The sequence below is a fragment of the Carassius carassius genome, chromosome 6 (assembly GCF_963082965.1).
Source record: "Carassius carassius chromosome 6, fCarCar2.1, whole genome shotgun sequence".
Classification (NCBI taxonomy): domain Eukaryota; kingdom Metazoa; phylum Chordata; class Actinopteri; order Cypriniformes; family Cyprinidae; genus Carassius; species Carassius carassius.
In genome coordinates this window covers 31,221,299-31,282,246 of record NC_081760.1, presented here as the reverse complement: position 1 = coordinate 31,282,246, position 60,948 = coordinate 31,221,299, and the positions used below count along the sequence as shown (strand labels likewise).

Genomic DNA, 60,948 nt, shown 5'->3' with positions numbered 1-60,948 from the left:
ACTTCCACAACCACCCCTTCAGCATCTACGACTGTAGCAACAACATCAACAAAAATAGACGAATCAACCACAACTTTGTCTGAACCCACAACAACAAATGACGCAACCTCAGTTTTGGCTTTCACAACCACCTTTCCAACATCCTCAACAATTGAACCAACAACAACAACATCTGATCCAGCAACCACAACTCTGTCTGACACCACATCAACAACTGATGCAACCACAATCTTGGCTTCCACAACCACCCCTCTGTCATCGACAACTATAGCACCAGTATCAACAACTGATGCAGCAACCACAACTCTGGCTGACACCACATCAACAACTGATGCAACCACAATCTTGGCTTCCACAACCACACCTCAGACATTGACAACTGTAGCACCAGTATCAACAACTGATGCAGCAACTACAACTCTGTCTGACACAACTACAACTACTGATGCAACCACATCTTTTGATTCCACAAGCACCCCGCTAATGTCAACCACTGATGCTTTAACCACAACTCTGTCTGACACCACTACAAGCACAGATGCAACTACAATTTTGGCTTCCACAACCACACCTCTGACATCGATAACTATAGCACCAGTATCTACAACTGATGCAGCAACCACAACTCTGTCTGGCACCACTACAACTACTGATGGAACAACATCTTTTGATTCCACAATCACCACTCTAATATCAACCACTGACGCATCAACTACAACTCTGTCTGACACAACTACAACTACTGATGCAACAACATCTTTTGATTCCACAAGCACCCCGCTAATGTCAACCACTGATGCATCAACCACAAGTTTGTCTGACACCACAAAAACCACTGATGCAACTACAATTTTGGCTTCCACAACCACAGCTCTGAAACTGACAACTATAGCACCAGCATCAACATTTGATGCAGCAACAACAACTATGCCTGACACCAGAACAACTATTGATAGAACAACAATTTTGGCTTCCACATCCAGCAACCCAACATCCTCAACTACAGCAGCAGCGTCAACAACATCTGATGCAGCAACCACAACTCTGTCTGACACCACATCAACAACTGATGCAACCACAATCTTGGCTTTCACAACCACACCTCTGACATCGACAACTATAGCACCAGTATCAACAACTGATGCAGCAACCACAGCTCTGTCTGGCACCACTACAACTACTGATGGAACAATATATTTTGATTCCACAACCACCACTCTAATGTCAACCTCTGATGCATCAACTACAACTCTGTCTGACACAACTACAACTACTGATGCAACAACATCTTTTGATTCCACAAGCACCCCGCTAATGTCAACCACTGATGCATCAACCACAAGTTTGTCTGACACCACAAAAACCACTGATGCAACTACAATTTTGGCTTCCACAACCACAGCTCTGAAACTGGCAACTATAGCACCAGCATCAACATCTGATGCAGCAACAACAACTATGCCTGACACCACAACAACTATTGATACAACAACAATTTTGGCTTCCACATCCAGCAACCCAACATCCTCAACTACAGCAGCAGCGTCAACAACATCTGATGCAGCAACCACAACTCTGTCTGACACCACATCAACAACTGATGCAACCACAATCTTGGCTTCCACAATCACACCTCTAACATCGACAACTATAGCACCAGTATCAACAACTGATGCAGCAACCACAGCTCTGTCTGACACAACAACAACTACTGATGCTACAACAACTTTTGATTCCACAACCACCACTCTAATGTCAACCACTGATGCATCAACTACATCTTCTTCTGACACCACTACAACTACTGATGTTACAACAACTTTGGATTCCACAAACACCCCGCTAATGTCAACCACTGATGCTTTGACCACAACTCTGTCTGACACCACTACAAGCACAGATGCAACTACAATTTTGGCTTTCACAACCACACCTCTGACATCGATAACTATAGCACCAGTATCTACAACTGATGCAGCAACCACAACTCTGTCTGGCACCACTACAACTACTGATGGAACAACATCTTTTGATTCCACAATCACCACTCTAATATCAACCACTGACGCATCAACTACAACTCTGTCTGACACAACTACAACTACTGATGCAACAACATCTTTTGATTCCACAAGCACCCTGCTAATGTCAACCACTGATGCATCAACCACAAGTTTGTCTGACACCACAAAAACCACTGATGCAACTACAATTTTGGCTTCCACAACCACCACTCTAATGTCAACCACTGATGCATCAACTACAACTCTGTCTGACACAACTACAACTACTGATGCAACAACATCTTTTGATTCCACAAGCACCCCGCTAATGTCAACCACTGATGCATCAACCACAACTCTGTCTGACACTACTACAGCTACTGATGCTACAACATCTTTTGATTCCACAACCACCCCTCTAATGTCAACCAATGATGTAGCAACAACAACTCTGTCTGACACCACATCAACAAATGATGCATCCACAATCTTGGCTTCCACAATCACACCTCTGACATCGACAACTCTAGCACCAGCATCAACAACTGCTGCAGCAACAACAACTATGCCTGACACCACAACAACTATTGATACAACAACAATTTTGGCTTCCACCTCCAGCAACCCAACATTCTCAACTACAGCAGCAGCGTCAACAAAAACTGATGCAGAAACAAAAACTCTGTCTGACACCACTACAACTACTGATGCTACAAGTTTGACTTCCACAACCACCCCTTCAGCATCTACGACTGTAGCAACGACATTAACAATAATAGACGAATCAACCACAACTTTGTCTGAACCCACAACAGCAACTGATGCAACCACAATCTTGGCTTCCACAACCACACCTCTGACATCGACAACTATAGCACCAGTATCAACAACTGATGCAGCAACCACAACTCTGTCTGGCACCACTACAACTACTGATGCAACAACATCTTTTGATTCCACAACCACCACTGTAATGTCAACCAGTGACGCATCAACTACAATTCTGTCTGACACAACTACAACTACAGATGAAACAACATCTTTTGATTCCACAACCACCACTCTAATGTCAACCACTGATGCATCAACTACAACTCTGTCTGACACAACTACAACTACTGATGCAACAACATCTTTTGATTCCACAAACACCCTGCTAATGTCAACAACTGATGCATCAACCACAACTCTGTCTGACACAACAACAACTACTGATGCTACAACAACTTTTGATTCCACAACCACCCATCTATTGTCAACAACTGATGCGTCAACTACATCTTCTTCTGACACCACTACAACTACTGATGTTACAACAACTTTGGATTCCACAAACACCCATTTAATGTCAACCACTGATGCGTCCACCACATCTCTGTCTGACACCACAACAACTACTGATGCAACAAATTTGACTTCCACAACCACCCCTTCAGCATCTACGACTGTAGCAACAACATCAACAAAAATAGACGAATCAACCACAACTTTGTCTGAACCCACAACAACAAATGACGCAACCTCAGTTTTGGCTTTCACAACCACCTTTCCAACATCCTCAACAATTGAACCAACAACAACAACATCTGATCCAGCAACCACAACTCTGTCTGACACCACATCAACAACTGATGCAACCACAATCTTGGCTTCCACAACCACCCCTCTGTCATCGACAACTATAGCACCAGTATCAACAACTGATGCAGCAACCACAACTCTGGCTGACACCACATCAACAACTGATGCAACCACAATCTTGGCTTCCACAACCACACCTCAGACATTGACAACTGTAGCACCAGTATCAACAACTGATGCAGCAACTACAACTCTGTCTGACACAACTACAACTACTGATGCAACCACATCTTTTGATTCCACAAGCACCCCGCTAATGTCAACCACTGATGCTTTAACCACAACTCTGTCTGACACCACTACAAGCACAGATGCAACTACAATTTTGGCTTCCACAACCACACCTCTGACATCGATAACTATAGCACCAGTATCTACAACTGATGCAGCAACCACAACTCTGTCTGGCACCACTACAACTACTGATGGAACAACATCTTTTGATTCCACAATCACCACTCTAATATCAACCACTGACGCATCAACTACAACTCTGTCTGACACAACTACAACTACTGATGCAACAACATCTTTTGATTCCACAAGCACCCCGCTAATGTCAACCACTGATGCATCAACCACAAGTTTGTCTGACACCACAAAAACCACTGATGCAACTACAATTTTGGCTTCCACAACCACAGCTCTGAAACTGACAACTATAGCACCAGCATCAACATTTGATGCAGCAACAACAACTATGCCTGACACCAGAACAACTATTGATAGAACAACAATTTTGGCTTCCACATCCAGCAACCCAACATCCTCAACTACAGCAGCAGCGTCAACAACATCTGATGCAGCAACCACAACTCTGTCTGACACCACATCAACAACTGATGCAACCACAATCTTGGCTTTCACAACCACACCTCTGACATCGACAACTATAGCACCAGTATCAACAACTGATGCAGCAACCACAGCTCTGTCTGGCACCACTACAACTACTGATGGAACAATATATTTTGATTCCACAACCACCACTCTAATGTCAACCTCTGATGCATCAACTACAACTCTGTCTGACACAACTACAACTACTGATGCAACAACATCTTTTGATTCCACAAGCACCCCGCTAATGTCAACCACTGATGCATCAACCACAAGTTTGTCTGACACCACAAAAACCACTGATGCAACTACAATTTTGGCTTCCACAACCACAGCTCTGAAACTGGCAACTATAGCACCAGCATCAACATCTGATGCAGCAACAACAACTATGCCTGACACCACAACAACTATTGATACAACAACAATTTTGGCTTCCACATCCAGCAACCCAACATCCTCAACTACAGCAGCAGCGTCAACAACATCTGATGCAGCAACCACAACTCTGTCTGACACCACATCAACAACTGATGCAACCACAATCTTGGCTTCCACAATCACACCTCTAACATCGACAACTATAGCACCAGTATCAACAACTGATGCAGCAACCACAGCTCTGTCTGACACAACAACAACTACTGATGCTACAACAACTTTTGATTCCACAACCACCACTCTAATGTCAACCACTGATGCATCAACTACATCTTCTTCTGACACCACTACAACTACTGATGTTACAACAACTTTGGATTCCACAAACACCCCGCTAATGTCAACCACTGATGCTTTGACCACAACTCTGTCTGACACCACTACAAGCACAGATGCAACTACAATTTTGGCTTTCACAACCACACCTCTGACATCGATAACTATAGCACCAGTATCTACAACTGATGCAGCAACCACAACTCTGTCTGGCACCACTACAACTACTGATGGAACAACATCTTTTGATTCCACAATCACCACTCTAATATCAACCACTGACGCATCAACTACAACTCTGTCTGACACAACTACAACTACTGATGCAACAACATCTTTTGATTCCACAAGCACCCTGCTAATGTCAACCACTGATGCATCAACCACAAGTTTGTCTGACACCACAAAAACCACTGATGCAACTACAATTTTGGCTTCCACAACCAGAGCTCTGAAACTGACAACTATAGCACCAGCATCAACATCTGATGCAGCAACAACAACTATGCCTGACACCACAACAACTATTGATAGAACAACAATTTTGGCTTCCACATCCAGCAACCCAACATCCTCAACTACAGCAGCAGCGTCAACAACATCTGATGCAGCAACCACAACTCTGTCTGACACCACATCAACAACTGATGCAACCACAATCTTGGCTTCCACAACCACACCTCTGACATCGACAACTATAGCACCAGTATCAACAACTGATGCAGCAACCACAGCTCTGTCTGGCACCACTACAACTACTGATGGAACAATATCTTTTGATTCCACAACCACCACTCTAATGTCAACCTCTGATGCATCAACTACAACTCTGTCTGACACAACTACAACTACTGATGCAACAACATCTTTTGATTCCACAAGCACCCCGCTAATGTCAACCACTGATGCATCAACCACAAGTTTGTCTGACACCACAAAAACCACTGATGCAACTACAATTTTGGCTTCCACAACCACAGCTCTGAAACTGGCAACTATAGCACCAGCATCAACATCTGATGCAGCAACAACAACTATGCCTGACACCACAACAACTATTAATACAACAACAATTTTGGCTTCCACATCCAGCAACCCAACATCCTCAACTACAGCAGCAGCGTCAACAACATCTGATTCAGCAACCACAACTCTGTCTGACAACACATCAACAACTGATGCAACCACAATCTTGGCTTCCACAATCACACCTCTAACATCGACAACTATAGCACCAGTATCAACAACTGATGCAGCAACCACAGCTCTGTCTGACACAACAACAACTACTGATGCTACAACAACTTTTGATTCCACAACCACCACTCTAATGTCAACCACTGATGCATCAACTACATCTTCTTCTGACACCACTACAACTACTGATGTTACAACAACTTTGGATTCCACAAACACCCCGCTAATGTCAACCACTGATGCTTTGACCACAACTCTGTCTGACACCACTACAAGCACAGATGCAACTACAATTTTGGCTTTCACAACCACACCTCTGACATCGATAACTATAGCACCAGTATCTACAACTGATGCAGCAACCACAGCTCTGTCTGGCACCACTACAACTACTGATGGAACAATATCTTTTGATTCCACAACCACCACTCTAATGTCAACCTCTGATGCATCAACCACAATCTTGGCTTCCACAATCACACCTCTAACATCGACAACTATAGCACCAGTATCAACAACTGATGCAGCAACCGCAGCTCTGTCTGACACAACAACAACTACTGATGCTACAACAACTTTTGATTCCACAAACACCACTCTAATGTCAACCACTGATGCATCAACTACAACTCTGTCTGACACAACTACAACTACTGATGCAACAACATCTTTTGATTCCACAAACACCCTGCTAATGTCAACAACTGATGCATCAACCACAACTCTGTCTGACACAACAACAACTACTGATGCTACAACAACTTTTGATTCCACAACCACCCATCTATTGTCAACAACTGATGCGTCAACTACATCTTCTTCTGACACCACTACAACTACTGATGTTACAACAACTTTGGATTCCACAAACACCCATTTAATGTCAACCACTGATGCGTCCACCACATCTCTGTCTGACACCACAACAACTACTGATGCAACAAATTTGACTTCCACAACCACCCCTTCAGCATCTACGACTGTAGCAACAACATCAACAAAAATAGACGAATCAACCACAACTTTGTCTGAACCCACAACAACAAATGACGCAACCTCAGTTTTGGCTTTCACAACCACCTTTCCAACATCCTCAACAATTGAACCAACAACAACAACATCTGATCCAGCAACCACAACTCTGTCTGACACCACATCAACAACTGATGCAACCACAATCTTGGCTTCCACAACCACCCCTCTGTCATCGACAACTATAGCACCAGTATCAACAACTGATGCAGCAACCACAACTCTGGCTGACACCACATCAACTACTGATGCAACCACAAGCTTGGCTTCCACAACCACACCTCTGACATCGACAACTATAGCACCAGTATCAACAACTGATGCAGCAACCACAACTCTGTCTGGCACAACTACAACTACTGATGGATCAACATCTTTTGATTCCACAACCACCCCTCTAATGTCAACCACTGATGCATCAATTACAACTCTGTCTGACACAACTACAACTACTGATGCAACAACATCTTTTGATACCACAAGCACCCCACTAATGTCAACCACTGATGCATCAACCACAACTCTGTCTGACACTACTACAACTACTGATGCTACAACATCTTTTGATTCCACAACCACCCCTCTAATGTCAACCAATGATGTAGCAACAACAACTCTGTCTGACACCACATCAACAACTGATGCAACCACAATCTTGGCTTCCACAACCACACCTTTGATTTTGACATCTATAGCACCTTTGTCAACAACTGATGCAGCAACCACAACTCTGTCTGGCACCACTACAACTACTGATGGAACAACATCTTTTGATTCCACAACCACCACTCTAATGTCAACCACTGATGCATCAACTACAACTCTGTCTGACACAACTACAACTACTGATGCAACAACATCTTTTGATTCCACAAGCACCCCGCTAATGTCAACCACTGATGCATCAACCACAACTCTGTCTGACACTACTACAACTACTGATGCTACAACATCTTTTGATTCCACAACCACCCCTCTAATGTCAACCAATGATGTAACAACAACAACTCTGTCTTACACCACATCAACAACTGATGCATCCACAATCTTGGCTTCCACAACCACACCTCTGACATCGACAACTCTAGCACCAGCATCAACACTTGCTGCAGCAACAACAATTACGCCTGACACCACAACAACTATTGATACAACAACAATAATGGCTTCCACATCCAGCAACCCAACATCCTCAACTACAGCAGCAGCGTCAACAACAACTGATGCAGAAACAAAATCTCTCTCTGACACCACTACAACTACCGATGCTACAAGTTTGACTTCCACAACCACCTCTTCAGCATCTACGACTGTAGCAACAACATTAACAATAATAGACGAATCAACCACAACTTTGTCTGAACCCACAACAGCAACTGATGCAACCACAATCTTGGCTTCCACAACCACACCTCTGACATCGACAACTATAGCACCAGTATCAACAACTGATGCAGCAACCACAACTCTGTCTGGCACCATTACAACTACTGATGCAACAACATCTTTTGATTCCACAACCTCCACTGTAATGTCAACCAGTGACGCATCAACTACAATTCTGTCTGACACAACTACAACTACTGATGAAACAACATCTTTTGATTCCACAAGCACCCTGCTAATGTCAACAACTGATGCATCAACCACAACTCTGTCTGACACAACAACAACTACTGATGCTACAACAACTTTTGATTCCACAACCACCCATCTATTGTCAACAACTGATGCGTCAACTACATCTTCTTCTGACACCACTACAACTACTGATGTTACAACAAATTTGGATTCCACAACCACCCATCTAATTTCAACCACTGATGCGTCAACCACATCTCTGTCTGACACCACAACCACTACTGATCCAACAGGTTTGACTTCCACAACCACCCCTTCAGCATCTACGACTGTATTAACAACATCAACAAAAATAGACGAATCAACCACAACTTTGTCTGAACCCACAACAACAAATGATGCGACCTCAGTTTTGGCTTTCACAACCACCTTTCCAACATCCTCAACTGTTGAACGAACAACAACAACATCGAATGCAGCAACCACAACTCTGTCTGACACCACATTAACAACTGATGCAACCACAATCTTGGCTTCCACAACCACACCACTGACATCGACTACTATAGCACCAGCATCAACAACTGATGCAGCAACCACAACTCTGGCTGACACCACATCAACCACTGATGCAACCACAATCTTGGCTTCCACAACCACACCTCTGACATCAACAACTCTAGCACCAGCATCAACAACTGCTGCAGCAACAACAACTATGCCTGACACCACAACAACTATTGATACAACAAAAATTTTGGCTTCCACATCCAGCAACCCAACATCCTCAACTACAGCAGCAGCAGCGTCAACAACAATTGATGCAGAAACAACAACTCTGTCTGACACCACTACAACTACTGATGCTACAAATTTGACTTCCACAACCACCCCTTCAGCATCTACAACTGTAGCAACAACATCAACAAAAATAGACGAATCAACCACAGCTTTGTCTGAACCCACAACAACAAATGATGCAACCACAATCTTGGCTTTCACAACCACACCTCTGACATCGACAACTATAGCACCAGTATCAACAACTGATGCAGCAACCACAACTCTGTCTGGCACCACTACAACTACTGATGCAACAACATCTTTTGATTCCACAACCACCACTCTAATGTCAACCACTGACGCATCAACTACAACTCTGTCTGACACAACTACAAGTACTGATGCAACAACATCTTTTGATTCCACAAGCACCCCGCTAAAGTCAACCACTGATGCATCAACCACAACTCTGTCTGACACCACTACAAGCACCCATGCAACTACAATTTTGGCTTCCACAACCACACCTCTGACATCGACAACTATAGCACCAGTATCTACAACTGATGCAGCAACCACAACTCTGTCTGGCACCACTACAACTACTGATGGAACAACATCTTTTGATTCCACAATCACCACTCTAATGTCAACCACTGACGCATCAACTACAACTCTGTCTGACACAACTACAACTACTGATGCAACAACATCTTTTGATTCCACAAGCACCCCGCCAATGTCAAACACTGATGCATCAACCACAAGTTTGTCTGACACCACAAAAACCACTGATGCAACTACAATTTTGGCTTCCACAACCACAGCTCTGAAACTGACAACTATAGCACCAGCATCAACATCTGATGCAGCAACAACAACTATGCCTGACACCACAACAACTATTGATACAACAACAATTTTGGCTTCCACATCCAGCAACCCAACATCCTCAACTACAGCAGCAGCGTCAACAACATCTGATGCAGCAACCACAACTCTGTCTGACACCACATCAACAACAGATGCAACCACAATCTTGGCTTCCACAACCACACCTCTGACATCGACAACTATAGCACCAGTATCAACAACTGATGCAGCAACCACAGCTCTGTCTGGCACCACTACAACTACTGATGGAACAACATCTTTTGATTCCATAACCACCACTCTAATGTCAACCACTGATGCATCAACTACAACTCTGTCTGACACAACTACAACTACTGATGCAACAACATCTTTTGATTCCACAAGCACCCCGCTAATGTCAACCACTGATGCATCAACTACAACTCTGTCTGACACAACTACAACTACTGATGCAACAACATCTTTTGATTCCACAAGCACCCCGCTAAGGTCAACCACTGATGCATCAACCACAAGTTCTTCTGACACCACAAAAACCACTGATGCAACTACAATTTTGGCTTCCACAACCACAGCTCTGAAACTGACAACTATAGCACCAGCATCAACATCTGATGCAGCAACAACAACTATGCCTGACACCACAACAACTATTGATACAACAACAATTTTGGCTTCCTCATCCAGCAACCCAACATCCTCAACTACAGCAGCAGTGTCAACAACATCTGATGCAGCAACCACAACTCTGTCTGACACCACATCAACAACTGATGCAACCACAATCTTGGCTTCCACAACCACACCTCTGACATCGACAACTATAGCACCAGTATCAACAACTGAAGAAGCAACCACAACTCTGGCTGGCAACACTACAACTACTGATGCAACAACATCTTTTGATTCCACAACCACCACTCTAATGTCAATCACTGATGCATCAACTACAACTCTGTCTGACACAACTACAACTACTGATGCAACAACATCTTTTGATTCCACAAGCACCCCTCTAATGTCAACCAATGATATAGCAACAACAACTCTGTCTGACACCACATCTACAACTGATGCAACCACAATCTTGGCTTCCACAACCACACATCTCACATCGACAACTATAGCACCAGTATCAACAACTGATGCAGCAACCACAACTCTGTCTGGCACCACTACAACTACTGATGGAACAACATCTTTTGATTCCACAACCACCACTCTAATGTCAACCACTGATGCATCAACTACAACTCTGTCTGACACAACTACAACTACTGATGCAACAACATCTTTTGATTCCACAAGCACCCCGCTAATGTCAACCACTGATGCATCAACCACAACTCTGTCTGACACTACTACAACTACTGATGCTACAACATCTTTTGATTCCACAACCACCCCTCTAATGTCAACCAATGATGTAGCAACAACAACTCTGTCTGACACCACATCAACAAATGATGCATCCACAATCTTGGCTTCCACAATCACACCTCTGACATCGACAACTCTAGCACCAGCATCAACAACTGCTGCAGCAACAACAACTATGCCTGACACCACAACAACTATTGATACAACAACAATATTGGCTTCCACATCCAGCAACCCAACATTATCAACTACAGCAGCAGCGTCAACAACAACTGATGCAGAAACAAAAACTCTGTCTGACACCACTACAACTACTGATGCTACAAGTTTGACTTCCACAACCACCCCTTCAGCATCTACGACTGTAGCAACGACATTAACAATAATAGACGAATCAACCACAACTTTGTCTGAACCCACAACAGCAACTGATGCAACCACAATCTTGGCTTCCACAACCACACCTCTGACATCGACAACTATAGCACCAGTATCAACAACTGATGCAGCAACCACAACTCTGTCTGGTACCACTACAACTACTGATGCAACAACATCTTTTGATTCCACAACCACCACTGTAATGTCAACCAGTGACGCATCAACTACAATTCTGTCTGACACAACTACAACTACTGATGAAACAACATCTTTTGATTCCACAAGCACCCTGCTAATGTCAACAACTGATGCATCAACCACAACTCTGTCTGACACAACAACAACTACTGATGCTACAACAACTTTTGATTCCACAACCACCACTCTAATGTCAACCACTGATGCATCAACTACAACTCTGTCTGACACAACTACAACTACTGATGCAACAACATCTTTTGATTCCACAAACACCCTGCCAATGTCAACAACTGATGCATCAACCACAACTCTGTCTGACACAACAACAACTACTGATGCTACAACAACTTTTGATTCCACAACCACCCATCTATTGTCAACAACTGATGCGTCAACTACATTTTCTTCTGACACCACTACAACTACTGAAGTTACAACAACTTTGGATTCCACAAACACCCATTTAATGTCAACCACTGATGCGTCCACCACATCTCTGTCTGACACCACAACAACTACTGATGCAACAAATTTGACTTCCACAACCACCCCTTCAGCATCTACGACTGTAGCAACAACATCAACAAAAATAGACGAATCAACCACAACTTTGTCTGAACCCACAACAACAAATGACGCAACCTCAGTTTTGGCTTTCACAACCACCTTTCCAACATCCTCAACAATTGAACCAACAACAACAACATCTGATCCAGCAACCACAACTCTGTCTGACACCACATCAACAACTGATGCAACCACAATCTTGGCTTCCACAACCACCCCTCTGTCATCGACAACTATAGCACCAGTATCAACAACTGATGCAGCAACCACAACTCTGGCTGACACCACATCAACAACTGATGCAACCACAATCTTGGCTTCCACAACCACACCTCAGACATTGACAACTATAGCACCAGTATCAACAACTGATGCAGCAACCACAACTCTGTTTAGCACAACTACAACTACTGATGCAGCAACATCTTTTGATTCCACAACCACCACTCTAATGTCAACCACTGACGCATCAACTACAACTCTGTCTGACACAACTACAACTACTGATGCAACCACATCTTTTGATTCCACAAGCACCCCGCTAATGTCAACCACTGATGCTTTAACCACAACTCTGTCTGACACCACTACAAGCACAGATGCAACTACAATTTTGGCTTCCACAACCACACCTCTGACATCGATAACTATAGCACCAGTATCTACAACTGATGCAGCAACCACAACTCTGTCTGGCACCACTACAACTACTGATGGAAATACATCTTTTGATTCCACAATCACCACTCTAATATCAACCACTGACGCATCAACTACAACTCTGTCTGACACAACTACAACTACTGATGCAACAACATCTTTTGATTCCACAAGCACCCCGCTAATGTCAACCACTGATGCATCAACCACAAGTTTGTCTGACACCACAAAAACCACTGATGCAACTACAATTTTGGCTTCCACAACCACAGCTCTGAAACTGACAACTATAGCACCAGCATCAACATCTGATGCAGCAACAACAACTATGCCTGACACCACAACAACTATTGATAGAACAAAAATTTTGGCTTCCACATCCAGCAACCCAACATCCTCAACTACAGCAGCAGCGTCAACAACATCTGATGCAGCAACCACAACTCTGTCTGACACCACATCAACAACTGATGCAACCACAATCTTGGCTTCCACAACCACACCTCTGACATCGACAACTATAGCACCAGTATCAACAACTGATGCAGCAACCACAGCTCTGTCTGGCACCACTACAACTACTGATGGAACAATATCTTTTGATTCCACAACCACCACTCTAATGTCAACCTCTGATGCATCAACTACAACTCTGTCTGACACAACTACAACTACTGATGCAACAACATCTTTTGATTCCACAAGCACCCCGCTAATGTCAACCACTGATGCATCAACCACAAGTTTGTCTGACACCACAAAAACCACTGATGCAACTACAATTTTGGCTTCCACAACCACAGCTCTGAAACTGGCAACTATAGGACCAGCATCAACATCTGATGCAGCAACAACAACTATGCCTGACACCACAACAACTATTGATACAACAACAATTTTGGCTTCCACATCCAGCAACCCAACATCCTCAACTACAGCAGCAGCGTCAACAACATCTGATGCAGCAACCACAACTTTGTCTGACACCACATCAACAACTGATGCAACCACAATCTTGGCTTCCACAATCACACCTCTAACATCGACAACTATAGCACCAGTATCAACAACTGATGCAGCAACCACAGCTCTGTCTGATACAACAACAACTACTGATGCTACAACAACTTTTGATTCCACAACCACCACTCTAATGTCAACCACTGATGCATCAACTACAACTCTGTCTGACACAACTACAACTACTGATGCAACAACATCTTTTGATTCCACAAACACCCTGCTAATGTCAACAACTGATGCATCAACCACAACTCTGTCTGACACAACAACAACTACTGATGCTACAACAACTTTTGATTCCACAACCACCCATCTATTGTCAACAACTGATGCGTCAACTACATCTTCTTCTGACACCACTACAACTACTGATGTTACAACAACTTTGGATTCCACAAACACCCATTTAATGTCAACCACTGATGCGTCCACCACATCTCTGTCTGACACCACAACAACTACTGATGCAACAAATTTGACTTCCACAACCACCCCTTCAGCATCTACGACTGTAGCAACAACATCAACAAAAATAGACGAATCAACCACAACTTTGTCTGAACCCACAACAACAAATGACGCAACCTCAGTTTTGGCTTTCACAACCACCTTTCCAACATCCTCAACAATTGAACCAACAACAACAACATCTGATCCAGCAACCACAACTCTGTCTGACACCACATCAACAACTGATGCAACCACAATCTTGGCTTCCACAATCACACCTCTAACATCGACAACTATAGCACCAGTATCAACAACTGATGCAGCAACCACAGCTCTGTCTGACACAACAACAACTACTGATGCTACAACAACTTTTGATTCCACAACCACCACTCTAATGTCAACCACTGATGCATCAACTACAACTCTGTCTGACACAACTACAACTACTGATGCAACAACATCTTTTGATTCCACAAACACCCTGCTAATGTCAACAACTGATGCATCAACCACAACTCTGTCTGACACAACAACAACTACTGATGCTACAACAACTTTTGATTCCACAACCACCCATCTATTGTCAACAACTGATGCGTCAACTACATCTTCTTCTGACACCACTACAACTACTGATGTTACAACAACTTTGGATTCCACAAACACCCATTTAATGTCAACCACTGATGCGTCCACCACATCTCTGTCTGACACCACAACAACTACTGATGCAACAAATTTGACTTCCACAACCACCCCTTCAGCATCTACGACTGTAGCAACAACATCAACAAAAATAGACGAATCAACCACAACTTTGTCTGAACCCACAACAACAAATGACGCAACCTCAGTTTTGGCTTTCACAACCACCTTTCCAACATCCTCAACAATTGAACCAACAACAACAACATCTGATCCAGCAACCACAACTCTGTCTGACACCACATCAACAACTGATGCAACCACAATCTTGGCTTCCACAACCACCCCTCTGTCATCGACAACTATAGCACCAGTATCAACAACTGATGCAGCAACCACAACTCTGGCTGACACCACATCAACAACTGATGCAACCACAATCTTGGCTTCCACAACCACACCTCAGACATTGACAACTATAGCACCAGTATCAACAACTGATGCAGCAACCACAACTCTGTTTAGCACAACTACAACTACTGATGCAGCAACATCTTTTGATTCCACAACCACCACTCTAATGTCAACCACTGACGCATCAACTACAACTCTGTCTGACACAACTACAACTACTGATGCAACCACATCTTTTGATTCCACAAGCACCCCGCTAATGTCAACCACTGATGCTTTAACCACAACTCTGTCTGACACCACTACAAGCACAGATGCAACTACAATTTTGGCTTCCACAACCACACCTCTGACATCGATAACTATAGCACCAGTATCTACAACTGATGCAGCAACCACAACTCTGTCTGGCACCACTACAACTACTGATGGAACAACATCTTTTGATTCCACAATCACCACTCTAATATCAACCACTGACGCATCAACTACAACTCTGTCTGACACAACTACAACTACTGATGCAACAACATCTTTTGATTCCACAAGCACCCCGCTAATGTCAACCACTGATGCATCAACCACAAGTTTGTCTGACACCACAAAAACCACTGATGCAACTACAATTTTGGCTTCCACAACCACAGCTCTGAAACTGACAACTATAGCACCAGCATCAACATCTGATGCAGCAACAACAACTATGCCTGACACCACAACAACTATTGATAGAACAACAATTTTGGCTTCCACATCCAGCAACCCAACATCCTCAACTACAGCAGCAGCGTCAACAACATCTGGTGCAGCAACCACAACTCTGTCTGACACAACATCAACAACTGATGCAACCACAATCTTGGCTTCCACAACCACACCTCTGACATCGACAACTATAGCACCAGTATCAACAACTGATGCAGCAACCACAGCTCTGTCTGGCACCACTACAACTACTGATGAAACAATATCTTTTGATTCCACAAGCACCCCGCTAATGTCAACCACTGATGCATCAACCACAAGTTTTTCTGACACCACAAAAACCACTGATGCAACTACAATTTTGGCTTCCACAACCACAGCTCTGAAACTGACAACTATAGCACCAGCATCAACATCTGATGCAGCAACAACAACTATGCCTGACACCACAACAACTATTGATACAACAACAATTTTGGCTTCCTCATCCAGCAACCCAACATCCTCAACTACAGCAGCAGTGTCAACAACATCTGATGCAGCAACCACAACTCTGTCTGACACCACATCAACAACTGATGCAACCACAATCTTGGCTTCCACAACCACACCTCTGACATCGACAACTATAGCACCAGTATCAACAACTGATGAAGCAACCACAACTCTGGCTGTCACCACTACAACTACTGATGCAACAACATCTTTTGATTCCACAACCACCACTCTAATGTCAATCACTGATGCATCAACTACAACTCTGTCTGACACAACTACAACTACTGATGCAACAACATCTTTTGATTCCACAAGCACCCCTCTAATGTCAACCAATGATATAGCAACAACAACTCTGTCTGACACCACATCAACAACTGATGCAACCACAATCTTGGCTTCCACAACCACACATCTCACATCGACAACTATAGCACCAGCATCAACAACTGATGCAGCAACCACAACTCTGTCTGGCACCACTACAACTACTGATGGAACAACATCTTTTGATTCCACAACCACCACTCTAATGTCAACCACTGATGCATCAACTACAACTCTGTCTGACACAACTACAACTACTGATGCAACAACATCTTTTGATTCCACAAGCACCCCGCTAATGTCAACCACTGATGCATCAACCACAACTCTGTCTGACACTACTACAACTACTGATGCTACAACATCTTTTGATTCCACAACCACCCCTCTAATGTCAACCAATGATGTAGCAACAACAACTCTGTCTGACACCACATCAACAAATGATGCATCCACAATCTTGGCTTCCACAATCACACCTCTGACATCGACAACTCTAGCACCAGCATCAACAACTGCTGCAGCAACAACAACTATGCCTGACACCACAACAACTATTGATACAACAACAATTTTGGCTTCCACATCCAGCAACCCAACATTCTCAACTACAGCAGCAGCGTCAACAACAACTGATGCAGAAACAAAAACTCTGTCTGACACCACTACAACTACTGATGCTACAAGTTTGACTTCCACAACCACCCCTTCAGCATCTACGACTGTAGCAACGACATTAACAATAATAGACGAATCAACCACAACTTTGTCTGAACCCACAACAGCAACTGATGCAACCACAATCTTGGCTTCCACAACCACACCTCTGACATCGACAACTATAGCACCAGTATCAACAACTGATGCAGCAACCACAACTCTGTCTGGCACCACTACAACTACTGATGCAACAACATCTTTTGATTCCACAACCACCACTGTAATGTCAACCAGTGACGCATCAACTACAATTCTGTCTGACACAACTACAACTACTGATGAAACAACATCTTTTGATTCCACAAGCACCCTGCTAATGTCAACAACTGATGCATCAACCACAACTCTGTCTGACACAACAACAACTACTGATGCTACAACAACTTTTGATTCCACAACCACCACTCTAATGTCAACCACTGATGCATCAACTACAACTCTGTCTGACACAACTACAACTACTGATGCAACAACATCTTTTGATTCCACAAACACCCTGCTAATGTCAACAACTGATGCATCAACCACAACTCTGTCTGACACAACAACAACTACTGATGCTACAACAACTTTTGATTCCACAACCACCCATCTATTGTCAACAACTGATGCGTCAACTACATCTTCTTCTGACACCACTACAACTACTGATGTTACAACAACTTTGGATTCCACAAACACCCATTTAATGTCAACCACTGATGCGTCCACCACATCTCTGTCTGACACCACAACAACTACTGATCCAACAGGTTTGACTTCCACAACCACCCCTTCAGCATCTACGACTGTAGCAACAACATCAACAAAAATAGACGAATCAACCACAACTTTGTCTGAACCCACAACAACAAATGACGCAACCTCAGTTTTGGCTTTCACAACCACCTTTCCAACATCCTCAACAATTGAACCAACAACAACAACATCTGATCCAGCAACCACAACTCTGTCTGACACCACATCAACAACTGATGCAACCACAATCTTGGCTTCCACAACCACCCCTCTGTCATCGACAACTATAGCACCAGTATCAACAACTGATGCAGCAACCACAACTCTGGCTGACACCACATCAACAACTGATGCAACCACAATTTTGGCTTCCACAACCACACCTCAGACATTGACAACTATAGCACCAGTATCAACAACTGATGCAGCAACCACAACTCTGTTTAGCACAACTACAACTACTGATGCAGCAACATCTTTTGATTCCACAACCACCACTCTAATGTCAACCACTGACGCATCAACTACAACTCTGTCTGACACAACTACAACTACTGATGCAACCACATCTTTTGATTCCACAAGCACCCCGCTAATGTCAACCACTGATGCTTTATCCACAACTCTGTCTGACACCACTACAAGCACAGATGCAACTACAATTTTGGCTTCCACAACCACACCTCTGACATCGATAACTATAGCACCAGTATCTACAACTGATGCAGCAACCACAACTCTGTCTGGCACCACTACAACTACTGATGGAACAACATCTTTTGATTCCACAATCACCACTCTAATATCAACCACTGACGCATCAACTACAACTCTGTCTGACACAACTACAACTACTGATGCAACAACATCTTTTGATTCCACAAGCACCCCGCTAATGTCAACCACTGATGCATCAACCACAAGTTTGTCTGACACCACAAAAACCACTGATGCAACTACAATTTTGGCTTCCACAACCACAGCTCTGAAACTGGCAACTATAGCACCAGCATCAACATCTGATGCAGCAACAACAACTATGCCTGACACCACAACAACTATTGATAGAACAACAATTTTGGCTTCCACATCCAGCAACCCAACATCCTCAACTACAGCAGCAGCGTCAACAACATCTGATGCAGCAACCACAACTCTGTCTGACACCACATCAACAACTGATGCAACCACAATCTTGGCTTCCACAACCACACCTCTGACATCGACAACTATAGCACCACTATCAAAAACTGATGCAGCAACCACAGCTCTGTCTGGCACCACTACAACTACTGATGGAACAATATCTTTTGATTCCACAACCACCACTCTAATGTCAACCTCTGATGCATCAACTACAACTCTGTCTGCCACAACTACAACTACTGATGCAACAACATCTTTTGATTCCACAAGCACCCCGCTAATGTCAACCACTGATGCATCAACCACAAGTTTGTCTGACACCACAAAAACCACTGATGCAACTACAATTTTGGCTTCCACAACCACAGCTCTGAAACTGGCAACTATAGCACCAGCATCAACATCTGATGCAGCAACAACAACTATGCCTGACACCACAACAACTATTGATACAACAACAATTTTGGCTTCCACATCCAGCAACCCAACATCCTCAACTACAGCAGCAGCGTCAACAACATCTGATGCAGCAACCACAACTCTGTCTGACACCACATCAACAACTGATGCAACCACAATCTTGGCTTCCACAACCACACCTCTGACATCGACAACTATAGCACCAGTATCAACAACTGATGCAGCAACCACAGCTCTGTCTGGCACCACTACAACTACTGATGGAACAATATCTTTTGATTCCACAACCACCACTCTAATGTCAACCTCTGATGCATCAACTACAACTCTGTCTGACACAACTACAACTACTGATGCAACAACATCTTTTGATTCCACAAGCACCCCGCTAATGTCAACCACTGATGCATCAACCACAACTCTGTCTGACACCACAAAAACCACTGATGCAACTACAATTTTGGCTTCCACAACCACAGCTCTGAAACTGGCAACTATAGCACCAGCATCAACATCTGATGCAGCAACAACAACTATGCCTGACACCACAACAACTATTGATACAACAACAATTTTGGCTTCCACATCCAGCAACCCAACATCCTCAACTACAGCAGCAGCGTCAACAACATCTGATGCAGCAACCACAACTCTGTCTGACACCACATCAACAACTGATGCAACCACAATCTTGGCTTCCACAATCACACCTCTAACATCGACAACTATAGCACCAGTATCAACAACTGATGCAGCAACCACAGCTCTGTCTGACACAACAACAACTACTGATGCTACAACAACTTTTGATTCCACAACCACCACTCTAATGTCAACCACTGATGCATCAACTACAACTCTGTCTGACACAACTACAACTACTGATGCAACAACATCTTTTGATTCCACAAACACCCTGCTAATGTCAACAACTGATGCATCAACCACAACTCTGTCTGACACAACAACAACTACTGATGCTACAACAACTTTTGATTCCACAACCACCCATCTATTGTCAACAACTGATGCGTCAACTACATCTTCTTCTGACACCACTACAACTACTGATGTTACAACAACTTTGGATTCCACAAACACCCATTTAATGTCAACCACTGATGCGTCCACCACATCTCTGTCTGACACCACAACAACTACTGATGCAACAAATTTGACTTCCACAACCACCCCTTCAGCATCTACGACTGTAGCAACAACATCAACAAAAATAGACGAATCAACCACAACTTTGTCTGAACCCACAACAACAAATGACGCAACCTCAGTTTTGGCTTTCACAACCACCTTTCCAACATCCTCAACAATTGAACCAACAACAACAACATCTGATCCAGCAACCACAACTCTGTCTGACACCACATCAACAACTGATGCAACCACAATCTTGGCTTCCACAACCACCCCTCTGTCATCGACAACTATAGCACCAGTATCAACAACTGATGCAGCAACCACAACTCTGGCTGACACCACATCAACAACTGATGCAACCACAATCTTGGCTTCCACAACCACACCTCAGACATTGACAACTATAGCACCAGTATCAACAACTGATGCAGCAACCACAACTCTGTTTAGCACAACTACAACTACTGATGCAGCAACATCTTTTGATTCCACAACCACCACTCTAATGTCAACCACTGACGCATCAACTACAACTATGTCTGACACAACTACAACTACTGATGCAACCACATCTTTTGATTCCACAAGCACCCCGCTAATGTCAACCACTGATGCTTTAACCACAACTCTGTCTGACACCACTACAAGCACAGATGCAACTACAATTTTGGCTTCCACAACCACACCTCTGACATCGATAACTATAGCACCAGTATCTACAACTGATGCAGCAACCACAACTCTGTCTGGCACCACTACAACTACTGATGGAACAACATCTTTTGATTCCACAATCACCACTCTAATATCAACCACTGACGCATCAACTACAACTCTGTCTGACACAACTACAACTACTGATGCAACAACATCTTTTGATTCCACAAGCACCCCGCTAATGTCAACCACTGATGCATCAACCACAAGTTTGTCTGACACCACAAAAACCACTGATGCAACTACAATTTTGGCTTCCACAACCACAGCTCTGAAACTGACAACTATAGCACCAGCATCAACATCTGATGCAGCAACAACAACTATGCCTGACACCACAACAACTATTGATAGAACAACAATTTTGGCTTCCACATCCAGCAACCCAACATCCTCAACTACAGCAGCAGCGTCAACAACATCTGATGCAGCAACCACAACTCTGTCTGACACCACATCAACAACTGATGCAACCACAATCTTGGCTTCCACAACCACACCTCTGACATCGACAACTATAGCACCAATATTAACAACTGATGCAGCAACCACAGCTCTGTCTGGCACCACTACAACTACTGATGGAACAATATCTTTTGATTCCACAAGCACCCCGCTAATGTCAACCACTGATGTATCAACCACAAGTTTTTCTGACACCACAAAAACCACTGATGCAACTACAATTTTGGCTTCCACAACCACAGCTCTGAAACTGACAACTATAGCACCAGCATCAACATCTGATGCAGCAACAACAACTATGCCTGACACCACAACAACTATTGATAGAACAACAATTTTGGCTTCCTCATCCAGCAACCCAACATCCTCAACTACAGCAGCAGTGTCAACAACATCTGATGCAGCAACCACAACTCTGTCTGACACCACATCAACAACTGATGCAACCACAATCTTGGCTTCCACAACCACACCTCTGACATCGACAACTATAGCACCAGTATCAACAACTGATGAAGCAACCACAACTCTGGCTGGCACCACTACAACTACTGATGCAACAACATCTTTTGATTCCACAACCACCACTCTAATGTCAATCACTGATGCATCAACTACAACTCTGTCTGACACAACTACAACTACTGATGCAACAACATCTTTTGATTCCACAAGCACCCCTCTGATGTCAACCAATGATATAGCAACAACAACTCTGTCTGACACCACATCAACAACTGATGCAACCACAATCTTGGCTTCCACAACCACACATCTCACATCGACAACTATTGCACCAGTATCAACAACTGATGCAGCAACCACAACTCTGTCTGGCTCCACTACTACTACTGATGGAACAACATCTTTTGATTCCACAACCACCACTCTAATGTCAACCACTGATGCATCAACTACAACTCTGTCTGACACAACTACAACTACTGATGCAACAACATCTTTTGATTCCACAAGCACCCCGCTAATGTCAACCACTGATGCATCAACCACAACTCTGTCTGACACTACTACAACTACTGATGCTACAACATCTTTTGATTCCACAACCACCCCTCTAATGTCAACCAATGATGTAGCAACAACAACTCTGTCTGACACCACATCAACAAATGATGCATCCACAATCTTGGCTTCCACAATCACACCTCTGACATCGACAACTCTAGCACCAGCATCAACAACTGCTGCAGCAACAACAACTATGCCTGACACCACAACAACTATTGATACAACAACAATTTTGGCTTCCACATCCAGCAACCCAACATTCTCAACTACAGCAGCAGCGTCAACAACAACTGATGCAGAAACAAAAACTCTGTCTGACACCACTACAACTACTGATGCTACAAGTTTGACTTCCACAACCACCCCTTCAGCATCTACGACTGTAGCAACGACATTAACAATAATAGACGAATCAACCACAACTTTGTCTGAACCCACAACAGCAACTGATGCAACCACAATCTTGGCTTCCACAACCACACCTCTGACATCGACAACTATAGCACCAGTATCAACAACTGATGCAGCAACCACAACTCTGTCTGGCACCACTACAACTACTGATGCAACAACATCTTTTGATTCCACAACCACCACTGTAATGTCAACCAGTGACGCATCAACTACAATTCTGTCTGACACAACTACAACTACTGATGAAACAACATCTTTTGATTCCACAAGCACCCTGCTAATGTCAACAACTGATGCATCAACCACAACTCTGTCTGACACAACAACAACTACTGATGCTACAACAACTTTTGATTCCACAACCACCACTCTAATGTCAACCACTGATGCATCATCTACAACTTTGTCTGACACAACTACAACTACTGATGCAACAACATCTTTTGATTCCACAAACACCCTGCTAATGTCAACAACTGATGCATCAACCACAACTCTGTCTGACACAACAACAACTTTTGATTCCACAACCACCCATCTATTGTCAACAACTGATGCGTCAACTACATCTTCTTCTGACACCACTACAACTACTGATGTTACAACAACTTTGGATTCCACAAACACCCATTTAATGTCAACCACTGATGCGTCCACCACATCTCTGTCTGACACCACAACAACTACTGATGCAACAAATTTGACTTCCACAACCACCCCTTCAGCATCTACGACTGTAGCAACAACATCAACAAAAATAGACGAATCAACCACAACTTTGTCTGAACCCACAACAACAAATGACGCAACCTCAGTTTTGGCTTTCACAACCACCTTTCCAACATCCTCAACAATTGAACCAACAACAACAACATCTGATCCAGCAACCACAACTCTGTCTGACACCACATCAACAACTGATGCAACCACAATCTTGGCTTCCACAACCACCCCTCTGTCATCGACAGCTATAGCACCAGTATCAACAACTGATGCAGCAACCACAACTCTGGCTGACACCACATCAACAACTGATGCAACCACAATTTTGGCTTCCACAACCACACCTCAGACATTGACAACTATAGCACCAGTATCAACAACTGATGCAGCAACCACAACTCTGTTTAGCACAACTACAACTACTGATGCAGCAACATCTTTTGATTCCACAACCACCACTCTAATGTCAACCACTGACGCATCAACTACAACTCTGTCTGACACAACTACAACTACTGATGCAACCACATCTTTTGATTCCACAAGCACCCCGCTAATGTCAACCACTGATGCTTTAACCACAACTCTGTCTGACACCACTACAAGCACAGATGCAACTACAATTTTGGCTTCCACAACCACACCTCTGACATCGATAACTATAGCACCAGTATCTACAACTGATGCAGCAACCACAACTCTGTCTGGCACCACTACAACTACTGATGGAACAACATCTTTTGATTCCACAATCACCACTCTAATATCAACCACTGACGCATCAACTACAACTCTGTCTGACACAACTACAACTACTGATGCAACAACATCTTTTGATTCCACAAGCACCCCGCTAATGTCAACCACTGATGCATCAACCACAAGTTTGTCTGACACCACAAAAACCACTGATGCAACTACAATTTTGGCTTCCACAACCACAGCTCTGAAACTGACAACTATAGCACCAGCATCAACATCTGATGCAGCAACAACAACTATGCCTGACACCACAACAACTATTGATAGAACAACAATTTTGGCTTCCACATCCAGCAACCCAACATCCTCAACTACAGCAGCAGCGTCAACAACATCTGATGCAGCAACCACAACTCTGTCTGACACCACATCAACAACTGATGCAACCACAATCTTGGCTTCCACAACCACACCTCTGACATCGACAACTATAGCACCAGTATCAACAACTGATGCAGCAACCACAGCTCTGTCTGGCACCACTACAACTACTGATGGAACAATATCTTTTGATTCCACAACCACCACTCTAATGTCAACCTCTGATGCATCAACTACAACTCTGTCTGACACAACTACAACTACTGATGCAACAACATCTTTTGATTCCACAAGCACCCCGCTAATGTCAACCACTGATGCATCAACCACAAGTTTGTCTGACACCACAAAAACCACTGATGCAACTACAATTTTGGCTTCCACAACCACAGCTCTGAAACTGGCAACTATAGCACCAGCATCAACATCTGATGCAGCAACAACAACTATGCCTGACACCACAACAACTATTGATACAACAACAATTTTGGCTTCCACATCCAGCAACCCAACATCCTCAACTACAGCAGCAGCGTCAACAACATCTGATGCAGCAACCACAACTCTGTCTGACACCACATCTACAACTGATGCAACCACAATCTTGGCTTCCACAATCACACCTCTAACATCGACAACTATAGCACCAGTATCAACAACTGATGCAGCAACCACAGCTCTGTCTGACACAACAACAACTACTGATGCTACAACAACTTTTGATTCCACAACCACCACTCTAATGTCAATCACTGATGCATCAACTACAACTCTGTCTGACACAACTACAACTACTGATGCAACAACATCTTTTGATTCCACAAACACCCTGCTAATGTCAACAACTGATGCATCAACCACAACTCTGTCTGACACAACAACAACTACTAATGCTACAACAACTTTTGATTCCACAACCACCCATCTATTGTCAACAACTGATGCGTCAACTACATCTTCTTCTGACACCACTACAACTACTGATGTTACAACAACTTTGGATTCCACAAACACCCATTTAATGTCAACCACTGATGCGTCCACCACATCTCTGTCTGACACCACAACAACTACTGATGCAACAAATTTGACTTCCACAACCACCCCTTCAGCATCTACGACTGTAGCAACAACATCAACAAAAATAGACGAATCAACCACAACTTTGTCTGAACCCACAACAACAAATGACGCAACCTCAGTTTTGGCTTTCACAACCACCTTTCCAACATCCTCAACAATTGAACCAACAACAACAACATCTGATCCAGCAACCACAACTCTGTCTGACACCACATCAACAACTGATGCAACCACAATCTTGGCTTCCACAACCACCCCTCTGTCATCGACAACTATAGCACCAGTATCAACAACTGATGCAGCAACCACAACTCTGGCTGACACCACATCAACAACTGATGCAACCACAATCTTGGCTTCCACAACCACACCTCAGACATTGACAACTATAGCACCAGTATCAACAACTGATGCAGCAACCACAACTCTGTTTAGCACAACTACAACTACTGAAGCAGCAACATCTTTTGATTCCACAACCACCACTCTAATGTCAACCACTGACGCATCAACTACAACTCTGTCTGACACAACTACAACTACTGATGCAACCACATCTTTTGATTCCACAAACACCCCGCTAATGTCAACCACTGATGCTTTAACCACAACTCTGTCTGACACCACTACAAGCACAGATGCAACTACAATTTTGGCTTCCACAACCACACCTCTGACATCAATAACTATAGCACCAGTATCTACAACTGATGCAGCAACCACAACTCTGTCTGGCACCACTACAACTACTGATGGAACAACATCTTTTGATACCACAATCACCACTCTAATATCAACCACTGACGCATCAACTACAACTCTGTCTGACACAACTACAACTACTGATGCAACAACATCTTTTGATTCCACAAGCACCCCGCTAATGTCAACCACTGATGCATCAACCACAAGTTTGTCTGACACCACAAAAACCACTGATGCAACTACAATTTTGGCTTCCACAACCACAGCTCTGAAACTGACAACTATAGCACCAGCATCAACATCTGATGCAGCAACAACAACTATGCCTGACACCACAACAACTATTGATAGAACAACAATTTTGGCTTCCACATCCAGCAACCCAACATCCTCAACTACAGCAGCAGCGTCAACAACATCTGATGCAGCAACCACAACTCTGTCTGACACCACATCAACAACTGATGCAACCACAATCTTGGCTTCCACAACCAAACATCTGACATCGACAACTATAGCACCAGTATCGACAACTGATGCAGCAACCACAGCTCTGTCTGGCACCACTACAACTACTGATGGAACAATATCTTTTGATTCCACAACCACCACTCTAATGTCAACCACTGATGCATCAACTACAACTCTGTCTGACACAACTACAACTACTGATGCAACAACATCTTTTGATTCCACAAGCACCCCGCTAATGTCAACCACTGATGCATCAACCACAAGTTTGTCTGACACCACAAAAACCACTGATGCAACTACAATTTTGGCTTCCACAACCACAGCTCTGAAACTGGCAACTATAGCACCAGCATCAACATCTGATGCAGCAACAACAACTATGCCTGACACCACAACAACTATTGATACAACAACAATTTTGGCTTCCACATCCAGCAACCCAACATCCTCAACTACAGCAGCAGCGTCAACAACATCTGATGCAGCAACCACAACTCTGTCTGACACCACATCAACAACTGATGCAACCACAATCTTGGCTTCCACAATCACACCTCTAACATCGACAACTATAGCACCAGTATCAACAACTGATGCAGCAACCACAGCTCTGTCTGGCACCACTACAACTACTGATGGAACAACATCTTTTGATTCCACAACCACCACTCTAATGTCAACAACTGATGCATCAACTACAACTCTGTCTGACACAACTACAACTACTGATGCAACAACATCTTTTGATTCCACAAGCACCCCGCTAATGTCAACCACTGATGCATCAACTACAACTCTGTCTGACACAACTACAACTACTGATGCAACAACATCTTTTGATTCCACAAGCACCCCGCTAATGTCAACCACTGATGCATCATCCACAAGTTTGTCTGACACCACAAAAACCACTGATGCAACTACAATTTTGGCTTCCACAACCACAGCTCTGAAACTGACAACTATAGCACCAGCATCAACATCTGATGCAGCAACAACAACTATGCCTGACACCACAACAACTATTAATACAACAACAATTTTGGCTTCCACATCCAGCAACCCAACATCCTCAACTACAGCAGCAGCGTCAACAACATCTGATGCAGCAACCACAACTCTGTCTGACACCACATCAACAACTGATGCAACCACAATCTTGGCTTCCACAACCACACCTCTGACATCGACAACTATAGCACCAGTATCAACAACTGATGCAGCAACCACAACTCTGTCTGGCACAACTACAACTACTGATGGAACAACATCTTTTGATTCCACAACCACCACTCTAATGTCAACCACTGATGCATCAATTACAACTCTGTCTGACACAACTACAACTACTGATGCAACAACATCTTTTGATACCACAAGCACCCCGCTAATGTCAACCACTGATGCATCAACCACAACTCTGTCTGACACTACTACAACTACTGATGCTACAACATCTTTTGATTCCACAACCACCCCTCTAATGTCAACCAATGATGTAGCAACAACAACTCTGTCTGACACCACATCAACAACTGATGCAACCACAATCTTGGCTTCCACAACCACACCTTTGATATCGACATCTATAGCACCTTTATCAACAACTGATGCAGCAACCACAACTCTGTCTGGCACCACTACAACTACTGATGGAACAACATCTTTTGATTCCACAACCACCACTCTAATGTCAACCACTGATGCATCAACTACAACTCTGTCTGACACAACTACAACTACTGATGCATCCACAATCTTGGCTTCCACAACCACACCTCTGACATCGACAACTCTAGCACCAGCATCAACACTTGCTGCATCAACAACAACTATGCCTGACACCACAAAAACTATTGATACAACAACAATAATGGCTTCCACATCCAGCAACCCAACATCCTCAACTACAGCAGCAGCGTCAACAACAACTGATGCAGAAACAATATCTCTGTCTGACACCACTACAACTACTGATGCTACAAGTTTGACTTCCACAACCACCTCTTCAGCATCTACGACTGTAGCAACAACATTAACAATAATAGACGAATCAACCACAACTTTGTCTGAACCCACAACAGCAACTGATGCAACCACAATCTTGGCTTCCACAACCACACCTCTGACATCGACAACTATAGCACCAGTATCAACAACTGATGCAGCAACCACAACTCTGTCTGGCACCATTACAACTACTGATGCAACAACATCTTTTGATTCCACAACCTCCACTGTAATGTCAACCAGTGACGCATCAACTACAATTCTGTCTGACACAACTACAACTACTGATGAAACAACATCTTTTGATTCCACAAGCACCCTGCTAATGTCAACAACTGATGCATCAACCACAACTCTGTCTGAAACAACAACAACTACTGATGCTACAACAACTTTTGATTCCACAACCACCCATCTATTGTCAACAACTGATGCGTCAACTACATCTTCTTCTGACACCACTACAACTACTGATGTTACAACAACTTTGGATTCCACAACCACCCATCTAATTTCAACCACTGATGCGTCAACCACATCTCTGTCTGACACCACAACCACTACTGATCCAACAGGTTTGACTTCCACAACCACCCCTTCAGCATCTACGACTGTATTAACAACATCAACAAAAATAGACGAATCAACCACAACTTTGTCTGAACCCACAACAACAAATGATGCGACCTCAGTTTTGGCTTTCACAACCACCTTTCCAACATCCTCAACTGTTGAACGAACAACAACAACATCGAATGCAGCAACCACAACTCTGTCTGACACCACATTAACAACTGATGCAACCACAATCATGGCTTCCACAACCACACCACTGACATCGACTACTATAGCACCAGCATCAACAACTGATGCAGCAACCACAACTCTGGCTGACACCACATCAACAACTGATGCAACCACAATCTTGGCTTCCACAACCACACCTCTGACATCAACAACTCTAGCACCAGCATCAACAACTGCTGCAGCAACAACAACTATGCCTGACACCACAACAACTATTGATACAACAAAAATTTTGGCTTCCACATTCAGCAACCCAACATCCTCAACTACAGCAGCAGCAGCGTCAACAACAATTGATGCAGAAACAACAACTCTGTCTGACACCACTACAACCACTGATGCTACAACAACTTTGGATTCCACAAACACCCATTTAATGTCAACCACTGATGCGTCCACCACATCTTTGTCTGACACCACAACAACTAGTGATGCAACAAATTTGACTTCCACAACCACCCCTTCAGCATCTACGACTGTAGCAACAACATCAACAAAAATAGACGAATCAACCACAGCTTTGTCTGAACCCACAACAACAAATGATGGAACCTCAGTTTTGGCTTTCACAACCACCTTTCCAACATCCTCAACAGTTGAACCAACAACAACAACATCTGATCCAGCAACCACAACTCTGTCTGACACCACATCAACAACTGATGCAACCACAATCTTGGCTTCCACAACCACACCTCTGACATCGACAACTATATCACCAGTATCAACCACTGATGCAGCAACATCAACTCTGTCTGGCACCACTACAACTACTGATGCTACAACAATTTTTGATTCCACAACCACCCATGTAATGTCAACCACTGATGCGTCAACAACATCTCTGTCTGACACCACAACAACTACTGATGCAACAAGTTTGACTTCCACAACCACCCCTTCAGCATCTACGATTGTAGCAACAACATCAACAAGAATAGACGAATCAACCATAACTTTTTCTGAACCCACAACAGCAAATGATACAACCTCAGTTTTGGCTTTCACAACCACCTTTCCAACATCCTCAGCTGTTGAACCAACATTAACAACATCTGATGCAGCAACCACAACGCTGTCTGACACCACATCAACAACTGATGCAACCACAATCTTGGCTTCCACAACCACACCTCTGACATCGACAACTATAGCACCAGCATCAACAACTACTGCAGCAACAACAACTCTGTCTGGCACCACTACAACTACTGATGGAACAACATCTTTTGATTCCACAACCACCACTCTAATGTCAACCACTGACGCATCAACTATAACTCTGTCTGACACAACTACAACTACTGATGCAACAACATCTTTTGATTCCACAAGCACCCCGCTAATGTCAACCACTGATGCATCAACCACAAGTTTGTCTGACACCACAAAAACCACTGATGCAACTACAATTTTGGCTTCCACAACCACAGCTCTGAAACTGACAACTATAGCACCAGCATCAACATCTGATGCAGCAACAACAACTATGCTTGACACCACAACAACTATTGATACAACAACAATTTTGGCTTCCTCATCCAGCAACCCAACATCCTCAACTACAGCAGCAGCGTCAACAACATCTGATGCTGCAACCACAACTCTGTCTGACACCACATCAACAACTGATGCAACCACAATCTTTGCTTCCACAACCACACCTCTGACATCGACAACTATAGCACCAGTATCAAAAACTGATGCAGCAACTACAACTCTGTCTGGCACCACTACAACTACTGATGGAACAACATCTTTTGATTCCACAACCACCAATGTAATGTCAACCACTGATGCATCAACTACAACTCTGTCTGACACAACTACAACTACTGATGCAACAACATCTTTTGATTCCACAAGTACCCCGCTAATGTCAACCACTGATGCATCAACCACAACTCTGTCTGACACTACTACAACTACTGATGCTACAACATCTTTTGATTCCATAACCACCCCTCTAATGTCAACCAATGATTTAGCAACAACAACTCTGTCTGACACCACATCAACAACTGATGCAACCACAATCTTGGCTTCCACAACCACACCTCTGACATCGACAACTATAGCACCAGTATCAACAACTGATGCAGCAACCACAACTCTGTCTGGCACCTCTAAAACTACTGATGGAACAACATCTTTTGATTCCACAACCACCACTCTAATGTCAACCACTGATGCATCAACTACAACTCTGTCTGACACAACTACAACTACTGATGCAACAACATCTTTTGATTCCACAAGCACCCCGCTAATGTCAACCACTGATGCATCAACCACAACTCTGTCTGACACTACTACAACTACTGATGCTACAACATCTTTTGATTCCACAACCACCCCTCTAATGTCATCCAATGATGTAGCAACAACAACTCTGTCTGACACCACATCAACAACTGATACATCCACAATCTTGGCTTCCACAACCACACCTCTGACATCGACAACTCTAGCACCAGCATCAACAACTGCTGCAGCAACAACAACTATGCCTGACACCACAACAACTATTGATACAACAACAATTTTGGCTTCCACATCCAGCAACCCAACATCCTCAACTACAGCAGCAGCGTCAACAACAACTGATGCAGCAACAAAAACTCTGTTGGACACCACTACAACTACTGATGGTACAAGTTTGACTTCCACAACCACCCCTTCAGCATCTACGACTGTAGCAACGACATTAACTTTAATAGACGAATCAACCACAACTTTGTCTGAACCCACAACAGCAACTGATTCAACCACAATCTTGGCTTCCACAGCCACTCCTCTGACATCGACAACTATAGCACCAGTATCAACAACTGATGCAGCAACCACAACTCTGTCTGGCACCACTACAACTACTGATGCAACAACATCTTTTGATTCTACAACCACCACTGTAATGTCAACCAGTGACGCATCAACTACAATTCTGTCTGACACTACAACTACTGATGAAACAACATCTTTTGATTCCACAACCACCCCTACAGCATCTACGACTGTATTAACAACATCAACAAAAATAGAAGAATCAACCACAACTTTGTCTGAACCCACAACAACAAATGATGCGACCTCAGTTTTGGCTTTCACAACCACCTTTCCAACATCCTCAACTGTTGAACGAACAACAACAACATCTGATGCAGCAACCACAACTCTGTCTGACACCACATTAACAACTGATGCAACCACAATCTTGGCTTCCACAACCACACCCCTGACATCGACTACTATAGCACCAGCATCAACAACTGATGCAGCAACCACAACTCTGGCTGACACCACATCAACAACTGATGCAACCACAATCTTGGCTTCCACAACCACACCTCTGACATCGACAACTCTAGCACCAGCATCAACAACTGCTGCAGCAACAACAACTATGCCTGACACCACAACAACTATTGATACAACACCAATTTTGGCTTCCACATCCATCAACCCAACATCCTCAACTACAGCAGCAGCGTCAACAACAACTGATGCAGAAACAACATCTCTGTCTGACACCACTACAACTACTGATGCTATAACAACTTTTGATTCCACAAAGACCACTCTAATGTCAACCACTGATGCGTCCACCACATCTCTGTCTGACACCACAACAACTAGTGATGCATCAAATTTGACTTCCACAACCACCCCTTCAGCATCTACGACTGTAGCAACAACATCAACAAAAATAGACGAATCAACCACAACTTTGTCTGAACCCACAACAACAAATGATGCAACCTCATTTTTGGCTTTCACAACCACCTTTCCAACATCCTCAACAGTTGAACCAACAACAACAACATCTGATCCAGCAACCACAACTCTGTCTGACACCACATCAACAACTGATGCAACCACAATCTTGGCTTCCACAACCACACCTCTGACATCGACAACTATAGCACCAGTATCAACAACTGATTCAGCAACCACAACTCTGGCTGGCACAACTACAACTACTGATGCAACAACATCTTTTGATTCCACAACCACCACTCTAATGTCAACCACTGACGCATCAACTACAACTCTGTCTGACACAACTACAACTACTGATGCAACAACATCTTTTGATTCCACAAGCACCCCGCTAATATCAACCACTGATTCATCAACCACAACTCTGTCTGACAACACTACAAGCACAGATGCAACTACAATTTTGGCTTCCACAACCACACCTCTGACATCGACAACTATAGCACCAGTATCTACAACTGATGCAGCCACCACAACTCTGTCTGGCACCACTACAACTACTGATGGAACAACATCTTTTGATTCCACAATCACCACTCTAATGTCAACCACTGACGCATCAACTACAACTCTGTCTGACACAACTACAACTACTGATGCAACAACATCTTTTGATTCCACAAGCACCCCGCTAATGTCAACCACTGATGCATCAACCACAAGTTTGTCTGACACCACAAAAACCACTGATGCAACTACAATTTTGGCTTCCACAACCACAGCTATGAAACTGACAACTATAGCACCACCATCAACATCTGATGCAGCAACAACAACTATGCCTGACACCACAACAACTATTGATACAACAACAATTTTGGCTTCCACATCCAGCAACCCAACATCCTCAACTACAGCAGCAGCGTCAACAACATCTGATGCAGCAACCACAACTCTGTCTGACACCACATCAACAACTGATGCAACCACAATCTTGGCTTCCACAACCACACCTCTGACATCGACAACTATAGCACCAGTATCAACAACTGATGCAGCAACAACAACTCTGTCTGGCACCACTACAACTACTGATGGAACAACATCTTTTGATTCCACAACCACCCCGCTAATGTCAACCACTGATGCATCAAGCACAACTCTGTCTGACACTACTACAACTACTGATGCTACAACATCTTTTGATTCCACAACCACCCCTCTAATGTCAACCAATGATGTAGAAACAACAACTCTGTCTGACACCACATCAACAACTGATGCATCCACAATCTTGGCTTCCACAACCACACCTCTGACATCGACAACTCTAGCACCAGCATCAACAACTGCTGCAGCAACAACAACTATGTCTGACACCACAACAACTACTGATACAACAACAATTTTGGCTTCCACATCCAGCAACCCAACATCCTCAACTACAGCAGCAGCGTCAACAACAACTGATGCAGAAACAAAAACTTTGTCTGACACCACTACAACTACTGATGCTACAAGTTTGACTTCCACAACCACCCCTTCAGCATTTACGACTGTAGCAATGACATTAACAATAATAGACGAATCAACCACAACTTTGTCTGAACCCACAACAGCAGCTGATACAACCACAATCTTGGCTTCCACAACCACACCTCTGACATCGACAACTATAGCACCAGTATCAACAACTGATGCAGCAACCACAACTCTGTCTGGCACCACTACAACTACTGATGCAACAACATCTTTTGATTCCACAACCACCACTGTAATGTCAACCAGTGACACATCAACTACAATTCTGTCTGACACAACTACAACTACTGATGAAACAACATCTTTTGATTCCACAAGCACCCTGCTAATGTCAACAACTGATGCATCAACCAGAACTCTGTCTGACACAACAACAACTACTGATGCTACAACATCTTTTGATTCCACAACCACCCATCTATTGTCAACAACTGATGCGTCAACTACATCTTCTTCTGACACCACTACAACTACTGATGTTGCAACATCTTTTGATTCCACAACCACCCCTCTAATGTCAACCAATGATGTAGCAACAACAACTCTGTCTGACACCACATCAACAACTGATGCAACCACAATCTTGGCTTCCACAACCAAACCTCTGACATCGACAACTACAGCACCAGTATCAACCACTGATGCAGCAACAACAACTCTGTCTGGCACCACTACAACTACTGATGCTACAACAATTTTTTATTCCACAACCACCCATGTAATGTCAACCACTGATGCGTCAACCACATCTCTGTCTGACACCACAACAACTACTGATGCAACAAGTTTGACTTCCACAACCACCCCTTCAGCATCTACGATTGTAGCAACAACATCAACAAAAATAGACGAATCAACCATAACTTTTTCTGAACCCACAACAGCAAATGATACAACCTCAGTTTTGGCTTTCACAACCACCTTTCCAACATCCTCAACTGTTGAACGAACAACAACAACAACTGATGCAGCAACCACAACTCTGGCTGACACCACATCAACAACTGATGCAACCACAATCTTGGCTTCCACAACCACACCTCTGACATCGACAACTATAGCACCAGTATCTACAACTGATGCAGCAACCACAACTCTGTCTGGCACCACTACAACTACTGATGGAACAACATCTTTTGATTCCACAATCACCACTCTAATGTCAACCACTGACGCATCAACTACAACTCTGTCTGACACAGCTACAACTACTGATGCAACAACATCTTTTGATTCCACAAGCACCCCGCTAATGTCAACCACTGATGCATCAACCACAAGTTTGTCTGACACCACTAAAACCACTGATGCAACTACAATTTTGGCTTCCACAACCACAGCTCTGAAACTGACAACTATAGCACAAGCATCAACATCTGATGCAGCAACAACAACTATGCCTGACACCACAACAACTATTGATACAACAACAATTTTGGCTTCCACATCCATCAACCCAACATCCTCAACTACAGCAGCAGCGTCAACAACAACTGATGCAGAAACAACATCTCTGTCTGACACCACTACAACTACTGATGCTATAACAACTTTTGATTCCACAAAGACCACTCTAATGTCAACCACTGACGCATCAACTACAACTCTGTCTGACACAACTACAACTATTAATGCAACAACATCTTTTGATTCCACAAGCACCCCGCTAATGTCAACCACTGATGCATCAACCACAACTCTGTCTGATACTACTACAACTACTGATGCTACAACATCTTTTGATTCCACAACCACCCCTCTAATGTCAACCAATGATGTAGCAACAACAACTCTGTCTGACACCACATCAACAACTGATACAACCACAATCTTGGCTTCCACAACCACACCTCTGACATCAACAACTATAGCACCAGTATCAACAACTGATGCAGCAACCACAACTTTGTCTGGCACCACTACAACTACTGATGCAACAACATCTTTTGATTTCACAACCACCACTGTAATGTCAACCAGTGACGCATCAACTACAATTCTGTCTGACTCAACTACAACTACTGATGAAACAACATCTTTTGATTCCACAAGCACCCTGCTAATGTCAACAACTGATGCATCAACCACAACTCTGTCTGACACAACAACAACTACTGATGCTACAACAACTTTTGATTCCACAACCACCCATCTATTGTCAACAACTGATGTGTCAACTACATCTTCTTCTGACACCACTAGAACTACTGATGCTACAACAACTTTGGATTCCACAACCACCCATCTAATTTCAACCACTGATACGTCAACCACATCTCTGTCTGACACCACAACAACTACTGATGCAACAGGTTTGACTTCCACAACCACCCCTTCAGCATCTACGACTGTATTAACAACATCAACAAAAATAGACAAATCAACCACAACTTTGTCTGAAACCACAACAACAAATGATGCGACCTCAGTTTTGGCTTTCACAACCACCTTTCCAACATCCTCAACTGTTGAACGAACAACAACATCTGATGAAGCAACCACAACTCTGTCTGACACCACATTAACAACTGATGCAACCACAATCTTGGCTTCCACAACCACACCACTGACATCGACTACTATTGCACCAGGATCAACAACTGATGCAGCAACCACAACTCTGGCTGACACCACATCAACAACTGATGCAACCACAATCTTGGCTTCCACAACCACACCTCTGACATCGACAACTATATCACCAGTATCAACCACTGATGCAGCAACAACAACTCTGTCTGGCACCACTACAACTACTGATGCTACAACAACTTTTGATTCCACAACCACCCATGTAATGTCAACCACTGATGCGTCAACCACATCTTTTTCTGACACCACAACAACTACTGATGCAACAAGTTTGACTTCCACAACCACCCCTTCACCATCTACGATTGTAGCAACAACATCAACAAAAATAGACGAATCAACCATAACTTTTTCTGAACCCACAACAGCAAATGATACAACCTCAGTTTTGGCTTTCACAACCACCTTTCCAACATCCTCAACTGTTGAACCAACATTAACAACATCTGATGCAGCAACCACAACTCTGTCTGACACCACATCAACAACTGATGCAACCACAATCTTGGCTTCCACAACCACACCTTTGACATCGACAAGTATAGCACCAGTATCAACAACTGATGCAGCAACCACAAGTCTGTTTAGCAAAACTACAACTACTGATGCAACAACATCTTTTGATTCCACAACCACCATTCTAATGTCAACCACTGACGCATCAACTACAACTCTGTCTGACACAACTATAACTACTGATGCAACAACATCTTTTGATTCCACAAACACCCTGCTAGTGTCAACCACTGATGCATCAACCACAACTCTGTCTGACACCACTACAACCACAGATGCAACTACAATTTTGGCTTCCACAACCACAGCTCTAAAACTGACAACTATAGCACCACCCTCAACATCTGATACAGCAACAACAACTATGCCTGACACCACAACAACTATTGATACAACAACAATTTTGGCTTCCACATCCAGCAACCCAAAATCCTCAACTACATCAGCAGCGTCAACAACAACTGATATAGAAACAAACCCTCTGTCTGACACCACTACAACTACTGATGCTACAAGTTTGACTTCCACAACCACCCCTTCAGCATCTAAGACTGTAGCAACGACATCAACAATAATAGACGAATCAACCACAACTTTGTCTGAACCCACAACAGCAACTGATGCAACCACAATCTTGGCTTCCGCAACCACACCTCTGACATCAACAACTATAGCACCACTATCAACAACTGATGAAGCAACCACAACGCTCTCTGTCACCACATCAACAACTGATGAAACCAAAATCTTGGCTTCCACAGCCACACCTCTTACATCGACAACTATAGCACCAGTATCAACAACTGATGCAGCAACCACAACTCTGTCTGGCACCACTACAACTACTGATTCAACAACATCATTTGATTCCACAACCACCACTCTAATGTCAACCACTTACACATCAACTACAGCTCTGTTTGACAAAACTACAACTACTGATGCAACAACATCTTTTGATTCCACAAGCACCCTGCTAATGTCAACCACTGATGCATCAATCACAAGTCTCTCTGACACCACAACAACCACTGATGCAACTACAATTTTGGCTTCCACAACCACACCTCTGAAACTGACAACTATAGCACCAGCATCAACATCTGATGCAACAACAACAACTATGCCTACCACCACAACAACTATTGATACAACAACAATTTTGGCTTCCACATCCAGCAACCCAACATTCTCAACAGCAGCAGCAGCATCAACAACAACTGATGCAGAAACAACAACTCTTTTTGACACCACTACAACTACTGATGCTACAACAACTTTTGATTCCACAACCACCCATCTAATGTCAACCACTGATGCGTCAACCACATCTCTGTCTGACACCACAACAACTACTTATGCAACAAGTTTGACTTCCACAACCACCCCTTCAGCATCTACAACTGTAGCAACAACATCAACAAAACTAGACAAATCAACCACAACTTTGTCTGGCACCACTACAACTACTGATGCAACAACATCTTTTGATTCCACAACCATCTTTCCAACATCCTCAACTGTTGAACCAACATCAACAACATCTGATGCAGCAAACACAACTCTGTCTGTCACAACATCAACAACTGATGCAACCACAATATTGGCTTCCACTACCACACCTCTGACATCAATAACTATAGCACCACTATCAACAACTGATGCAGCAACCACAACTCTCTCTGTCACCACATCAACAACTGATGAAACCAAAATCTTGGCTTCCACAACCACACCTCTTACATCGACAACTATAGCACCAGTATCAACAACTGATGCAGCAACCACAACTCTGTCTGGCACCACTACAACTACTGATTCAACAACATCATTTGATTCCACAACCACCACTCTAATGTCAACCACTGACACATCAACTACAGCTCTGTTTGACAAAACTACAACTACTGATACAACAACATCTTTTGATTCCACAACCATCTTTCCAACATCCTCAACTGTTGAACCAACATCAACAACATCTGATGCAGCAAACACAACTCTGTCTGTCACAACATCAACAACTGATGCAACCACAATATTGGCTTCCACTACCACACCTCTGACATCGACAACTATAGCACCACTATCCACAACTGATGCAGCAACAACAACTATGCCTGACACCACTACAACTATTGATACAACAGCAATTTTGGCTTCCACATCCAGCAACCCAACATCCTCAACTACAGCAGCAGCGTCAACAACAACTGATGCAGAAACAACAACTCTGTCTGACACAACTACAGCTACTGATGCTACAACAACTTTTGATTCCACAACCACCCATCTAATGTCAACCACTGATGCGTCAACCAGATATCTGTCTGACACCACAACTACTGATGCAACAATTTTGACTTCCACAATCGTTCCTTCAGCATCTACGACTGCATCTTCACCTCTTACATCGACAACTATAGCACCAATATCAACAACTGATGCAGCAATCACAACTCTGTCTGGCACCACTACAACTACTGATTCAACAACATCTTTTGATTCCACAAACACCCTGCTAATATCAACCACTGATGCGTCAACCATATCTCTGTCTGACATCACTACAACTACTGATGCTACAACAACTTTTGATTCCACAACCACCCATCTAATGTCAACCACTGACGCATCAACTACAACTCTGTCTGACAAAACTACAACTACTGATGCAACAACATCTTTTGATTCCACAAACACCCTGCTAATATCAACCACTGATGCGTCAACCATATCTCTGTCTGACATCACTACAACTACTGATGCTACAACAACTTTTGATTCCACAACCACCCATCTAATGTCAACCACTGATGCGTCAACCAGATATCTGTCTGACACCACAACAACTACTGATGCAACAAGTTTGACTTCCACAATCGTCCCTTCAGCATCTACGACTGTAGCAACAACATCCACAAAAATTGACGAATCAACCACAACTTTGTCTGGCACCACTACAACTACTGATGCAACAACATCTTTTGATTCCACAACCACCTTTCCAACATCCTCAACTGTTGAACCAACATCAACAACATCTGATGCAGCAAACACAACTCTGTCTGTCACCACATCAACAACTGATGCAACCACAATCTTGGCTTCCACAATCACACATCTGTCATCGACAAGTATAGCACCAGTATCAACAACTGATGCAGCAACCACAACTCTGTCTGGCACCACTACTACTACTGATGCTACAACATCTTTTGATTCCACAACCACCACTCTGATGTCAACCACTGACCTATCAACTACAACTCTGTCTGACACAACTTCAACTACTGATGCAACAACATCTTTTGATTCCACAACGACCCATCTAATGTCAACCACTGATGCGTCAACCACATCTCTGTCTGACATCACTACAACTACTGATGCTACAACAACTTTTGATTCCACAACCACCCATGTAATGTTAACCACTGATGCGTCAACCACATATCTGTCTGACACCACAACAACTACTGATGCAACAAGTTTGACTTCCACAATCATCCCTTCAGCATCTACGACTGTAGCAAAAACATCAACAATAATAGACGAATCAACCACAACTTTGTCTGAACCGACAACAGGAAATGATGAAACCACAATATTGGCTTCCACAACCACACCTCTGACATCGACAACTATAGCATCAGTATCAACAACTGATGCAGCAACAACAACTATGCCTGACACCACAACAACTATTGATACAACAACAATTTTGGCTTCCACATCCAGCAACCCAACATCCTCAACTATAGCAGCAGCATCAACAACAACTGATGTAGAAACAACAATTCTGTCTGACACCACTACAACTACTGATGCTACAACAACTGTTGATTCCACAACCACCCATCTAATGTCAACATCTGATGCGTCAACCACATCTCTGTCTGACACCATAACAACTACTGATGCAACAAGTTTGACTTCCCCAACCACACCTTCAGCATCTACGACTGTAGCAACAACATCAATAAAAATAGATGAATCAACCACAACTTTGTCTGAACCCACAACAGCAAATGATGCATCCTCAGTTTTGGCTTTCACAACCACCTTTCCAACATCCTCAACTGTTGAACCAACATCAACATCATCTGATACAGTAACCGCAACTCTGTCTGTCACAGCATCAACAACTGATGCAACCACAATCTTGGCTTCCACAATCACACCTCTGACATCGACAACTATAGCACCAGTATCAACAACTGATGCAGTAACCACAACTCTGTCTGGCACCACTACAACTACTGATGCAACAACATCTTTTGATTCCACAATGACCACTCTAATGTCAACCACTGACGCATCAACTAAAACTTTGTCTGAAACAACTACAACTACTGATGCAATAACATCTTTTGATTCCACAAGCACCCCGCTAATGTCAACCACTGATGCATCAACCACAACTCTGTCTGACACTACTACAACTACTGATGCTACAACATCTTTTGATTCCACAACCACCCCTCTAATGTCAACCAATGATGTATCAACAACAACTCTGTCTGACAGCACATCAACAACTGATGCAACCACAATATTGGCTTCCACAACCACACGTCTGACATCGACAACTATAGCACCAGTATCAATAACTGATGCAGCAACAACTATGCCTGAATCCACAACAGCTATTGATACAACAACAGTTTTGGCTTCCACATCCAGCAACCCAACATCCTCAACTACAGCAGCAGCGTCAACAACAACTGATGCAGAAACAACAACTCTGTCTAACACCACTACAACTACTGATGCTACAACAACTTTTGATTCCACAACCACCCATGTAATGTTAACCACTGATGCGTCAACCACATATCTGTCTGACACCACAGCAACTACTGATAATACAAGTTTGACTTCCACAATCATCCCTTCAGCATCTACGACTGTAGCAAAAACATCAACAATAATAGACGAATCAACCACAACTTTGTCTGAACCCACAACAGCAAATGATGCGACCTCAGTTTTGGCTTTCACAACCACCTTTCCAACATCCTCAACTGTTGAACCAACATCAACATCATCTGATACAGTAACCGCAACTCTGTCTGTCACAGCATCAACAACTGATGCAACCACAATCTTGGCTTCCACAATCACACCTCTGACATCGACAACTATAGCACCAGTATCAACAACTGATGCAGTAACCACAACTCTGTCTGGAACCACTACAACTACTGATGCAACAACATCTTTTGATTCCACAATGACCACTCTAAAGTCAACCACTGACGCATCAACTAAAACTTTGTCTGAAACAACTACAACTACTGATGCAATAACATCTTTTGATTCCACAAGCACCCCGCTAATGTCAACCACTGATGCATCAACCACAACTCTGTCTGACACTACTACAACTACTGATGCTACAACATCTTTTGATTCCACAACCACCCCTCTAATGTCAATCAATGATGCAGCAACCACAACTCTGTCTGTCACCACATCAACCACTGATGCAACTACAACTTTTGCTTCCACAACCACAGCTCTGAAACTGACAACTATAGCACCAGCTTCAACGTCCTCAACTACACTAGCAGCGTCAACAACAACTGATGCAGAAACAACAACTCTGTCTGACACTACTTCAACTACTGATGCTACAACAACTTTGGATTCCACAACAACCCATCTAATGTCAACCACTGATGCGTCCACCACATCTCTCTCTGACACCACAACGACTACTGATGCTACAAGTTTGACTTCCACAACCACCCCTTCAGCATCTAAGACTATAGCAACAACATCAACAAAAATAGACGAATCAACCACAACTTTGTCTGAACCCACAACAGCAAATAATGCGACCTCAGTTTTGGCTTTCACAACCACCTTTCCAACATCCTCAACTGATGAACCAACATCAACAACATCTGATGCAGCAACCACAACTCTGTATGTCACCACATCATCCACTGATGCAACCACAATCTTGGCTTCCACAACCACACCTCTGACATCGACAGCTATAGCACCAGTATCAACAACTATTGGAGCAACCACAACTCTGTCTTACAGCACTACAACTACTGATGCAACAACATCTTTTGATTCCACAACCACCACTCTAATGTCAACCACTGATGCATCAACTACAACTCTGTCTGACACAACTACAACTACTGATGCAACAACATATTTTGATTCCACAACGACCCATCTAATGTCAACCACTGATGCGTCAACCACATCTCTGTCTGACATCACTACAACTACTGATGCTACAACAACTTTTGATTCCACAACCACCCATGTAATGTCAACCACTGATGCGTCAACCACATATCTGTCTGACACCACAACAACTACTGATGCAACAAGTTTGACTTCGACAATCATCCCTTCAGCATCTACGACTGTAGCAAAAACATCAACAATAATAGACAAATCAACCACAACTTTGTCTGAACCGACAACAGGAAATGATGAAACCACAATATTGGCTTCCACAACCACACCTCTGACATCGACAACTATAGCACCAGTATCAACAACTGATGCAGCAACAACAACTATGCCTGACACCACAACAACTATTGATACAACAACAATTTTAGCTTCCACATCCATCACCCCAACATCCTCAACTACACTAGCAGCGTCAACAACAACTGATGCAGGAACAACAACTCTGTCTGACACCACTTCAACTACTGATGCTACAACAACTTTGGATTCCCCAACAACCCATCTAATGTCAACCACTGATGCGTCCACTACATCTCTCTCTGACACCACAACAACTACTGATACAACAAGTTTGACTTCCACAACCACCCCTTCAGCATCTACGACTGTAGCAACAACATCAACAAAAATAGACGAATCAACCACAACTTTGTCTGAACCCACAAAAGCAAATGATGCGACCTCAGTTTTGGATTTCACAACCACCTTTCCAACATCCTCAACTGATGAACCAATATCAACAACATCTGATGCAGCAACCACAACTCTGTATGTCACCACATCATCAACTGATGCAACCACAATCTTGGCTTCCACAACCACACCTCTAACATCGACAGCTATAGCACCAGTATCCACAACTGATGCAGCAACCGCAACTCTGTCTGGCAGCACTACAACTACTGATGCAACAACATCTTTTGATTCCACAACCACCCCTCTAATGTCTACCAATGATGTATCAACCACAACTGTCTCAGACACCACAACAACCACTGATGCAACTACAATTTTGGCTTCCACAACCACAGCTCTGAAACTGACAACTATAGCACCAGCATCAACATCTGATGCAGTAACAACAACTATGCCTGTCACCACAACAACTATTGATACAACAACAATTTTGGCTTCCACAACCACACTTCTGACATCAACAACTGTAGCACCAGTAACAACAATTGATGCAGAAACCACAGCTCTGTCTGACACCACTAAAACTAATGATGCAACAACATATTTTGATCCCACAACCACCCCTCTAATGTCAATCCCTGATGTATCAACCACAACTCTGTCTGACACCACTACAACTACTGATGCATCTACAATTTTGGCATCCACAACCACAGCTCTGAAACGGACAACTATACCACCAGTATCAACCACTGACGCATCAACCACAACTCTATCTGACACCGCAACAACCACTGATGCATCTAAAATTTTGGCTTCCACAACCACACCTGTGACATTGACAAATATAGCACCAGCATCAACATCTGATGCAGCAACCATAACTATACCTGACACCACAAGATCTATTGATACAACAACAATTTTGGCTTCCACAACCACCTTTCCAACATCCTCAACTTTTGAACCAACATCAACAACATCTGATGCAGCAACCACAACTCTGACTGACACCACATCAACAACTGATGCAACCACAGTCTTGGCTTCCACAACCGCACCTCTGACATTGACAACTATAGCACCAGCATCAACATCTGATGCAGCAACAACAGCTATGCCTGATATCAAAACAAGTATTGATACAACAACAATTTTGGCTTCCACAACCACCTTGCCAACATCCTCAACTGTTGAACCAATGTCAACAACATCTGATGCAGCAAGCACAACTCTATCTGACACCACAACAACAACTGATGCAACCACAATTTTGGCTTCCACAACCACCTTTCCAACATCCTTAACTGTTGAACCAATGTCAACAACAACTGATGCAGCAACGACAACTCTGCCAGACACCACTACCACTACTGATGCAACAACATCTTTTGATTCATCAACCACCCCTCTAATGTCAACCACTGATGCATCAACCAGATTTCTGTCTCACACCACAAAACCTACTGATGCAAATACAATTTTGACTTCCTCAACCATACCACTGACACTGACCACTATAGCACCAGCATCAACATCTGATGCAGCAACCACAATTATACACAACACCACAAAATCTATTTACACAACAACAACTTTGTCTTTCATATCCAGCACCCCAACATCCTCAACTACAGCAGCAGCATCAACAATAACTTACGCATCAATCACATCTCTTTCTGACACCACAACAACTACTAATGCAACAAGTTTGACTTCCACAACCACCCCTTCAGCATCTACAACTGTAACAACAACATCAACGATATCTGATGCAGCAACCATGACTTTGTCAGAACCCACAACAACAACAGATGCAATTACAATCTTTGCTTTCACAACCACACCTCTGACATTGACAACTATAGCGCCAGCATCAACATCTGATGCAGGAAAAACAGCAGTCCCTGACACCACAACAACTATTGATTCAACAACAATTTTGGCTTCCACAACCACCTTGCCAATATCCTCAACTGTTGAACCAACGTCAACAACATCTGATGCAGCAACCACAACTCTCTCTGACACCACAACAACTACTGATACAACCACAATCTTGGCTTACACAACCACACCTCTGACATCCACAGTTATAGCACCAGCATCAACAACTGATTCAGCAACCACACCAATGCCAGACACCACAACAAATGTTGATGCAACAACAACAACTTTGACTTCTACAGTCACCCATCCTGCATCAACATCTAATGCACCAACCACATCTATGCCAGAAACCAAAAACAATATTTACACAACAATAACTTTGGGTTCCACAACAAGCACCTCAACATCCTTGACTACAGCAGCAATGTCATCAACAACTGATGCTTCAAACACAACTTTGTCTGACACCACTATCACTACTGATTCAACAACATCTTTTGATTCCACACCCACCAATCTAATGTCAACCACTGATGCATCAACCACAACTCTGTCAGACACCACTACAACTACTGATGTAAAAACATCTACTGATTCCACAACCACCCCTCTAATGTCAACCAATGATGCATCAACCACAACTCTGTCTGATACCACAAAATCTACTAATGCAAATACAATTTTGGCTTCCACAACCACCCCTCCAAAATCCTCACGTATAGCACCGTCAACAATGGATGCAGCAGCCACAATTATACCTGACACCACTACAGCTATTGATGCAACTACAACTTTGGCTTTGACAAACACTGTTTCAATATCTTCCAGTATTGCAGCAATTTCAACAAATGATGCAGCAACCTCAACTCTGTCTGACACCACAAAATCTACAGTTTTGACTACCAGAACCACCCCTCCAACATCTTCAGTTTTGACTTCCACAACTGCCCCTCCAAAATCCTCAGCTATAGCACCAATGTCAACAAAAGATGCAGCAACAACAACTCTGCCTGACAGCACAATAACATCTTTGGCTACCAAAACCACCTTTCCAACATCGTTAACTGTGTCACCAATGGCGACAATATCTGATGCAGCAACTAAATATATGCCAGGCACCAGAACAACCATTGATTCAACATCAACTTTGCTTTCCACAACTATCCCTCCAACATCATCAGCTACAGTACCAATGTTGACCAATGAAGGAATTACTACAACTATTCCTGACTTTTCAACAACTATTGATGCAAAGTCAACAACTTTGACTTCAACAACCAGCCCCCCAACATCCTCAACTATAGCACCAGCATCAACCACAACTAATGCATCAACCACAAGTCTCTCTGACACCACAACAACAACTGATGCAACAACAATTTTGGATCCCACAACTACCCCCCTAATGTCAACCACTGATGCAACAACTTTGAATTCCACAACTGCCACATCACCAGCATTAACAAGTAGTTCATCAACCACAACTCTTTCTGACACGACAACAACTTTCACAACCATCCCTCCAATATCTACGATTGCAGCAGCAATGTCTACAACAACTGATGAATCAACCACAACTTGGCCGGACACCACAACTAGCACCAATGCAACAATTTTGACTTCCACAACCACCATTCCAAAGTCCTTAACTGAAGTACCAACTAATGCACCAATCACTGCTATGCCTGACTCCACAAAAACTACTGATGCATTAATAACTTTGGATTCCACAACCACCACTCCAGTGTCAACAGCTGATACAAAAACAACCACTATGCCTGAAATCGCAACAACTGTTTATGCAACAACACATTTTGCTTCCACAACTACCGCTACAAGATCCTCAACTGCTGCAACCAAAACTATGCTTGACACCACAACAGCTGCTGATGCAACAACAACTTTGGCTTCAAAAGCCACCCCTCCAACATCCTCAACTGTAGCACAATCACTGACAACTCATGCAACAATCACAAATATATCTGATAGCACAACTATTGATACAACAACAACTTTGTCTTTCACAACCACCCCTACAACATTATCAACTGCAGTACGAACCTCAACAACTGATGCAGCGATATCAACAATGCCTGACACCACAACATCTGTTGATGCAATAACAATTTTGGATTCCACAACCACCCCTGTGGCATCCTTAACTTCAGTACCAACATCGACAACTGTTGGAACAACAACTATGCCTGATTTTACAACAATTAATGACGCAACAACTTTAGCTAGCACAACCACTGTTTCAACATCTTCAACTGTAGCACCAATCTCAACAACAACTGAAGTGGCAACCACAATTGTCTCTGACACCACAGAAACTACTGATGCAAAAACCACTCCTCAAATATCCACAACTATAGCACCAGCATCCTCAACTGATGCAGCAACCACAACAATAACAGATACAACATCTTTGCTTAGTGCAAGCATCCCTCCAAGTCATACAACAACCTCTATGTCTGAACCTACAACAACTATTGGTGCAAATACAACAAATCTGGCTGCTGCAACCACCACTCCCACGTCCTCAATTATAAGACCGGTGTTGACCACTGATACAGCAACCACAACTATGCCTCAAACAAAAACAAAAGTTCCAACAACAATTATTGGTTCCGCAACAACAACAACTTTGTCTACGACAAGCACACCTGTAACATCCTCAACTTTTGCACCATCTTTTACAACTGATACTGCAACCACAACTATGTCTTATACCCCTTCATATATTGGTGCAACAACAACAACAAAGTTACCTAACACAAGCACTCCTCCAAAATCAGTAGCACCGTCAACATCGACAGCTGATGGAGCCACCACAATTATGTCTGAAACCACAACTATTGGTGTGACAGCAAAAACTTTGTCTAGCATGCCTCCATCGTCCTTGACTATAGCAACAACTTCAGCAACTAAAGCAGCAACCACAAATATGCCTGAAACAACAATATTCCTTACAAAAACTACTATTGTAGAGACAACTACAGATGAGGCATCCACAACAACAATCAGTCCTGCAACAATTGCTGTGGGTGAATCCAAAACAACACTTCCAATGACAGCTGCTGTTAAAACTAATACAACTTTGGCTTCTGAAACAACTCTGACTACAAGTCATCCAAAAACCATTAGTGTGCCTGAAGCCACAACACTTTCAACAACAACTATAGGTACAGCTTTGGCTAACACAACCACAATATTTTCAACTACAGGCCCAACCACTTCAACTGATGTATCATCTACAACTATGCCTGACACCACAACAGCTATTGGTGTAACAACAAAAACTTTGGCTATCCCAAGCATCCCTCCAGTATCCTCAACTGTAGCATCAATGTTAACAACTGATTCAGCAACAACAACTATGCATGAAACCACAAATACAACTGGCACAACCACAAGCAAACATCCGACATCTTCTGCTATTTCAGTTATAACAATGTCTGAAATAAAAACAGCGTTTCCAACAAATGCTACTATTGTTGAGACAACTAGAAATTTGGTTTCCACAACAACAAACAATCCTACATCACTTAATGTGGAAACCACAACAGATCTTCCAAATACAGCTACTGGCAAGACAATAACAACTTTGGACACATCTGCAACATCCTTAACTATAGAACAATCTTTGGCTGCTACAACCATCCCTCCAACATCATCAAATATGGCACCCATGTTGACAACTGATACAACTACAACTACAACTGATACAACTACAACTTCATCTGAAACCGCAACAATCCTTTCAGTAACAACAGTTAGTGCAACAATAACAACTTTGGCTGCCAAAAGTACCCCTCCAGCATCCTCATCTGTAGCACCAACAACTAATGCAACAACAACTATGCCTGAAACAACAACAGTCCTACAAACAACACCTATTGGTGCAACAACAACTTTGACTACAAAAAGCAACCCTCAAACATCATCACATCTAGAACAACTGTTGACATCTGATGCAGAAACCACAACTGTGCCTAGAACAACAGTTCTGGAAACAACAATTTTGTTTAACATAAGCACCCCTGCAACATCTTCAGTTGCAGCACCAATGTTGACAACTGATGAAGCAACCACAACTATTGGTGCAAGAACAACAAATATTGCCAACACAAGCATCCCTCAGTCATTCTCATCTTCAGCACCCTTATCGACTCCTGATTTAACAACCACAACTATGTTTGAAACAACAACAGTACTTCCAGTAACAACTACTGGTGTAACGACTTTGGCTGGCACAAATAAACTTCCAGCAGCAACTATAGGTGAGACAACTATAATCTTGGGTCTCAAAACCACAGTAGCTCCTCCAACATTCTCAACTATAACACTAAACATCATAACTCATCCAGAAACTACAACTATGCCTGAAATTAATACAAGTATTGGTGAACAAACTAAAACTTTGACCCCAATAAACACCACAACCCCTCCAACTCTGGTGGAGGTGTCCGTGACAACATCATCAATTTCAGTCATCAACAAGCACAGTTTCTGAGATGAAAATTACTACCTTTGGTGCATTAAATACAGATATAACTTATTCAGCAACCACACCTTATTCTAAAATCACAACAACTAGTAGTGAAACAATTACAACCTGAATGTCCTCCTCAACATTAGTTGGAAGATCTATCTATTTGATAGATTTATGATATTATGATAATAATTAATTAATTTGATGCATTCTTCTTCTCCTTAAATATATCGCCTAAAATATTGTTTTTGCACTGCAGGCTTAACAACTCCAGCTCCAACATGGAATAAAACAACTCTGAAACCTGTACAACCACCAGATGTGTAAGAACACAATTTTAAGAATAAATTGTATTGTGTAAATTGTTGTATTGTGTAATTTTATTTATTATCTCACTCAGCATTGTACCTCTTTAACTTCTTTCTTCAGGATTGGGAAGGTGATTATTTACATTCGGCTCATATTTATCACAAGGGGCCCTGTACCAAGTTCTGCAAAAATATTACAATTGGCAAACTCTCTGCTGGCCGAACGTTTCAGAATTAAACGAGAACTGAGGGCACAAAGCTTAAGTACCCCTGTGAGCTTTGTGAATGTCACTTACACAAGTGAGTTTTCTCTTCTCTGTTCAGTCACCAGTAAACAAATTTCCATATTGCAGTAAAAAGATTTATGCACACACAGTATCAGCTAATATGTATTATTATTATTAATTCGTGTATTTTTTTTAAGAACTTTCTGATACGTCATATGCCCTGAATTTTGGATTTGAAATCAACAATGTTACCATGTCTCAGAAATTTGATCTCAGGGACACCACATATAAATTAATTCAGGACTCTATAAATAAATTGGTAAGTCTGAAACAATTTGTAATTTTGTTCTGGATTAAGCTCAACTATTAAGCCCAAATTCTATCACCTTTAATTTCTAATCTAACATTTTTTCATTGCTGACCTGTTTAGCTGAACGAGATGCTAACTGAGCCCACAGCCACTCCATTTGTGTTCAAAGATACCAATTTCACGTAAGATTTAAACATTTATTAGAATAGAAATAAATCCATTGATTCTAAGATATCTAGTTTATATGTGTTTAGATCATATGTTAAAGAAGAAGCACAATGAGATCTTTTTGAAGGGTTCATTTGCATCATTGTATATTTTATTTTCTCCCCAGGGGTAATTCCACCACTATTCAGGCTGATGTACAGTATGTTTTCTCAGAAAGCGACATCCTGAAACCCAGTGCCTTTCTCAATGCACTTATTGTGGTTAATAATGGTATGTGCTTCTGCACAGAAACATTATTGTTAGCTTTATAGTTATTTGAGATTTTGTTTTAAGTCTTAATTATTTTACACATTATCATCTACAGAGACTATTACAACAACTACACCTGCTGCAACTAGAACCACCTTTTACTCCACAGTGCTGAGCACTACAATCACAGATAACAGCACTAGTGCAGCATGGGTTGTGGCCATTATTGTACCCTGTGCTATTGCCATCATCCTCGTACCTTGCTGGATTCTCCTTTGTGTAAGTATAATAAAGATTTAGTAAGAAACATGCATATTATAACTGAAGTGATAAGTGATAACATTTGATGTAAAAATGTATCAAAACCTATCAATGTCACAAATGTTAATTCCAGTCTAACTAGGCTCTCTCTCTCTGTCCTCAGTGTTTGCTGTGTGGTTGCTGTACAGCATTGAGAAGAAGGTGGTCCAGAAGACGGTCATACAATGTACAATACACCACTCACAGCCTATTCTAGAGAGCTCAAGACACATCAGGAAGATTTTCAAACACTAACTGATTACTTATTATTATACTAATCCAAATTGTGATGGTGGTACTTTAAAGTTTACATTTAACTTTCCATAATGATTATGATATCTTACAGCTTTTACAATACACTATTTATTTTATTGTGCCTGTATTGCTGGACAGACAGGATCTTAAATTGTGATTAATGTAATTTATTTTCAGAATTGTTTAATGGACAAAAAAATTTAGAATAAGATATAAATAAGATAAGAAAAAAATAAGATTTCATTAGACATTATTTACATGTTATATAATCTTTTGGATTTCCAAATAATTAATTTATTTGATATTACACATTTCATTTTAAGGGACAAACTTGGTAATGTCAAACTTATTTATACTTTATGCACTTTAGTTCCATGTAACTCAAAGGAAAATCCTTGTGTGCTTTACACACAGGTGTAGATGTAAAACAGCAGCAACACCAATCAACAGTCATTTTATCTGCATAATTTCTTGTTCTTAATGTTCACTTCTGTTCTGACAAGATTGTCCTGCAGCTGCTGACAGGAAATTTTTGTTTTAGTAAGGCATCACACAAAAAGCTTTCTTCACCTTTTAAATCATAACAACATTAATAAATGTAAGAACAAATGTATATATAACCAAATGACTATGATCTAGCAGGACCCTGCATGCATAAAAAATAAAATAAAATCCTTACACTGTTGAAAAATACACAAAATCTGTTTATTTTGATTTTTTTTCACATGTATATCACATTCATCCACTATTTTTCCACACATTTCTAAATATAGAATTTGTTTGCTCACAGAGCACAGAAGTCATCATCCAATCTTTTAAAATTACATTTAAATGTGTATTTAAATATAATCTGACACCCATTTTTGAGTTTTGGGTTGTGGTGATAATATATATATATATATATATATATATATATATATATATATATATATATATATATATCAAAAAAATGGTTTCAAGGTTATATTTAAATACATTTAGATTATCAATGTACAACCTGTCAGTTTTTAATGCAAAATGAACCAAGACTGGGTCATAATGACATATATGTGTTCATGCATTCACATTCATAGCCTCAATACAAAACCTGTAAAATATAAGTTAAATAAATGAAAATAAAAGGTGGGATATGATTTGCCATTATAGTGCATTACAAACCTGTATCCTCATATGAAGTAGCAGATTAAGTCTGGTGAATGACATTAATACAACAACAGACAAAACCAGAATGAGAAGCTAGATAAAAAAGTTGGTTAAGACAAATTTTAGGTTGTCTTGACCAAAGCCTGAAGCCTGAAAGTTTGACGAAGTTGTAAAAGCTTAAAATTTGAAGCAGTTTTGAAAGTTGAAAGTTTAGATTAATAGAGCTGCTAAAAAATAAATGAATGAATAAATAAATAAAAACGATCACAGAAAACATTACACATAATCAACTATTAACCATTATAACCATTAAAAGGTTAGTTTTTTTTTGGGACAAATTCCATTAGGATTATGTGGTTTTAACAAGCCACAAATAGAAGGCAGCACATTACCATGAGAACCACAGGGAACATTACAGTTTCCATTAAAAACATTACAAATTCTGTGATGGTTGCTATTGTTTTTCAGCAGGGAGAGAAACATAGATAGGCTTAGATGGAAATTATCAGATGATAGAAAGATTGAATTATTCATGCCTGATAGCCTAATTGATAATGCTTCTTTTGTGAAAATTCATGAAGGGATAATAGTTAATCAAATTTGCAAGGCAGGCTCTGTTTAAGGAACAGGAAGTGAATACCATATTAAGGAAGGAGGCCATCAAGATTTCATATCTCATATCAGGTCCGACTGGTTTGTCACGATAGATCTTAAAGACGCATACTGTACTTCCATGTCTCCATCCAATGTTGGGGTTTTTACTCAAAAAATGTAATTAGTTACTAGTTCCTAGTTACTTCTGTAAATTGTAATGATATTACTTTACTAGTTACTGCATTTGAAAAGTAACTTCACTACTTATTACTTTACATTTTTTAGGGCCCTATAAAATCTGTTTTATTTTTTCTCAACTCCTTTTTAATGGTTACATTTAATTGTATTCATCAAAAAGCATGTCTAATTAATTTAATTCATAACACATACATTTTCACAGCAATTTATTAAAAGTTTAACAAAAATTACATGTTTAGGGCCCTATGAAATGTTTTATTTTTTCTTCACCATATGTTTTATTTTTTTAGCATGTGTAATTATTTAAATGCATAAAAACAACTTAATTTATTAAATTTTCTTAAAATAGCCTTATGAAATGTTTTTTTTCCCCTCAGAAATTCTGTTGTGTATTTACATTTTTCTAGTTATCATATGAAGGCATAAAACATTCATTTAGATTTTCTTTTAAATATTAATTGCATTTCTTTTTTCTTCTTGTGAGAAATATATTTTCAATCTGAGTATGAACAACAAACACAAACTATGCAGCATATACTGTAGTAAAAACAATTGCACAAATTGTCTACAACAATACAGTGCAAAAACAGTGCAAATGATTCACAAACTACATACAAAATGAGTGAGAAATATTCACAGTGCAACAGAAAAAAAAATTGTGCAACTATCTTTATAAACTGTATAATTATATAATGATTTACATAGTATACATAATATAAATGATCGATCCATTGGCTGTAATCTGTCAGAATCTATTTTACCGAGACATCGCCTAACGACCCAAGACATAAATTCCAGGGCCCGGTTCCCCGATAACGTTCACTCTTAGCGCGCTAAGAAGACATCGAAAGATATATCTTACCAAAGTTGTTGATGTTTCTAAGTGTGTTCCCCGAAGTGTCCCTTAGGAAGCTTCTTAGCACGCTGCCTCTTACGTCCGACGTTACAAAAGCGCTGTCCAAAGTGAGGGTGCTGAATTAGTTGGCATCGATTGCTCATGAATCGATTTTCCACTTTACGCGAAGGTGCAATACAGCGTTAAGAAAGACAACACGTTCTATGCAAATGAAACATTCCTCAAATTATTACAGTAACATTTATTTTAACATAGTTTAAGTTATCAGTAAAATATAGACTATAAATTAAATTATCAAAGGGTCAGTAATGTTCACACAATATGTTGTGATGGTAAGACAAACCGGGTATCCCTCGCTAATCATCCACCCTCCTTATCCCGTTGTGCCACTTGTGCCGCTTCTTGACATGGGTTTAACGACTTATAAAAATTATATAATACACTTTTTAATATTAATGGTAAGGTACTTTACAATTAGAATTGATTGGTAAGCAGCTGCAGTTACTTCTGTTTAATGTGGTATTGATTGCAATTGGTTAATGTTTTTAATAAAAAGCAACCTATCTACAATGAACAGAGAGAGAGAGAGAGAGAGAGAGAGAGAGAGTTAGATACAAAATATGCTGGGGAAGCAACGTAAAAAAGGGCACCAAGCCTCTCGTCAGAGGAACTTGAAGTGTTGCTGGACCTTGCCACCAGGTCAGATTTCACACCCCTATGGTCCACTATAACTTGCACATTTATGGCCGCGTCTTCCTTTCGCAATAAGTAGCCTATGCCTGATCCTTGACTGATGGATTGGCGATAGGGATGAGTGCCATCCACCAGGATGCAATCCCCGGCATGGCGCAGAAGGGCGTTGGTGACAGTGTGGACGCACTTCCACACAGAGGTCTTGATTAGGCTGTAGCCCTCTCCCACGACCTCGATGAATCTCTCTGTACCAAAAAAAAAAAAAAAAAAAAAAAAGTAGCGCTGGGCTTCAGGGCTTAAAGCAGAATTCCGCCGCGTTAGCCTGGCCAGCGCAGGTCTGGGAAGGTCCAGCTGCTCCACAATGAGTTGTCTTAGGAGGGGATTTTTTTTAATAGAGCCACGTCAGGCAAAATGTCAAAAGGGCTTAAGTTTTGCCGAATAAAAAAACTGACATGGACTAAACGGCTCCGCGTCCGGCTCCGCGATCGGCTCCGTCTTTGATTCAATACAAGGACACGTTGGATCGCTGCCATAGTTGGTCGCTTACTGGACACCACCATGCTTACCCATTTAAAGATCTTAGCCATTTAGAGCCAAATTGTTTGCCAGATTTTAATTATCAAAAAAATGATTGCCAATTCGCTTTAATTACATTACGAAAAAGCCTAGGCTAATTACCACCTTATTAGTTCTGTAACCACATAAAGTCAACTTCATAAATAGGCCTGTATCCATTGCGAACATAATTTATTATGAGTCTTAAAAAAAAACAGAAAATCATTGTTGAACCACAAAATTGTCAACATACCATAGTTTGACTTGTACTTCGCTGTGCTGGTTTCTAAAGACTGCTTACAGTAGCGTCATGAGCTCAAATAACGCTAAGAGAGAGCTACGAATGGTCCAGACCAACCTTACGAAAGTGTGACTTACAGAAGATATACTTAGCGTACGAACGTGTCGGGAACCGTGCCATAAGGTTTAGAGAGAGGTTAAGGAATAGGTTAAGAACTACTTAGCGATAAGAACGTTTTGGGGAACCAGGCCCAGTGCTTTATCAGATATGTACCACTGTTTCATCCTTTTTTTTTTTTTATTTTATGTCAAAGTACTCTGTCGAGTATTTTTTGTGCTTTTTCGGAGAGTTTTCTCATGCAAATGTGTTGGTATTCATGCACTCACGACAGACTTTACTTTCACTTTGTTTTCGTTCATTTTCCAAAGCAATAGGCTATGTTAAGTAGTAGTTCAAAAGACTACTTATTGGTTTAATATGGGAGAGTTTGAACCAATCTGGGCACGGGGGTGGGACTAGCGTCACCAATCATTTCTGTTTGGCTCAGAGGAACGAAAGCATTGGTTTCTTCTGACGAATCAATGTTGTCAAAATGAGATGACGTAATCACGTACACTAAGGCGCCTCTAAGTGCTAAGATCAATCGTTATCGGGAAACCTGGCCCAGAACTTTACACACAGGCAAACACGGCATGTGTAACGCAGGAAAGCGCGTTCCTATAGTCTAGTAAAGTAGTGTAGTTACCAATATTCAGAGGTGGGTAGAGTACCCAAAAACTGTACTCAAGTAAAAGTAAAAGTACTTATAGAAATATTTACTCAAGTAAAAGTAAAAGTACTAGTCTGAATAGTTACTTGAGTAAGAGTAAAAAAGTATCGGATAAGAAATCTACTCAAGTAGTTAGTTACTAGTTACTTTGGGTCATATATACTGAGCCTATTTTTATTTAGATATATAGATAAAATTTATGTGTGTGTGTATAAATATATATATCATCAGCCTTTACTCAAGTCTTCAATGTCACATAATCCTTCAGAAATCATTCCAATATGTTGATTTACTATCAATGATGTTCTTTTTATCATAATCCTAAACAAAATGTCACAGGTTACAAAAAAATATTAAGCAGAAAAACTGTTTCCAGCACTGGTAATAAATCAATATATTAGAATTATATTTTGAAGGATAATGACTCATGATCATGACGGATTTGCATCACAAAATAAATTATATTTTAAAGTATGTATTGTATAAATAATCTCTCACACAGAGAAGAGAGAAAACTCCTCACATGACCGTTAAGTTACAGAACATCTGTCTGTTTACTTAAGTAACAGATATAGGTGTCATGCCATAACATATTTTTAATACCACTGACTTTATATTAAATGTGAATTTAACATTGAAAGTCAATGTGATATAAAAACTGCTACTAATTTTTCATTGTTCATAAAGAAAGCAAATAACATTTACATTATCAAAAATCATTATCACTGACAGTCTAGAGTTCAGTCACTCTCCATCTGTCCATCGGAAAGGCGTGACGTCACGGGCGGGGTGACGTAGCGACCAGGAAGCTATAAAAGCACGTGCCGTGCAGCTGGCTTCAGCTTCGAGT

General features: G+C 42.0%; 1 protein-coding gene across 1 annotated transcript; it reads left to right on the top strand.

The window, feature by feature from the left end:
- Positions 1 to 2,229: 2,229 nt before the first annotated feature.
- On the top strand, positions 2,230 to 27,816 carry LOC132141695 (uncharacterized; the record flags this gene model as incomplete). Its single annotated transcript, XM_059551361.1, has 4 exons — positions 2,230 to 2,298; positions 19,972 to 20,025; positions 24,383 to 24,395; positions 27,737 to 27,816. Coding segments are annotated over 4 exons (216 nt in total), but the record flags the coding sequence as incomplete, so codon positions are not given.
- Between the last annotated feature and the right edge of the window lie 33,132 nt (positions 27,817 to 60,948).